Genomic DNA, 72,089 nt, shown 5'->3' with positions numbered 1-72,089 from the left:
GCCGGAATAGAACTACAGGTGCGTCTGAATACGTGAAGACTACATAACTCATGTTGTTAGGTTTACACACCACACGTGAGGTCATTGTGGACTAAAAAGTGTAGTGAGACAATTACGTCGTGCCCCCTGCGGGTTTGGGGGTTAGAATTGGCCCGTGGTATTCCTGCATGTCGTACGAGGCGACTAAAAAGAGTCTCAACTGTTTCGGCCTTTAAAGGGTTTGACCACTCCATTTCAAAATTTTCCGTTAGTGCGTACCATTTGGGGAAGGACACCTTACGTGGTGCATTCTATATCCATCTTGCACTAAGATCTGGCATATTCGTTATTGTCATGGAGTTGGACTTACACTGAGCTTCCGGCCACATTGGCTGCAGTGTGTTCTGGGTAGCCTACATTCCCTCCATTGTGCACATCCATCTTTGCTCCCTTTATTAATGGATATTCGACACCCGACAACCAGCACGGTAGCCAATCCTTTGTGGTGGGGTCGTCATTTACCCTCTTGGTGGTAGTCCCCTGACTACACAGGGATCGCACTGCTGATGCCTGAGCTGCTGCCTCCCCACGTATGCCGAGGAGTAGATGCCTAACCATCTGGGGCATCAGGACTCCCGGCAAAGACCATCCTGCCAGGTGGTCTTCGCTGTGGCTGGGTGGCGCCTGTGGGGAGAGCCCCTGGTCGGAGTGGGTGGCATCAGGGCGGATGACCCGCAATGAAGCGTGGTACATGATCTCTCGCTGGTGGGCTTCCACCAGCATTCTCTAAGCGATCGAGTTCTAACCTCAATGGGTAGAAATTTGATCTGAGATCTTTTCCCTCCCTGGCCACTCCATGGGAGGAACGTATGGCCAAAGAAGGCAGTGCAGATTATTCACCCCGGTACCTGGTCTGTACGCAAGTTGATGGTGAATCATTTATGTCAACCAATCCCCAGTTTTTTGTGGAGCATTTAGAGGACAAGTACGGTGAGGTGGAGGGCTTGTCCAAAATGCGCTCTGGGTCAGTTCTAATCAAGACAGCATCCTCTGCCCAGTCACGGAGGTTTCTCGCTTGCGATAAGTTGGGGGATGTTTCAGTTAGCATCACGCCCCCATAAGAGTTTAAACATGGTCCAGGGTATTATATTCCACAGGGATCTTCTTCTGCAGTCGGACGATGAACTACGCGCCAACCTAGAACGATGAGGTGTTCACTTCGTCCGGCGCGTCCATCGGGGTCCGAGGAATAATCAGGCAGCCACCGATGCCTTCATCTTGACCTTCGAGGGTGATGTCTTACCCGAAAAGGTAAGGTGATGATTTACCACTGTGATGTGAAACGATATATCCCTCCTCCGATGCGGTGTTTTAAATGCTGGAAGTTGGGGCATATGTCTTCCCGATGTACTTCCGGCATCACGTGTCGAGATTGTGGACGTCCTTCGCATCCCAATACTCCATGTGCTCCGCCTCCCATCTGTGTTAACTGCGGAGAACACCATTCCCCCTGCTCTCCAGACTGCAGGATAATCCCAAGAACGGAAGATAATGGAATATAAGACACTGGACCGCCTGACCTACACCGAGGCTAGGCGGAAATATGAGAGGCTCCATCCTGTGCCAATGACGTCGACGTACGCCGTTGCTGCAATGACGATTCTCCCATCTCCCATGTCGTCCCGTACGGTTAGCTCTGTGATCGGTCAGCATCCACCAGCCCCCTTGATTGTGGGGGGCATTTCACTCCCTTTTGCTCCTGCTCCATCTCCTTCAGGAGCAACACCCCCCCACCCCCCAACCATTAGGGACATCAGTTCCCCCTTCCCAGCTGGATCAGAGTAAGACTTCTTCGGCTACTCTCGCCAGGAAGGGGTCCCTTCCTTGGGGACCTCTCTTTCCTCGTTCTGACCAGCAGAAAAGCGGACACCCGTAAGTGGCTGAAACAACCACCAGTCCCTGGTCGTAGGGCCTCATGGTCGTCGTCTGTCCCTGAGACTGACCCAGTGAAGCCCTCCCAGCCTGAACCACCGAAGGCACAGCGAGATAAGCAGAAAAAGAAGAAAGTCCCCAAGAATCCCGACATTGCAGTGGCACCCGTCCCACCGCTTCCTACAACCTCTGCGTCTGAAGACAAGGTGGAGATTCTGGCGTCCCCTGAGGACCTCGATCTCACCGGTCCCTCAGACGCCATGGATAGCCCTAGTACAGGTGCTCGATCGGAGGCAGCAGGTGACCCAGCGGCGTAATCTGCCTTCCCAGCCCTTCAAGCCTTTCTCAGCCATGGACGATACTATACTCCAGTGGAACTGCAGCGGTTTCTTCCACCATCTAGCTGAGCTCCGACAACTTATCAGCCTTCACCCTTTCTTCTGCATTGCTCTTCAGGAAACTTGGTTTCCAGCAGTGCGAACCCCCACCCTCCGTGGCTATCGGGGTTATTATAAGAACCGGGCAGCTTATGAAAGGGTGTCTGGTGGCGTCTGCATCTATGTCCTTCACTCTCTTCACAGCGAGTCTGTCCCTCTACAAACACCTTTAGAGGCTGTCGCTGTTCGGGTGTGGACGCCACAGGCTGTTACCATCTGCAGTCTTTACCTTCCACCGGATGGTGATGTCGCGCAGCATGTCCTGGCTGCACTGATAGCCCAATTGCCGCCACCTTTCTTGTTACTGGGCGACTTCAACGCCCATAACCCTCTTTGGGATGGGTCAGTTGGGATGGGTCAGTGGCAAAAGGTCGTGGCACCACCATTGAGCACAGCTCGATCTCTCCATTTTAAATGTTGGTGCCTTCACACATTTCAGTGTGGCGCATGGCATGTACTCCGCCATCGACCTTTCGATTTGCAGCCCTAGCCTCTTACCTTCTGTCCAATGGAATGTGCATGACGACCTGTGTGGTAGTGACCACTTTCCGATCTTTCTGTCACTGGCACAGCGTCACTCTTCTAGGCGCCCTAGCAGATGGGCTATGAATAAGGCTGACTGGGACTTGTTCTCCTCCATTACCGCTATTGAGCCTCTCTCTAATGACGCCATTGATGGGGTGGTTCACTCGGTCACCACCGGCATCGTTACTGCTGCTGAATCTGCCATTCCCCGTTCTTCTGGGTCCCCTCGTCGGAGGACTGTGCCTTGGTGGTCGCCTGCGATCGCCGAAGCGATTAAAGATCGCCGGCGGGTGCTCCAGCGCCACAAGTGGCATCCACCTTTAGAAAACCTCGTCGCCTTTAAACGGTTCCGTCCTCGGGCCCGCCGCATCATTCGCCAACACAAGCAGGAGTGCTGGGAGTGGTATGTGTCCACCATTGGCCTCCATGTCTCTCCATCGCAGGTCTGGGCCAAGATTCGACGCTTCTATGGCTGTCGGATCCCTGTCAGTGTCCCTGCGCTCTCACTGGGTGGAGCAGTTTGTACTGACTCCGACGTAATTGCCAACCGCTTGGCAGAGCATTTTGCTCTGAGTTCCGCTTCTGCGAATTACCCCCTGGCCTTCCGCTCAATTAAAGAGTGCATGGAACGTCGGAGCCTTTCTTTTCGCACCCACCATCCTGAAACCTACAATGTTCCATTCAGTGAGTGGGAATTTCACAGTGCCATAGCCGCTTGCCATGATACCGCACCTGGGCCAGATAGCATCCACTGTAAGATGCTGAAACACCTTTCAGTGGACTGCCAGCGACACCTCCTCGACCTTTACAACCGTCTCTGGGTCGAGGGTGAGTTTCCGTCGCAATGGCGGGAAAGCATTGTCATCCCCGTTTTGAAACCTGGCAAGAACCCTTTGGAGGTAGACAGCTACCGCCCCATTAGCCTCACCAACCTTCTTTGTAAGTTGATCGAACGGATGGTGAGCCGGCGATTGAGTTGGGTACTCGAGTCTCGGGGCCTCCTGGCTCCGTCTCAGGGTGGGTTCTGTAAAGGCCGCTCTGCCACCGACAATCTGGTGAACCTGGAGTCCGCTGTCCGTACGGTCTTTGCCCGCCGTCAGCGCCTCATCGCTGGCTTTTTTGACATACGGAAGGTGTACGATACGACGTGGCGCCATCACATCCTCTCTACACTTCATGATTGGGGTCTTCGGGATCATCTGCGGATTTTCATCCGCAATTTTCTTTCGCATCGTACCTTCCGCGTGCAAGTCGCGGCCTCCCATAGTTCCTCCCAAGTTCAGGAGAACGGGGTACCACAGGGATCGGTCTTAAGTGTCTGCCTGTTTTTAATTGCAATTAACGGGCTCGCTGCGGCAGTGGGAACGTCTGTCTCCGCTTCGTTGTATGCTGATGACGACTTCTGCCTCTACTATAGCTCCATTGGCATTGCCGCTGCTGAGCGTCAGCTGCAGGGCGCAATCCATAAGGCGCAGTCTTGGGCTGTAGCGCATGAGTTCCAGTTTTCGGCAGCCAAGACCTGCGTTATGCATTTCTGCCGGCGATGGACTGTTCACCCGGAGCCGCGGCTTTATCTTGACGGCGAACTTCTTGCTGTGGTGGAGACACATAGATTTTTGGGTGTGGTTTTTGATGCCCGGTTGACTTGGCTGCCTCATATTTGGCAGCTTAAATAGATGTGTTGGCGGCATCTAAATGCTCTGCGATGCTTGAGCCACACCAGCTGGGGCGCCGACCCTCTTACGGCTCTACTAGGCGTTAATCCAGTCCCGTCTGGATTATGGGAGCCTGGCTTATGGTTCAGCATCCCTTTCGGCGTTGCGGATGGTGGACCCAATCCTTCACAGCGGCATACGCCTTGCCACTGGTGCTTTCCGGACCAGCCCTGTGGACAGCATACTTGTGGAGGCAGGTGTCCCTCCACTGCAGTTACGGCGCCACCGTTTACTGGCCGCTTATGCTGCCCATGTTTTTAGCTAGCCCGGGCATCCAAATTATCGTCTTCTGTTCCCGCAATCGGTCGTCCATCTGCCAGAACGTCGGCTCCGGTCAGGTTGTACGATCGCGGTCTGCGTCAAAGAGTTTCTCTCCGGGCTTGGGGTTTTCCCTGTTACACCTCCTTTCCGGGCCCCTCTGCATACAACCCCGTTGTGTGTGCCTCGCCCTTACCTTCGCCTGGAATTGGCACAGGGCCCGAAGGACTCCGTCCCTCCGGAGGCCTTTCGCCGCCGCTTTTATTTCATCCTAGCCACATATCAGGGCTCTGGCGTGTTTTACACTGACGGTTCGATGGTTGCTGGTCGTGTCGGTTATGCGCTAACTCTAGGGGACCATTCTGAACAACGTTTATTGCCGGCTGGCTGCAGCGTTTACACTGCTGAGTTGGTCGCCATCTTTCTTACCCTAGAGTATATCCGATCCTGCTCAGGTGAGACCTTCGTTATCTGTAGCGATTCCCTGAGCGGTTTACGAGCTATCGACCAGTGTTTCCCTCGTTCTCGTCTGGTGATGGCTATCCAGGAGTCCCTGCATACTCTTGCCCATTGCGGCCGCTCTGTGGTCTTTGTGTGGATCCCCGGTCATGTCGGTATCCCAGGCAATGAACATGTTGACCGCCTGGCCAAACAGGCCACCAGTGAACCAACCCTGGACATCGGCCTCCCGGAGACTGATTTGCGAGCAGTCTTACGCCGCAAAGTTTTCGCGCTATTGGACGCTGAATGGCGCGGTCTGACCACCCCCAACAAACTCCGTGCCGTCAAGGAGACGACGACTGCGTGGCGGTCATCCCTGCGAGCCACTCGGAGGGACTCAGTAGTCCTTTGCCGGCTCCACATTGGCCACACCCTCTTGACCCACAGCCTTATACTGCGGCATGAGGACCCGCCTCTATGTCGATGCGGGTCGGTTTTGATGGTGGTCCACATTTTGTTGGCCTGTCCACTTTAAAGTGTGCTCAGGCAGCCGTTTGCGCTGCCTGACACGCTCCCTGCCCTTTTAACAGATGACTCTGCCATGGTGGACTTAGTTTTGCGTTTTATTCTGGCACGGGTTTTTTATCATTTAATCTGAGTGTTTATGTTTTTTTGTGTTGATTCTGGCCTTTGGCCTACGATTTTAAACTGAGTTTTTAATGTGTTGTGGGTGGTTCGCTTTTCCTTTTTTTCTCTATGGTCGGCCAACCACCGTCACACTCTGTGTGATTTTAATTTGTTTTGTCTGATCTCTGTCTGAGAGTATTTCTTGTCCTGTGTCGTCTGCCGTCTTTTCTGTTGTTCGTTTTTTATTCTCTGTGGGTGGTTTTAGTTTTTTGGAAAAAGGGACCGATGACCGTAGCAGTCTGGTCCCTTTAATCCCACAAACCAACCAACCAACCAAAATTACGTCGTATTATTACTCTCCAAATTTGCTACGCAAGGTGCAAAGAGTAATAAAAATGTGTATCGTGTGTCAGTAGGCCTAACATTCGAATCTCTTCGGCATGAATGAATTACATCCTATCATTACAACGAAACTACTAGAAATGGCGTCACTTAACACTGCTGGACCATTTCCTTGAGGAAGAAGAGGTGTCAAATATGTTGTTGCTGCGTCCAATGTCTTTATGAAATGTGTATGCACAGCGTGACAGTTATTGAACTACATGAAGTAAAATCGTCATAACTTCTGAACGGTTTGCGTTAGGACGTTCAAACTGCAGTGTTGGCCGCGGGGAGTGATGGGAATTAGTATGCACATGCGCACGTACCTTGTTGCTGTCGGACATCTGCACGTGAAAATGCCTGAGCATATAGCGCTTTTGAAGGCCTACTATGGGAGCAATAACTGTCCAACTCTGTCTCAAAGGAAGTTTGCGACCGAGTTCAAGCTGAAGACAACCGGTCCAAGTATGCTAACAATCAGGCATTTGATTCGCATGTTTGAGAGAATGGGTAGTGTTCATGATTACAGTGTTGGCAATGTCGGTCGTCCAAACACGACGAAAACTTGCCGTATGGAATCGATCAGACGAGCTGCCCGACAGATGGGAATCAACTGGGAGAGACTGCGACAAATTGTCGTTGAAGACCTGCATCTCTTCCCATACAAAATTCAAACCCATCAGCCGTTAAGCCCCAGGGCCATGGAACAGCGGTTGTGTTTCGCCGACAGTATTGTTCACAGATTGAACAACAGGACTTTGATGTGAATATGGTTTGGTTTAGCTACGAAATCCACTTTCATTGGGATGGGTTTGTCAAGAAATAAAATTGGCGCATTTGGCGGACTGAGAATCCACATTTCGCGATCGAGAAGTCCCTTCACGCTCAGCGGGTGACTCTGCGGTGTACAATGTCCAGTCACGGAATAATCGATGCGATATTCCTTGAAGGCACGGTGACTACCGAACCGTACATGAAGATACTGGAAGATGATCTCATCCCCATTATCCAACGTGATCTTGATTTCGACAAGATGTGGTTCTTACAAGACGGAGCTCGACCCCATTGTAGCAGGAGAGTGTTTGATGTCCTCGATTGGCCGCCATATTGTCCGGATCTATATACACGTGACTGCTGTTTGTGGGACTGTATTAAAGACAAGGTGTACAGAAATAATTCCCAAACCATTGCTGAGCTGAAAACAGCCATTCAGGAGGTCATCGACAGCATCGATATTCCGGCACTTCAGCATGTCATGTAAAATTTCGCTATTCGTCTGCGCTACATCATCGCCAATGATGGCAGGCATGTCATAACCTAAATCCGAATATCTGTAGCGACGTCTACATGTTGAATAAAGTGTATGCAAGGCGTAGTTTGTAACTAATTTACGTTTTTTTCATATAGTTCAATAACTGTCACCATCTATGTATGCTATGAGAACCATTGTAACTAGCACAATTATGAGGACGATAGTATAGGAATATTTTCCTAGAACATGTATTAACTTACAATGCATCATATTTTACAAATCCCAAATGGGAAACCTTTCTCAAAGAACGAATAAAAGACATTTTAGTAGCCCGATTTCACCAAGAAGCAAGTCCAGTTAAACGTATATTCAAAGAGTGTAATAGCTTTGTTAGGATTTATATACCAAATAAGCAAACGAAATGGGTAGAGTACATTGCTATCTTTCAACACACAGTTGATAATTTACCACACCCATCTATAGGATTTATTCATACTGAATTAATGTTACGGAAAAATTAACTTTACAAGTGGTCAAAACATTTGCCATGTATACCAGTTCAAGAACCTTCATTCAAGGAGAAAATAATATAAGCTGCAATTATTCTGAGTGAACAGGCACAAAAATGGAAGCCTAACATGACAAGAATTTAAGCTAGATCTGTACCTTCCTGATAGAAGACCTTGTGTTACGAATACATCAGAAATCTTGTAGAGTTAAAAGGTAAACAAGAAGTGAAAAATACTATATTCAGAACCTTTCCTGGTAACATTCCACATAAAGGATGCTATTTGTTAGCATATCCCAAATTGGGAAAGATGAAACGACTGTATGCACACAGAGATATGAAGAAGTTTATTCAGTAAACATGCGAACACAGGAAGCCTGGGATAAAAGGTCGAATGCTGTAAATACATAAATAGTGATAAGTTTAAATATAGTTAGTAATAAGTTTAAATTATGAGCATTGTCCTGAAGGAAAGCACATGGATAAAGATCCATTTTACGTCTCTACTAGGGAAGATACCTGAAAATGATGTAAGTAAGAGAGTTTGGAATATTTTATGGAGGACAATCGATGCACATAAATTGTGTGGTATATTTTTAGCATATGATACAGTGGAACCACATACGTTAAGTTAGAAGATATGTGTAAGTATACATGAATATACACTGAGCACCCCCAAAACATTATAACCACCTACTTAATAGCTTGTTTGTCCGTCTTTGGAACGAACTACATCACCGATTCTGCGTATCATATTATTTTGGCATTAGATGACTACGCACAGATCATATAATGGGCCGCTGATTCGCGTACTTGGTGATGGCGCCCGATAGCGACCCAGATGGGATCCATAGGATTTACATCAAGAGAATTTGGTCGCCGATACATTAACGAGAGTTCATATAATGCTCCTCAAACAATTGAAGCTCGGTTCTGGCTCCGAGTTATGGATAATTACACTGCTGAAGGATGACATCAGTTTCGTGGAAGACTTCGGGCACGAAGGGATGCAGGTGGTTCGCAGCTTCCTGCGTCTCTTCGATTACTACCACAGGTCCCATGCAAGCGCAGGAGAATTTCTCCCTTAGCATAATACTGCTCCCACCAGCCTGCGTCCTAGGCCCGCTGCACGCTTCGAGCCGCTGTTCACATCGACGAGGGCGTTTGTGGAGACGCCCATCGACCTAGTGTAACAAAAATGTGATTCATCCAAAGAGCTGATACGTTTCCATTGATCGACGGTCGAATCCTGATGGTCCCGTGCCGACTGCAATCGCATTTGTCGATGTCGTTGAGTCAACATGTGAACACGTAGGAGTAGTCTGCTGCGGAGCTCCATGTTCAACAATGTACGATTAACGGTGTTCTCCGGCTCTTTCTGTAGATCCTCACGGCAGCAGCACGTGAACATTCGACCGTTTTCGAGATACTCCTGCACAGGCTCTGCGTAATAATCTGCCCTTGGTCAGAGTCTTCTTATCCCAATGGATTTCCCCATTTGTAGCTCACACCTTCGCTAGGGTGATCCCCTGTCCGTGTTTGCTCCGCTTACATATGTATTTTCCTTACCGCGTCACTTACCCTCAACGCCACCAGGCGGCTTCCACCGTCGCGGGGCTTACCAGTGTGTACAGCTATAACAACGCAACGACTAACTACGTCTAGGTAAATACAATTTGTACACTAAGTCTAAGCTAACAACTACTCTGAAACTGAATAAATACTACACCTAAAGCTATAGTCTAGTATACCGTATGATACTAAAAACGAGCTACTTCCAAGGAAAAGGGGTACTACATGGAGGAGAAGAACATCAGACAGCAAAGTTACGCTCAGTCGACAACAGGCAAGAAGTATAAACTTAAATGAAATATCTGTAATCCGAAAGAATAAAAATATAAACACGTTAGTTTCTTGGCAGATATTCTTTGTTAGGAACCCTTTGTGTGAATGAGTATAAATTTATGAACAACCTGGTTGATATGTGGGAAACCAGAATCTAACTAATTGATTACTAACTAATATATATATATATATATGATGGTTTGGAACTATATATATATATATATATATATATATATATATATATATATATATATGATGCTTTGCGCAGGAAAAACAAATACGGCTGCTGGGAGAGGAAGGAAGAATATTTTACTTTAGTCTTGAAGGAAGACAAAGCATGCCAGTTACTAATGCACTCAAATTCTACGTAACTCCTCATATGCACGAATGCGATTAGACCCGTATTCATGAATCTTTTACAGTTTTATGAGAAGAAGTTATAAAACGAAGTGAATATAAGCCGTTGTCTTAGACTACCTCATCTACACTTGCTGAAAACACTGAACACATCAACAATGCCATGACTCAGTACTGTTTTGGACATTTGCTAGACGAATCGATACATCAAAGAGTAATAATTAGTTCCATACGGGAACTTGGTCTATATTGACATACAGCTTTGAAAGATGCAAGAAAACGTTTATGCCACACATGATTGTGCAATACACAATAATACATAATAACAAAATGTACTATTGAATCCTCATAAGGATGCAACGAGATAGTGAAAAGCCTGCAGGAGCAACGTGTTGACAATTGTGGTGAAGAAGTTTTATTCACCTTCGCGAATAGTAATTGTTTGTATTCTTTTTGATCTCTTAGTACGTAGTCTCCTGTGCTGAACTTATGTATGCTCCGTAGTTAAATACAATGGATGCAAAATAAGTCTATTAATTTATCTGTGGGATACAGAATGTTCACATGGTGCACAGATATGTGCATCGGGATGGGGAACCTTGTCCTTGCCTGTAAGCCAGAAATGTAGAATTATAGTATAATTTTCATTATACTATATCTATACATAATTGAGTGAAAATATTATTTTGATTGTAATTATTGTTCTACAAGTGAGCACATTGTAATGTACTCGTGAGAAATTAATATTAAAGACTCGAGAAAATTGAGACTGATAAAAAACTATAAGCAAACACTACGTGAAAATTTACACGTGAAAATGCCGTAGTGCTACAGCAAATCCACATCTACATGGATACTCTGCAAATCATATTTTAGTGCCTGGCAGAGGGTTCATCGAACCCCCTTAAGAACAACTCTCTATTATTCTAATCTCGGACCGCGCACAGAACAAACGAGCACATGTATCTTTCCGTGCGAGCTCTGATTACCCTTATTTTATTATGATGATCGTTTCTCCTCATGTAGGTCGGCGTCAGGAAAATATTTTTGTATTAAGAGTAGAAAGTTGGTTATTGGAATTTCGTGAAAAGATTCCGTCGCAACGAAAAACGCCTTTGTTTTGATGATGGACACTCAATTCCTGTATCGTGTCAGTGACGTTCTCTCCCCTATTTCTCGCTAATACAAAATGTGCTGCTCTTTTTTTAACTTTCGCGATGTACTCCGTTAATCCTATCAGGTAAGGAGTCCACATCATGCAGCAGTACTCCAAAAGAGGACGGGCAAGAGTAGTGTGGACAGTCTCTGAAGTAGAGCGGTTGCATCTTCCGCCAATAAAACGCAGTCTTTTGTTCGCCTTCCCCACAACTTTTTTTTTATGTGTTCTTCCCAATTTATGTTGTTCGTAATTGTAATTACTAGAAATTTAGTTGAATTTACGCACATTGAATTTGACTGATTTATCGTGTAACCAAAGTATAAAGGATTCCTTTTAGCACACATGTGGGTGATCACACATTTTTCATTATTTAGGGTCAATTTCCAATTTTCGCACCATACAGACATATTTTCTAAGCGTTTTTCGATTTGTTTTATCTTCTGATGACTTCACTAGGCGATAAATGACACAATCATCTGCAAACAACCTAAGACGGCTGCTGAGATTGTCTCCTAAATTGTTTACATAGATAAAGAAAAGCAAAGGACTTGTAACACTACCTTGGGGAATACTAGAAATCACTTCTGTTTTACTCGATGACTTTCCGTCAGTTACTACAAACAATGACCTCTCTGACGGGAAATCGCGAATCTAGCCACATAACTGAGACGATATACTCCATAAGCAGGCAATTTCACTACAAACCGCTTGTGTGGCACAGCATCAAAAGCGTTCTGGAAATATATACATTCGTCGCGGAACAGGTTGAAGCACAAATCAGGCGAAACAGTGGGGTGCACGAACTCTTCATTACCAGATTTTTTATTGGATGAAAGTCTCTGAGTGCTTCATACACGTGATCCTGTCCTAATTTTAGTCTATGCCGTAATCCCTTCAAATTCCACTTTCTTTTCTAATTTCATTACTCTGAACTTTCATCACGTTTTGCATATGTTTTTTATTTCTGCTTTTCTATGTACCACATTCATCTGCCTCGTTGAATCTATTTTTTACTATTAATCACTGATTCTCTAACGGTTGGTATTACTCATCCATCTCTATTCCTATTTATTTATGTTCTAGACCTTGTTTATTTCTTGGAGCGATAATCTGATCAACAAAATACACTGCTGTTTTTCATATCACGCACTCGATTGTTATGTCACATATTTCGTTTTTTGTCGTTCCTCATCTGTAAACACTCTTTGGTTTGACATTTGTCTGCTTTTGGTTTAAATTATATTTTGATGTTTTTCAGCACCTATAAATTGTATGTTTTGTTTACCCGGGGCTAATTCTAGCTCTTTCCTATCCTCCTTAATTTCCTTCATCCGCCCCACTTATTGCGTTATGTTCCAAAGTTTCCCTATGTTATTTCTCGATAACCTGGTTTTGGAGTCCTCATAACGTGACAAAGAATGAGATCCTTTTTTCCGTATAGTATCGGTAAAGGCGGTGTTAGCATCAAGGACAAAATTTAAGTACCTTTAATAATCTCGGGAGTCGTTAGCGGTTTTACCAGCCAGATAACTGCAATGTAATAAATCTGCGGAGTTCCCTCAGAATGCTCTTGTGATAGCTAACTAGTTATATCCAGGAACGTTCTTTCAGGATGGCGGTAGAAAATTACTTTATGTCGTCCATTTTGAACTTTTGTTAGGAAACTGCTACTGTTTACGACAACAACAGGTAACTTAAAACAATTATATGAGTCATTCACTTTTTATTTTCTACCAAGGCGCGTTTCATCTTCAAGTGGATAAATGGATTACATCACATTTTTGTTTGCTGGACGTAGCCAATTGTCTCTTTTGAGCATCATTTCGCTACTAAAACCTTGAGATTCGTCATGAATATAGATTTTCAACTTTAGATGTCACAAAAACACGAAACAAGAAAATAAACAGTCCAGAGATTGTACAGATGTAGACATACAGTGCCTTGTACCTCAAAGGGCACTCATTGCAAGCATATATTGAGAGTCACAGACACCAGTAACAAATATTGAAGTGTTTTATTGTTTTCTACCTTTTATCTTAAGAAAACCACTATCGCAAAAAATAAGAATATGAAATTTATTTATTAATGTTTCGGTTTGGTAATTTGGGAGTGATTTATGATTTAGGACATTCAAAAATAGATAGTTGCAGAAGTTACTGTGCATCGTCTAGTATGCTTGAGAAGTTTATAAAAACCTTCTCTGCCACTTTCTCAACTTTGTCATTGAGCGTGTTCTGCCTATTTTCACTTGTGAATAAAAATTTCAAATTCTTCATAGACGTTCAATTTCTGTTCATTTTTTAGTTTACGAAGCAGTGTTAGATTATTATCTGTGTTGTCAAAGCATGTCATGCACCGTTAATTAGGGCAGCCTTATTGGGGGCTTTGTTCTTAAAATCATTTAAATCTAGGTTCAAAAATTTGTCTTTGTTGGATTTTAAGCTGTGAGGCAGATTACTGGATTCTAATGTTGTCTTCTAGTAGTAGAAAATAGTGCCAAACGCCGTAAAATCCTGTTTTATTGCTGAGACAGATTCCTTTAATGAGTCCTAGGAAGGTCTCCGTTCTTTCACTCTTTTGACATTCTTCTGAATTTGCCAATACCTAACGTCTACATCGGGTTGTCAGTGTCCACCGCAATGGACCCCTTCGTAAGTGTCTTATTGGCGAGTAAATTGTACTGATAGCAGACGTACGTACGGGAATACTAAGTGCACCTAATACAGATAGTAACATTTACCATTCATGAGGTCTGAAGTATCTTCATGATTTTCACTATTGTAAGGTGGGGCACGGGTTCCCTCGCTTTTTCTCTGACTGAACAGTCTGAGAATCCTGGTACTGCATCTATGATCTTAACGCACTGCTTGTTTGTTTTAAAGGTTAATAATATTTTTTAAAATGAGAAAAAATTGTTTTAACTTCTGATTAATTCAATTTTAAATAGTAACTAATAACGCAGAAATCATAATAAAATCTTTAAAAACAATTAGTATCGTCAAAATGCCGGAAAAAATCGGCACGTTAATAATATTTTTCGCAGATCTCTTACTCACTTCCTGCGGAACACCAGAGTTACGCGGGACACAATTTGGGAAACCCTGAGCTAGAGACTTGGTAACACTATGAATTCACATCAATTATTTGTTTGCTTAATTAACTGCACAAAACATTTTAGTCGTCGAGTAAAATTTGGCTTCTTTCCGCTATTACGATTGTGGTACGGTCGTTGCAGTTCAGTCATATTCCCTTGGTTAACCTTAATTAATCAATACATCATTCACTGCTCGATACACAATCAAACGCGTTGTTTCCGTGGCCACACGGAAGACAGTTTGTTTCCTTTGTTTCACTCGTTAGAGGCGCTGACAGGTAAGTTAGGAGCAACACCACAAGTTTTTCGTTTCTGCAATGGTCTGACACTTCTCCTGCCCTTGTTAATACTACTGGTTAACATTTGCGCTTATATTCTTGCTCGTCATGAAATCCATCCAAATCGTTGTTCCACGGCGACAGCAATTTTTAGCGACGTGAAAGCACATGAAATTTCCCCATGTACTAACCTTTTACATTACTGAGCAGTTTCTTTATATACAAACTACGCGAAACACGTCTCCTGTCGCGATCTCTTGCCGCCCGTACACAGATAGCTCATAAAAGTATGTTCCGTCTATGCAACTAAAGACAGAATATGTTTTCCAGTATTCCTGATGTTGGGGATCCCATTGTAAGCCCATCTTCTTGTAAATAAAATTCCTTTTCAAATTTGAAGTAAATTTGGGACGTGATTCCTTTAAGGGTTTTAGTTATTTCATTAATATTGTTAGCAGGTAGTTTGTTGTACTTCTGTTAGTTTTCTACAATTAGTTTTATTGTGCCTGCAGTGGGTACTGAGGTGTACATGTTCTCTATGTCGGAGGAGATGAGTGATGATGTTTGTGGGATGTGTAAGTCTTATATTTGTGTTATGAGTTCATTTGTCTTTTTCAGTGTTCTGCTGTAATATTATGAAATGAAAAACAGCAGAACAGTGAAAAAGACAAATGAACTCAAGAGAAAAGTCCTGTAATTGCAAATTTTTGTACAACATAATAAAATTCCCCGCCGGTGGGGTGTGAGCGTGAGTGTAGGGGCGGGGTGTCAATGTTTAAGGGCCCGTTTTGTACGTTTTTACTGAATAACTCAAAAACCACGACTTCTAACGAAAATTTTTCCCAGCACAAAATTAAAATACATAAAATATTCTACAAAAATGATCGTATTCATTTTTTTTCGGTAGGTCTACTCGTTTACGCGTGGCAGGGAATGAAAAAAACGCAGATTATTAAAATAGTGTTTTACTGGTATAAAATTAAAGTTTATTGTTCAGTAAGTGGACTAATGCAAAATTAAATGTGTGTATCCCGTCTAAGTGTTACAGACCCGTGTTAAAAGATAAACTGTGCCCTCGGGGTCTGACAGCGTGGAGAGGGCAGGGCAGATGGAGTGTGAATTGCCAGGAAAGGTAGGTCGTCAGGAATTAAAGCTGTGAGCACGGGGTGTGAGTCGTGCTTGGGTAGCTCAGTTGGTAGAACACTTGCCCGCGAAAGGCAAAGGTCCCGAGTTCGAGTCTCGGTCCGGCACACAGTTTTAATCCGCCAGGAAGTTTCATATCAGCGCACACTCCGCTGTAGAGTGAAAATTTCATTCTCGTCAGATTGTGGTCATGCAGTTTCCTGCTTCAAATGTTTGCAAAGTGCAAAGTGAGCAGGTATTCTCCACTCGACCTAGCTTAATATGTCACACGAAGCAACTACAGGGCGTTCCACGAAGTTACACCGACCCTCAGTATTGCGCCTTAGGAATCACTGGCGATGTAGTGGTTAGACATGGCCGGATGTGGTTTATTTCTCACAGAGTGCGTTAACGCTAGGTGGAATACAGATACGTGTTACTAATGATACTGCCGGCCGCGGTGGTCTCGCGGTTCTAGGCGCGCAGTCCTGAACCGTGCGACCGCTACGGTCGCAGGTTCGAATCCTGCCTCGGGCATGGATGTGTGTGATGTCCTTAGGTTAGTTAGGTTTAAGTAGTTCTAAGTTCTAGGGGACTGATGACCACAGCAGTTGAGTCCCATAATGCTCAGAGCCATTTGAACCATTTGAACTAATGATACTAACACAAGAAACGCGTTTGGACAGAATCTACGTAAATCTCTGCCCACTGTTATACATTGCTAGGGGGAGAGAGTGATCCTTAGTCTCCCCGTACGGGAGCTCTAGGGAAGGGCACTTTCTTCAGTACGAGTGCTACTCGTCTTTTATTTCAGACAAGCTATACGTCTCCAGCATTTCATGACCAATTCTCGTATGTGAATAGACGAAATAACTTCACTGAGCTCATGTTTATATAGTGGAGTTACTTTCACTTTATTAAATGAGTACTTATTTCAAGTTATTAAGTGAGATTTTACGTAAAATACGTTCCTATAAACAATGAGAAGAGTACACACTTCATTTAACGGCTAACATTTAATTTTATACCATTAAAACACTATATTTGATAATCTGCAATTTTTCTATCCCCTGTAACGGGGATATTATAAACCCTAGACAAAAATTAATATGACATTTCTTATACGAAATTTAAATGTAGTTCAATTTTGAACTGGGAAACGCTTTTTCTGTAAGCAGCGGTTTTCGAGTTATCCAAGAAAAACTTACAAATGTGACCTTAAACCGCCCTCCCTCCCCACGCTCACATCCCACCGGTGGCGAGTTTTAGTTGTTGTTCATGTCACTCATTCCTACCAGAGTAACAAAATTTGCGACTACAATATTTTTCCCCCTATGCGATCATTTGTAATGGGAGAGCAATAAAAATTAGGGTAATTGCTGGTAATGCTGTTCAGATGGTTTCAATTAAATGTCCATGAAGTATGTTTCGGTTTGGATAGGCAATAAATAATATATAACTTAGGGCATAACCTACAATTACTGTAATTAATAATAATACGACCATAGTTATTTTAGATTGACACTCTAATGTTATACATTTTAACTAACTCCTTAGATTATCTTAGACAATCACTTGATAAATGAATTTACTGAAGTTCTTTCAATTACAATTGGTATAAATCTGTGGTTTGCTCCACAAATTTCTGAGCACTGGCCGAAAAATAGTCCAGGTCGGTTTATTGTAAATGTTTCTTGATTTAGTCGACCTGGTGTGGCATCAATTTTAGCCCCTAAATCAGGTACTGCTCCTGAGTTTTCTAAATCTTCTGACCTTAAACCGCCCTCCATGCCCACGCTCACATCCCACCGGTATCGATTTTTAGTTTTTGTTCGTGTCATTCATTCCTACCAAAGTAATAAAATTTGCGACTACACTATTTTCCCCCCTATGCGATCATTTCTGGACTTTGTTGACTGAGTTCCTGAGAGGTAGCAGCGCATAGGCTATCTGTGGCGCATTGTCTGTTTCCTGTCATTCAGCCATTTGTTCCGTGTGGAATGCGGTAGGCCGCACAAAATTGGAGTTCCTGATTCGCTTCTAAAATGTCTTCCTCCGCTTAGAGGCACTCATTCTTACCGTTTTCTTGTTTAAAATCAACTATCAATTTACTGAAGTATGTAGTATGTTGCACACCTAGTTAGTAAATCCTACTACTTCTGTGAAATGTCGTCGTCCCAGGATCGGCAAATACTACAGGACACCTAGCACCGCTGGGAAATGTCAGCGAATATTTTGTCTCGAACAGAAGTTGTTCCCCACGAGGTGATTTATTACTCCTCGACGTTTGTCGCAAATATTTTGAAACATCATGCATGTGAACATCAAGAAGTCAAATAGCTTATTGAGAAATGCAAACGCAACTATCACAACTATAACGTAGCAAGAGAATATGGATGACATCACAAACGTCTTACTGCTGAATCGAACACATGATCTCAAGTAGTCGTTGACGTGGTACAGATAATATTTTCACATACTGGAGAAAGTACACTACTGGCCATTAAAACTGCTACACCACGAAGATGACGTGCTACAGACGAGAAACTTAACCGACAGGAAGAAGATGCTGTGATGCGCAAATGATTAGCTTTTCAGAGCATTCACACAACGTTGGCGCCGGTGGCACATACAACGTGCTGACATGAGGAAAGTTTGCAACCGATTTCTCATACACAAACAGCAGTTGACCGGCGTTGCCTGGTGAAGCGTTGTTGTGATGCCTCGTGTAAGGAGGAGAAATGCGTACCATCTCGTTTCCGACTTTGATAAAGTTCGGATTGTAGCATATCGCGATTGCGATTTACCGTATCGCGACATTGCTGCTCGCGTTGGTCGAGATCCAATGACTTTTAGCAGAATATGGAATCGGTGGGTTCAGGAGGGTAATACGGAACGCCGTGCTGGATCCCAACGGCCTCGTATCACTAGAAGTCGAGATAACAGGCATCTTATCCGCATCGCTGTAGCGGATCGTGCAGCCATGTCTCGATCCCTGAGCCAACAGATGGGGACGTTGGGACGTTTGCAAGACAACAACCATGTGCACGAACAGTTCGATGACGTTTGCAGCAGCATGGACCATCAGCTCGGAGACCATGGCTGCGGTTACCCTTGACGCTGCGTCACAGACAGGAGCAACTGCGATGGTGTACTCAACGACGAACCTGGGTGCACGAATGGCAAAACGTCATTTGTTTCGGATGAATCCAGGTTCTGTTTACATCATCATGATGGTCCTATCCGTGTTTGGCGACATCGCGGTGAACGCACATTGGAAGCGTGTATTCGACATCGCCATACTGACGTATCGCCCGGCGTGATGGTATGGGGTGCCATTGGTTACACGTCTCGGTCACCTCTTGTTCGCACTGACGGCACTTTGAACAGTGGACGTTACATTTCAGATGTGTTACGAGCCGTAGCTCTACCCTTCATTCGATCCCTGCAAAACCCTACATTTCAGCAGGATAATGCACGACCGCTTGTTGCAGGTCCTGTACGGGCCTTTCTGGATACAGAAAATGTTCGACTGATGCTCTGGCCAGCACATTCTCCAGATCTCTCACCAATTGAAAACATCTGGTCAATGGTGGCCGAGCAACTGGCTCGTCACAATACGCCAGTCACTACTCTTGATGAACTGTGGTATCGTGTTGAAGCTGCATGGGCATCTGTACCTGTATCGCCATCCAAGCTCTGTTTGACTCAATGCCCAGGCGTATCAAAGCCGTTATTACGGCCAGAGGTGGTTGTTCTGGGTACTGATTTTTCAGGATCTATGCACCCAAATTGCGTGAAAATGTAATCACATGTCAGTTCTAGTATAATATATTTGTCCAATGAATACCCGTTTATCATCTGCATTTCTTCTTGGTGTAGCAATTTTAATGGCCAGTAGTGTAGCTCAGTAAAGCTGCAAATCAAGGCGTGAACAATCAGTTCAGAGACAACCAACCTCCTCTAACAAAAAATAGTTTTGCGTGTGGAAATAAATAGCAGAAAGGAACTGGAGCAATTTATTTAATTTTTCGATAAATGTAGCAGATGTTTACACCCTAAAAGCACCAGCAGATAGATGTATCCGTACAGCGCCCATCTTAGAAAGAATATAAATGTTATTCCTTTGGGGGTAAGAGAATTAGATTCCAGATGAAACCAGCGACAGCAGCAGTCATTCAAACAGGTTAACCTACACTGTCCAAACATATTAATGTGACCACTTTTTATAAGCTTCAATATAGTCCCCACAAATAGACGCTTACCTATGTTGATGCAATGTGCCTTTCAGAATGATGAGATGACCCAACGAATGTCACCAATATATTCCCCAGAGCACAACTCTCCCTCCGGTGGCCTAGTGTCTTCCGACAATTGTTGCAGTGTGTTCGCTTTCAGACTTTTAACGACGTACACGTCAACGCCCATCGGTCCGATGAAGCATAAAACGTGATTCATATGAAAAGGCCACCAATTGCTGCTCTGTGGACATACAGTTTCCATACTTGCGTGCAAATTCCGGCCTTCGTCTCCGATGAACAGCAGTCAGCAATGCTGCGAGAACCAGACACCTGCTGTGGAGACCCATACGCAGGAACGTTCACTGAACAGTCGTTGTGGAGACACTGTTGTTACCCCTTGGTTTACCTGGGCGACCGTTTTTTCAGCAGTTGCACGTCTATTCACCAGTACACATCTCCGCAGCCATCGTTCACTCTGATATCTACAGCCCGTGGTGCCCCTCAGCTGCCTCGCCGCCGTATTTGGATAGCGCCATTGGTGTACTTTAACCACGACGGCACTCGAACAGTTTACATACTTAGCCGTTTCAGAAAGCCTTTCACCCTCGGTTCGAGAACCCATGATCATGGGCAACTGAACGTCAGATAAATCACTACCGCTACGGTCGCAGGTTCGAATCCTGCCTCGGGCATGGATGTGGTGATGTCCTTAAGTTAGTTAGGTTTAATTAGTTCTAAGTTCTAGGCGACTGATGACCTCAGACGTTAAGTCGCATAGCGCTCAGAGCCATTTGAACCATTTTTTAACCAAATCGCTCCCTTTATATACCCTCCACTGCTAGCGCTTCCACCTGCCGTCTCTGAGTAGTTATTGCACACTGACGTCGAATGTAGGTGGTGGTCATATTAATGTGACTCAACCGTGTATAATTAAACACAAAAAGATGGATATATGTGACTGCAGTGTCTTGCTATAGAATTGTAGGACGTATATAACGTTCTCACAGCTCTATCAAATAAGTAAATGTATTCAAAGCTAAAGAAATATATACGGAACTAAAGAAATGTGATTAGCGTTGTTGCGACGCGGAGCTGGCGCACGCAGTGGCCGCACGATCAGAGGCGCCACGTCACGGATAACGCGGCCCCGTCCCATCGGAGGTCGAATCCTCCCTCGGGCATTGATGTGTATGTTGTTCTTAGCGTAAGTTAGTTCTAGATAGTTTAAGTAGTGTGTAAGTCTAGCGACCGATGACTTCAGCAGTTTGGTCCCTTGGGAATTCACACACATTTGAACATTAGCGTTATTCACGCGAAGAGCTGCTACAAAACCAGACAAAGTTGTGAGGTTAGTGGCCTCTATGATTGCATGTGAGACACTGTCCTACTACGTTGCTGTCTTGGGCACGAGGTACCTAATAAAGCTATATATTTCTCCATTTATACAATGCAGGAATTATTTATGATTTGGCCTCCACGCGTCTAGATGCAGTTGGCGCTGCGGACTGCAATCAGTGTAAAAAAATGTTTGAATGCAAAACAAAACTACCTTCCAGAATGAGATTTTCACTCTGCAGCGGAGCGTGCGCTGATATGAAACTTCCTGGCAGATTAAAACTGTGTGCCCGACCGAGACTCGAACTCGGGACCTTTGCCTTTCGCGGGCAAGTGCTCTACCATCTTTTTTTTTGCATTTTTTTTGTTCGTTGTTGATCGTTGTGTTTGTTCATTGCGGATCTCACATGATATCCGGTCGTTTTGTTGATCCTTGTACTCAGTTCTTTTATTACAGAGGACAAGCAGCTCTCTGCCTGAACACGCTGAGCTACCGTGCCGTCACCATCTGAGCTACCGAAGCACGACTCACGCCTGGACCTCACAGCTTTACTTCTGCCAGTATCTCGTCTCCTACCTTCCAAACTTTACAGAAGCTCTCCTGCGAACCTTGCAGAACTAGCACTCCTGAAAGATAGGATACTGCGGAGACATGGCTTAGCCACAGCCTGGGGGATGTTTCCAGAATGAGATTTTCACTCTGCAGCGGAGCGTGCGCTGATACGAAACTTCCTAGCAGATTAAAACTGTGTGCCCGACCGAGATTCGAACTTGGGACCTTTGCCTTTCGCGGGCAAGTGCTCTACCATCTGAACAAAAGTCCCGAGTTCGAGTCTCGGTCGGGCACACAGTTTTAATCTGCCAGGAAGTTTCAAAACTACCTTGTTTATTTACTACGGTAGCGGCCTACATCTCGCGTCATGGCACTCACACAGACACAGACAGGAATTAAAACGTGCCGCTTTTTCGATATGACCGTGGAAATATTGAGAATGTACACCGCTAGAAAACCTTGTACACTCTGAAAAACAGAAAGGAAAAGAGAGAGAGAGAAACAAATGACCACAATTTCAGAAAAATTGGCTGATTTATTCAAGAGAAAATGCTTCACAAATTGAGAAAGTCAGTAACGCGTTGGTCCACCTCTGGCCCTTATACAAGCAATTATTCGGCTTGGCTTTCATTGACAGAGTTGTTGGATGTCGTGATGAGGATTGTTGTGCCAATTGGCGATTTAGATCGTCAAAATCACGAGTTGGTTGAGTGCCCTGCCCATGATACTACAGACGTTCTCAATCGGAGAGAGATGCGGCGACCTTGTTGGCCAAGATAGGGTTTAGCAAGCAGGAAGACAAGTAGTTGAAACTTTCACCATGTGCGGGCGGCATTACGTTGCTAAAATACACTGGTGAACAAAATTAAAGCAACAAACCGCAATTTCCCGGTCCCGTGTCCAATTCACGATATAACCATACAAACTGTCAACATATGTCCGTACGATCGTGTTCTACACGGAAGATGGCATTCCAGTCAACAGACAACCACGCCAACGATGACGTCACGGTACATCTCAAACGGGGTAGTCTTTGCCGGGTAGTCCTACATCCACAATCGCTGTAGATGCAGTCAAAGACGGTGCACTATGGTACAAAAAAGACGCCTACCAGGCTCTCTGCAGTGCAGAGCCACAGGAAGAATGGAAGCAGGACAGTCGCAAACTGATACGGCCCGACGGCTTAAGTGAACCACTCTGTTGTTTCTCGGATGTGGTGATAGTTTGTAGAGACAGAAACTGTATCCCAGAGACAAGAGCAGGGCCCAACACGTGTGACAGCTGAAAGGGAGGACCGTTATTTGGCTGTAAGGGCACGACAGTACCGCCTTAGTAGAGCACGGCAACTGGCATCTCACCTGGCGACATGCACTGGATGTGCTGTATCGAGGCAAACGGTGTAAAGAAGGCTTCGGCAGAGTAGCTTTTGCTGTCGGAGACCTATTGTATGTGTATCTCTGACGCGCCTTCACAGAAGGGAACGTGTAGCGTGGAGTCGTCAACATGACACCTGCACGGTCGAACTGTGGGCAATGTTCTTTTCATAGATGAATCCCGATTCGGTAGAGTGATTCTTTACGGATTAGCGTCTCGAGGGAACATGGGCCACTATTTGTGGACTCAAACGCTATGGAAAGAGACCGATATCGAGAAGCATCCATAACGTTTTGGGCAGGGATTATTTTTACCATTCGAACACCTATCTATGAAATTGTACAGGTGAATCGGCAAGGTTTAACTGCTCTCAGATATCTGGACGAGATCTTAGCACCTCATGTGGGGTTGTTACGAGATGCTGTGGGCTGACATTTCGTATTAGCGGACGTAATACTCGATGTAATAGAGCATGGGTGGTTGATGTTTTCTTGGAAACGGAAGTTATTGCACGCAATATTTGGCTTATTCGCTCTCCTGATTTAAATCCCATAGAGCATGTCTGTGATGCATTAGGGAATGGGTTGCGTAAGCCAGCACCCATCAATCACTCTTCAAGACGTGCGAGCAGCTCTGCAGCTCTGCAACATGAGATTGATGACTTTTTCACAGCATTCCCCATCGTTGTCATGGCTGTATTGCTGCCAGAGGCGGTCACACACTATACTGAGCACCTCAACCAGTTGTCGGGATGTGTGTGCAAATCTTTTGCACTACTGGCCTTTAAAATTGCTACACCAAGAAGAAATGCAGATGATAAACGGGCATTCATTGGACAAATACTAGAACTGACATGTGATTACATTTTCACGCAATTTGCGTGCATAGATCCTGAGAAATCAGTACCCTGAACAATCAACTCTGGCCGTAATAACAGCTTTGATAGGCCTGGGCATTGAGTCAAACAGAGCACGTTCAAATGTGTGTGAAATCTTATGGGACTTAACTGCTAAGGTCATCAGTCCCTAAGCTTACACACTACTTAACCTAAATTATGCTAAGGACAAACACACACACGCATGCCCTAGGGAGGACTCGAACCTTCTCCGGGACCAGCCGCACAGTCCACGCAAACAGAGCTTGGATGGCGTATACAGGTACAGCTGCCCATGTAGCTTCAACACGATACCACAGTTCATCAAGAGTAGTGACTGGCGTATTGTGAAGAGCCAGTTGCTCCGCCACCATTGAGCAGACGTTTTCAGTTGGTGAGAGATCTGGAGAATGTGCTGGCCAGGACAGCAGTCGAATGTTTTCTGTATCCAGAAAGGCCCGTACAGGACCTACAACATGCGATCGTGCATTGTTGTTGTTGTTGTGGTCTTCAGTCCTGAGACTGGTTTGATGCAGCTCTCCATGCTACTCTATCCTGTGCAAGTTTCTTCATCTCCCAGTACCTACTGCAACCTACATCCTTCTGAATCTGCTTAGTGTATGCATCTCTTGGTCTCCCCCTACGATTTTTACCCTCCACGCTGCCCTCCAATACTAAATTGGTGATCCCTTGATGCCTCAAAATATGTCCTACCAACCGATCCCTTCTTCTGGTCAAGTTGTGCCACAAACTCCTCTTCTCCCCAATCCGATTCAGTACCTCCTCATTAGTTATGTGATCTACCCACCTAATCTTCAGCATTCTTCTGTAGCACCACATTTCGAAAGCTTCTATTCTCTTCTTGTCCAAACTATTTATCGTCCATGTTTCACTTCCATACATGGCTACACTCCATACAAATACTTTCAGAAAAGACTTCCTGACACTTAAATCTATACTCGATGTTAACAAATTTCTCTTCTTCAGAAACGCTTTCCTTGCCATTGCCAGTCTACATTTTATATCCTCTCTACTTCGACCATCATCGGTTATTTTGCTCCCCAAATAGCAAAACTCCTTTACTACTTTAAGTGTCTCATTTCCTAATCTAATACCCTCAACATCACCCGACTTACTTCGACTACATTCCATTATCCTCGTTTTGCTTTTGTTGATGTTCATCTTATATCCTCCCTTCAAGACACCATCCATTCCGTTCAACTGCTCTTCCAAGTCCTTTGCTGTCTCTGACAGAATTACAATGTCATCGGCGAACCTCAAAGTTTTTATTTCTTCTCCATGGATTTTAATACCTACTCCGAATTTTTCTTTTGTTTCCTTCACTGCTTGCTCAATATACAGATTGAATAACATCGGGGAGAGGCTACAACCCTGTCTTACTCCCTTCCCAACCACTGCTTCCCTTTCGTGTCCCTCGACTCTTATAACTGCCATCTGGTTTCTGTACAAATTGTAAATAGCCTTTCGCTCCCTGTATTTTACCCCTGCCACCTTTAGAATTTGAAAGAGAGTATTCCAGTCAACATTGTCAAAAGCTTTCTCTAAGTCTACAAATGCTAGAAACGTAGGTTTGCCTTTCCTTAATCTTTCTTCTAAGATAAGTCGTAAGGTCAGTATTGCCTCACGTGTTCCAGTATTTCTACGGAATCCAAACTGATCTTCCCCGAGGTCGGCTTCTACCAGTTTTTCCATTCGTCTGTAAAGAATTCGTGTTAGTATTTTGCAGCTGTGGCTTATTAAACTGATTGTTCGGTAATTCTCACATCTGTCAACACCTGCTTTCTTTGGGATTGGAATTATTATATTCTTCTTGAAGTCTGAGGGTATTTCGCCTGTTTCATACATCTTGCTCACCAGATGGTAGAGTTTTGTCAGGACTGGCTCTCCCAAGGCCGTCAGTAGTTCCAATGGAATGTAGTCTACTCCGGGGGCCTTGTTTCGACTCAGGTCTTTCAGTGCTCTGTCAAACTCTTCACGCAGTATAGTATCTCCCATTTGATCTGCATCTACATCCTCTTCTATTTCCAAAATATTGTCCTCAAGTACATCGCCCTTGTATAGACCCTCTATATACTCCTTCCACCTTTCTGCTTTCCCTTCTTTGCTTAGAACTGGGTTTCCATCTGAGCTCTTGATGTTCATAGAAGTGGTTCTCTTATCTCCAAAGGTCTCTTTAATTTTCCTGTAGGCAGTATCTATCTTACCCCTAGTGAGATAAGCCTCTACATCCTTACATTTGTCCTCTAGCCATCCCTGCTTAGCCATTTTGCACTTCCTGTCAATCTCATTTTTGAGACGTTTGTATTCCTTTTTGCCTGCTTCATTTACTGCATTTTTATATTTTCTCCTTTCATCAATTAAACTCAATATTTCTTCTGTTACCCAAGGATTTCTACTAGCCCTCGTCTTTTTACCTACTTTATCCTCTGCTGCCTTCACTACTTCATCCCTCAAAGCTACCCATTCTTCTTCTACTGTATTTCTTTCCCCCATTCCTGTCAATTGTTCCCTTATGCTCTCCCTGAAACTCTGTACAACCTCTGGTTCTTTCAGTTTATCCAGGTCCCATCTCCTTAAATTCCCACCTTTTTGCAGTTTCTTCAGTTTTAATCTACAGGTCATAACCAATAGATTGTGGTCAGAGTCCACATCTGCCCCTGGAAATGTCTTACAATTTAAAACCTGGTTCCTAAATCTCTGTCTTACCATTATATAATCTATCTGATACCTTTTAGTATCTCCAGGGTTCTTCCATGTATACAACCTTCTATCATGATTCTTAAACCAAGTGTTAGCTATGATTAAGTTGTGCTCTGTGCAAAATTCTACCAGGCGGCTTCCTCTTTCATTTCTTAGCCCCAATCCATATTCACCTACTACGTTTCCTTCTCTCCCTTTTCCTACACTCGAATTCCAGTCACCCATGACTATTAAATTTTCGTCTCCCTTCACTATCTGAATAATTTCTTTTATTTCATCATACATTTCTTCAATTTCTTCGTCATCTGCAGAGCTAGTTGGCATATAAACTTGTACTACTGTAGTAGGTGTGGGCTTCGTATCTATCTTGGCCACAATAATGCGTTCACTAAGCTGTTTGTAGTAGCTTACCCGCGTTGCTATTTTCCTATTCATTATTAAACCTACTCCTGCATTACCCCTATTTGACTTTGTGTTTATAACCCTGTAGTCACCTGACCAGAAGTCTTGTTCCTCCTGCCACCGAACTTCACTAATTCCCACTATATCTAACTTTAACCTATCCATTTCCCTTTTCAAATTTTCTAACCTACCTGCCCGATTAAGGGACCTGACATTCCACGCTCCGATCCGTAGAACGCCAGTTTTCTTTCTCCTGATAACGACATCCTCTTGAGTAGTCCCCGCCCGGAGATCCGAATGGGGGACTATTTTACCTCCGGAATATTTTACCCAAGAGGACGCCATCATCATTTAATCATACAGTAAAGCTGCATGCCCTCGGGAAAAATTACGGCCGTAGTTTCCCCTTGCTTTCAGCCGTTCGCAGTACCAGCACAGCAAGGCCGTTTTGGTTATTGTTACAAGGCCAGATCAGTCAATCATCCAAACTGTTGCCCTTGCAACTACTGAAAAGGCTGCTGCCCCTCTTCAGGAACCACACGTTTGTCTGGCCTCTCAACAGATACCCCTCCGTTGTGGTTGTACCTACGGTACGGCTATCTGTATCGCTGAGGCACGCAAGCCTCCCCACCAACGGCAAGGTCCATGGTTCATGGGGGGGCAGCATTATCCTGCTGAAATGTAGGGTTTCGCAGGGATCGAATGAAGGGTAGAGCCACGGGTCGTAACACATCTGAAATGTAACGTCCACTGTTCAAAGTGCTGTCAATGCGAACAAGAGGTGACCGAGACGTGTTACTAATGGCACCCCATACCATCACGCCGGGCGATACGCCAATATGGCGATGACGAATACACGCTCCCAATGTGCGTTCACTGCGATGTCGCCAAACACGGTTGCGTCCATCGTGATGCTGTAAACAGAACCTGGATTCACCCGAAAAAATGACGTTTTGCCATTCGTGCACCCAGGTTCGTCGTTGAGTACACCATCGTAGGCGCTCCTGTCTGTGATGCAGCGTCAAGGGTAACCGCAGCCATGGTCTCCGAGCTGATAGTCCATGCTGCTGCAAACGTCGTCGAACTGTTCGTGTAGATGGTTGTTGTCTTGCAAACGTCCCAACGACCCCATCTGTTGACTCATGGATCGAGACATGGCTGCACGATCCGCTACAGCGATGCGGATAAGATGCCTGTCATCTCGACTTCTAGTGATACGAGGCCGTTGGGATCCAGCACGGCGTTCCGTATTACCCTCCTGAACCCACCGATTCCATATTCTGCTAAAAGTCATTGGATCTCGACCAACGCGAGCAGCAATGTCGCGATACGATAAACCGCAATCGCGATAGGCTACAATCTGACCTTTATCAAAGTCGGAAACGTGATGGTATGCATTTCTCCTCCTTACACGAGGCATCACAACAACGTTTCACCAGGCAATGCCGGTCAACTGCTGTTTGTGTATGAGAAATCGGTTGGAAACATTCCTCATGTCAGCACGTTGTAGGTGTCGCCACCGGCACCAACCTTGTGTGAATGCTCTGAAAAGCTAATCATTTGCATATCACAGCATGTTCTTCCTGTCGGTTAAATGTCGCGTCTGTAGTACGTTATCTACGTGTTGTAGCAATTTTAATGGCTAGTGTAAGTTGGAAAAAACGAAAAACATCTTTGTCTACCGTTATGCATATTTTAGTTATTTAAGTTCTGTATTCTTTAGATCGTTTCCATTTTACTACCCCTGCTTTTACTGTTTTGTGGCAAAATTAACGCAATATTGCAAAATTTACGTTTGTTGCTTTAGTTTTGGACACCAGTATATATGTCCGGGATGGTTTACCACGAAGAGCAAGAAAACGGGGAGTAGATTATCGTTGACGTTGCGCTGTGATGTAAGGGTGTCCCGGATGACTACCAAAGATGTTTTGCTTTTAATATTTTTTGTGGGATCTAAAATTTAAAAAACCTCTCTCACACCGGCCTCATTTGGCTTTACTGATCAGGATACTAAAAATATGCGTATATTAAGGGAATTTTCATTCACAAAGCAGGCTTATCACATTCACACAGTTCAATGCTGTTCTATCCTGATTAAATTGAGCTTAACTTAAATTCCATAAGGCAGTGAAGCAATTTCGAAGTCTCGTTGCGACGAAAATTGTCAGTCGATCTCCTGAAAACATTTGTAATAATTATTAAATATCGGTGATCACATGGGGAAGACCGGAGATCTGCTGGTGAGACCGTGTTAGCCTATTTATTTGAAGCAATAAACTGGATATCTTGAGCATATAAAACGGCAGGTTCGTCCATTGTAAATCAGACGTTCCCCACTGATCCCGTGCAACACAGCGTAGTAAGCAGACACTGTCAATAATAATCAGTTAAATAATACGCGAACACACTTACTTTAGTTTAGTTCATGTATTAAATTCCTTCTCATACAGAATCTCATCAATATGGCGACTAGCTCAACAATACATACATATACATCCTCCTTGTTTCACGGCTAATAGGCAAGATCTCCTTCATTCTTTTCATAAAAGAAAACATAGATAGCAGAGAAGTTATTCCTTGGAGTAAATGGACGCTCCAAGGAATGATAAGGCCTGAAACTACTTTGCATTGATAATCATCGTATATTAAAGTTTAGGAATCGGTAAGATAAGAAGAGATATTTCGAGATATGTACTGAGTTATATAATTTATAAAATTTCTGAAAATATCGCGGAGAGACCGCTGCAAGAGACATTACACGCTGTGAAAATAAATGGCACCCCAGACCACGACCCTTGATTTTCGGGCTGTATGATGGGCGACAATGCGGTACGTATCCTACTGCTGTCTGGGACGTCTTCACACACGTCTTCGCTGGTCATTGGGGCTCAGTTCGAAGCGGGACTTATCACTGAAGACAATTCTACTTACTTTTATAGCACAGTTTTACGTTCACGATAGTCTATGATCTGTTTTGTAGCAATTCTAGGTTTACATTTCAGCAAGATAATTCTCGCCCGCACACGACGAGAGTGTCTATGGCTTGTCTTCGCGCTTGCCAAACCCTATCTTAGCCAGCACGTTTGCTCATTTCTCCTCGACTGAGAAGGTATGGGGCATTATGGGGCAGGGCTCCCGAGCCAGCTGGGGATTTTTCACGATATCCTTCGGGGGGAAAAATGGTTCAAATGGCTCTAAGCACTATGGGACTTAACATTTGAGGTCGTCAGTCCCCTAGATTTAGAAACTACTTGAACTAACCTAAGGACATAACGCACATCCATGCCCCAGGCAGGGTTCGAACTTGCGACCGTAGCAGCAGCGCGGTCCCGGACTGATCCGCCTACAACCGCTCGGCCACAACGACCGGCCTTCAGGGAGCCATCCTACAATTCTGACAGTCAAAATGGTTCAAATGGCTCTGAGCACTATGGGACTTAACATCTGAGGTCATCAGTCTCCTAGAACTTAGAACTACTTAAACCTAACTAACCTAAGGACATCACACACATCCATACCCGAGGCAGGATTCCAACCTGGGACTGTAGCAGTCGCGCGGTTCCGGACTGAAACGCCTAGAACCGCTCGGCCACCGCGGCCGGCTCTGTCAGTCAGTGCCAAGCCGAATAACTGCTTGCCTAAGGGCCAGAGCTAGACACGCGTTTTTGACTTGCTCAATCTGTAATGCTCTTTCTCTTGAACAAATCATCCAATTTTTCTGAAATTTTAATCATTTGTTCGTCTGTACATGCACGTCACTTTTACCGATTTGCATCCCATTCGCTTATTTCGTTCGTGGTACGGCGTTATTTTTCTTAAAGTATATAGACAGACTTTGAATGTAATAGTTAATAATATTACACCGACTTTTGACCTGCCCGGAAACCAATCGAAATCATTCAGTACGCAAGTGCTTCAGAATAATTCCTCGTGTAGTGCAGTGTGCAGTGTGCGAGCTTATGGGACACCAAGGTGACCCACACCGGGATAGAATCCGCGCGGCTGATGACGACCGTGGCTACAGCACCAGCCGGCATGATTGTGGTTTGAAGCGGTTTCGCACGCTCGTTTAGGCAAATGCTGCACTGGTCTCCACTTTCCACCTCAGACAGGACATTGCACTAACAGTTAAGATACGATGACACATAGTCAAAGTTCGCACAATTCGCAGACAGGAGGCGAACACGACTTCGCTCCCCCAGATGACTGACGACAGCGGCAACAAGAAGAGCATCAGACCGCAAAGTTAAATAAAACAAATAATAAAACAGCCTAAACTTAAATGGAGCGGGCACCTAAGACGAGGTAAGCGGTAACGAAACCAAGAAGAAGATATGCTTCAGAGTGGACCTGTTGTAATACTCTTCTACCCTAAGTGGCAAAAATGTGTTAATGACAATAGAAGTTATACTTTTAACAATTAAAAATACTGAGCGAGGCGGCACAGTGATAAGATTCACATTTACTCTTTCTGTGGTTCCCTAAATCGAGTAAGACAGATGCCGGGACTGTTGCTTTGAAAGGGCACGACTGATGTTCTTCCCTAATCGTCCTCAGACAGAGCTTTTGTCTTATCTCATTCATCATAGAAGGGACGTGAAACCCTCATCTCCCTTCCTTTTTCCTAATAAATCCTCAGTCAGCTTCCTAAGAATATATCTGACTTACAGATTATAATGGCATCTACATTTCGAATAGGCCACATTGAAAGTTAATGAAGCCGTACAATATCCTTCGAGCCTCCGATCTCTCTTACACACTTGATGGGAAAAGGAATCCCTTTCTAGCTCTAATTAATATGTTCTGTAATAGATTACGGGACCATATCGTTCAGAAATTCTCAGTTTTATTTACTAGAAAACTTGTGCAAGCTACACTACTGTGTATTCTGAATATTTTTGAGCGTAATGATAAATAACCGACTAATGCGTAAATGCAGAAAAAAAATCTACGTATGATGACAGTTGTTAGCAAAGACATTCATACTACACAGACAAATAAATTCGAACAGGGTGATGGTCAGTACGATACGGCTACTACATGTACTTACGCGCCACAAAACCAAGAGTCATGGCCGGCCGGAGTGGGCGAGCGGCTCTAGGCGCTTCAGTCTGGAACCGCGCGAGCACTACGCTCGCAGGTTCGAATCCTGCCTCGGGCATGGATGTGTGTGATGTCCTTAGGTTGGTTAGGTTTAAGTAGTTCTAAGTTCTAGGGAACTGATGACCTCAGATGTTAAGTCCCATAGTGCTCAGAGCCATAGGAACCAAAAGTCACGTTTATAGACGACTCCTCTAAAAACAAGACAGCATCCGATCCGAACTACGTCACTTGCAGTTCAGCAGTAAAACAGCGAGCAGGTTGAAAGACACGAAATACACAAGGCACTGTCTAATTACACTTCGAGTATAAGCCATTCCAGTACTTTTCACCCACTGCAAAATGAACAAATTTCAGAAGATATTCAACTTCGCAGATGGTAAAAGTACTTTCGAGTGAACGGAACCACTACACGGGAATGTGATCAACTCTGATTATGTGTGTGAGATTCAGTGATTGAGTCGTAAAATACCTTAAACATTAACAATGAAGTTAATTGATTTAACGGAGTCTGCACCAGAACTTCATACTATGAATGCAGTTAGGACACCGATGTTACCTGAGTCATCACTACAAAATTAAAGTGTAAGATTGCTGCATCTGTAGTCGTGTAATTGAAGATGAAACCAATGTACTTCACTTAATACTACACTACACTAAGGCAGCATAAATACTTGAAATTATACCATTTAAATCTTCCATGACTTAACTCAGTTATTGCCGTTTTAAATACGAATGGTATAAGAATCTGTTACAGAAAACTGACTAAGAGCCTCGTACAAAACATTAGTACACTATTAATTTTATTTTGTTTTTTTTAACCACACATAAATATAAATAAATTTAAACAAATGTGAAACATTAACACACACAAAAAATAGAGGTGGCAAAATAAAAAATAAAATAACTGCTATAGAGGTGTCGTTCATTGTATGCCATTACAAATGCACCTCGTAACTGACGGATAAGGGTCATAAGGATATGACCCTTAAAAGAAATGACAACCCTTCGTACGGCGATCCGTTTATCAAAACTTATCAACAAGATTCTGAAAGACGACGCATGCCGTAATTTTAATTACTGAAACAGCTATCTGATGTCAGTTTTACAACATTTATTTGGTTTGACAGAAAAAAGAAAGAGACCTTAGATTTCAACCATTACTGTGTTACGAAAACGTATTCACTTAGCATGCAAACAAAAACAGTAAACGAAGACATAAAATTGATTTTTTAAAATGTTAATCAATGCTTTACGTTATTGATTTTCTACATTGATATTAAGTACAATGATTTCTACCTTTTGGAGATTTCTTGGCCGCGTGTATTTTCAATGTACTGCTGTTGCCCGATCGTCCCTCAGCGGAAGACAAAAATCGACTTCCAACGTACCTTACTGGAAGAGAGCTGGCAGCTGGTGAAGAGTCTGAAGCACTAGTCGCTTAACGCATACGTGAAAAAGAGGCGTCCAAGCATGCGCCATAATTTCTTTGTTCTATACCCCTAGCTCCTAAAGTGACTCTAGCACCCACAATGGACAACGTTACGAACAACACAGAAGGGTATCTGGCTCGACTTTGGAGTTACGGTGCTGCTGCACAGTCGATTCTGTAACGTGTCAGGTGCATGATGTAGATTTGGGTGCCCGGCCATCTGTTCCCGCACTGAGCGGTATAAAAGCCAGTCGGCGAGGGCAGCCCAGCACAGTTCGCATAGCATCCGGGCAGCAGCATGGCTTACAAGGTAGGCGAGCGCGCGCTTTGTCTCTTCACTGCACTCACCTTCTGTGTCTTGAGGAAACAGGCGTATTTTTTTTTTTTCAACGCTGAATTTGGGAAGCTGTTGCTAGGACTTACCTCCACTGTTCGTTATCTGAGAACAGAGGTGTTTCCAGCCTTAAGCAATACTCTGTTTTGATCTAAGCAATAATATGTTTTGAAGAAGATATGGCAGGGGTTTTGTTTCCCATAGTGGAGCATAGTGGGCCTAATAGGACGGTACTCGAAAAATTTTGCAGTGGTACTGTAAGTAGGCTGTTTAGGTTTTTATATTGGTAACGCTACGTAGCGCTCTATATGAAAATCACTGACTGTGCTGCGTGCAGTCTGTGGCTGGTTGGCATTGTTGAAATATTCTCTATTGTAGTGTTGGGCAGTTGGATGTGAACAGCGCGTAGCGTTGCGCAGTTGGAGGTGAGCCGCCAGCAGTGGTGGATGTGGGGGGTGAGATGACGGAGTTTTGAGAGCGGATGATCTGTACGTGTGTCCATCAGAGAGAGTAAATTTTTAAGATTGGATGTCATGAACTGATATATATACTATGACTTTTGAACACTATTAAGGTAAATACATTGTTTGTTCTCTATCAAAATCTTTCATTTGCTAACTATGCCTATCAGTAGTTAGGGCCTTCAGTAGTTAGAATCTTTTATTTAGCTAGCAGTATTGGCGCTGGTTGTATTGCAGTAGTTCGAGTAACGAAGATCTTTGTGAGGTAAGTGATTCATGAAAGTTATAAGTTATTGTTAGTCAGGTCCATTCTTTTGTAGGGATTGTTGAATGTCCGATTGCGTTGCGCAAAAAGTATTGTGTGTCAGTTTGGTGGTGATCAGAATAAGTAAAGAGAGAAATGTCTGAGTACGTTCAGTTTTGCTCAGCTGTTCGATAAGCAATTAACGTAAGGGGTTTATCAGCACAGTAATTCATAAACTTTTCTAAGGGGACGTTTCAATACTAATATCATTGTAAGAGAAACATGATTCATTATCAGCGTTCCTGAAACCGCGAGAGAAATAGAGCGTTACCATCATCGTCTATATCACTTTACGTTTAGCTTTACTACGAAGAAATGGCTTTTTTTTTTTGAGCTTATCAGTGACTACAGAGTGAATGAGAGCCACACAAGACAGAAATAAATTGAAGTTTATGGTGACACGTGTACTGTGTATTGGTTTACGTTCTGCTCGATCGAAATCACTAACTTAATTCCTGGTTATAATTTCAAATATGTGGAATGCAGAAAGTCCTAATTATATCAACCACTGATTTCTTTCTTGCTTGTTAAAATTCTGGAACACAAAGGGGACCTAGAAGCACACAAATTTTCAAAAAATCTGACGAATGAATGCTGTAAAACTTACAGTTCGTTCTGAAAAGATTACTCAGTCAGTCGATGTTTTCGTCTCACTATCTAAACCTATACTCTACGAATCTAAGCTTATTTCATTTACAGAATAAAACAATTCCTACCTTTTGTCGTCACTTTCCATTCTCAAAAACAAAACTATCACTCCTTCCTTAGGTGTCACGTTTGGCTATTTTTATAGCTAAAACTTCACAAATGTTCACAAAAACGGACTTTAGCTTTGAGACAAGAATTTTGATTCTTCACCTGACGCTGATAAATACCTCGTCGACATGCTTTTTTCTGTGTTTCAGTGCGTACCATTTCCATCAGCTTCGTGGGTTGATGGATGGAGGACTCTGCTATCATCCTGCAACTAGTAACACTTTCAAAAGTTGAAAAAAGGACATAGGAGCTTAACGTCCCGTGGGTACGAAGTCATTAGAGGAGTAGTACAAACTAATATTGGGACAAGATGGGGATTTGAACCACTAATCCAGTGTCTTAATCAGTGGACCAGCTCGCGTAGTACATACAGTTAACTTGCATTCCTTAACAGCAATCACATTTTATGCCAGGGGCTTAAAATAGTTCATTTAGTGACGATAAATGTCACGAACGCTCATTGGTCCGTCACAAGAGGTAAGTATCGATGTCATCCTACCACCAGAAGCTATCAAATATTCATCAAATCTCCTGTGGCGTTTCACAAGAACCAAAGAGTCAGTAACTGAGCTCACTTTTAAGCCCGTGACTATAGGGAATTAGATGGAAAATCGACAAAGTGGTCCCCTTCTATCAACATTTCCACGTTCCTCCTCCTAACACATACAGCGGCATTAGCCCCACAGTTAACATATTTCGTCCAAGGAGAGTCCATGTATTGGTTGGACACAGCCACATACTATTTAGTGATGTTTTTCGTATATAAAGCTATGACTGCTAGTAATGCGGCGCTCGCACTCTGATGTCCCCTAGGTAGATCATTTTTTAAATTTCCTAGTACAGATTTAAAAAAAAAATGGTTCAAATGGCTCTGAGCACTATGGGACTTAACATCTATGGTCATCAGTCCCCTAGAACTTAGAACTACTTAAACCTAACTAACCTATGGACATCACACAACACCCAGTCATCACGAGGCAGAGAAAATCCCTGACCCCGCCGGGAATCGAACCCGGGAACCCGGGCGTGGGAAGGGAGAACGCTACCGCACGACCACGAGCTGCGGACAGTACAGATTCAAGCAGTGGTAGAAACTATAATGTGACGTTAACAATCAGAGCATTCTGGTAGCCACAACTTAAAAGAAGTTTCATTCCATATGCCGCATTATTTACCACAAATTTCAGAATGTAAACCAGTCTTTATAGGAGACAACAATGATACATATTCTGGCACATTCTCCATCCAGGTGATCATCTTCGCGGCGGTTGTGGCTGTGGCCCGCGCCATCTACCTGGACGCTCCGTACGCCGCCCGCGCTTATGCTGCCCCCGCCTACGCCACCGCCCCTGCTGTAGTCGCCGCCGCCAGCCCCGCCGTCGTCGCCGCCCCCGCCGTCCGCGCTGCCCCTGTGGCCGCCGCCGCCCCCGCAGCCGTGGCCGCCGCCGAGTACGACCCGCACCCGCAGTACAGCTACGGCTACAGCGTGTCCGACGCGCTCACCGGCGACTCCAAGACCCACCAGGAGAGCCGCGACGGAGACGTCGTCCAGGGCAGCTACAGCCTGGTCGAGCCCGACGGCTCCGTGCGCACCGTCGACTACACCGCAGACCCCGTCAACGGCTTCAACGCCGTCGTGCACAAGGAGGGCGGAGTCCACCCGCCTGTTGCCGCCCCCGCTCCTGTGGCCGTGGCCGCCCCCGCCGTAGCCAGGGCTGCCATCGCCGCCCCCGCTGTGGCCGCCGCCCCTGTGGTGAGGACCGCCGTCGCCGCCCCCGCCATCGCAGCCGCCCCCATCGCCAGGGCAGCCATCGCAGCTCCAGCCTACGCCACCTACGCCGCCGCACCCTTCGCCAGGGCTGCTTACGCTGCCCCTCTCTACCAGTACGGTAGAGCTTACCTCCGCTGAATCTGTTTTAGACTTCCGATGACGTATGACTATTACATAAACTCTTGTCCTGGAATTCGCTGATCATCTGTGTATTTATGTCATGTAAATAAAGGCGCTGACTCATAATATAGTTTCATTACTACGAGATCATCCTTCCTGCTTGATCAGAGAATCAGACCTGGCCGTCTCTAGTGAGAGAGACCTAGACTGAGTGATGGGGAGAGAGACAGAGAGAGAAAGATAGTTAGATAGATAGAGAGAGAGAGAGATAAGTCTAACAGCAGCGTTAATCTTTTAGTAAAGATTGCCACTGTGCCACCGTCATGCAGCACAGCCAACACAACTGTAACAATGAAGCAGTATTCAGTCTCAAGCTTGTACTTATCACCTTAATACTCCATTACACATGCTATTATAGTGATGGTACACATTAAATGTTTTTGGTAATGATAATTTCTTAGTCATCTGTTATTTACAATGAAGATTTAAACTTTATTTTAAAGACTCTTCGTACTAGACCACATACTTCATCTCACAATCCTGGCACCTGTGTTAGTCTTACACTTCATCTTCTGCTTCATTTCGTAGTCCGTCTGGAACTCAATTTTAACACCTTTGTTGTTGAATAATCTTGCCATTTTAAATGAGATAATTACCCAATATGGCATGACTCTATATTTCTGTGGATTGACCTTGCTTTGTTGGTTTGAAGAGCATAATAATAAAGATAATGGTTCATCGATGGTAGCAAAGTACCTCAAGATTGATCACCATTTGTTGGGAACAGTCACAGACAGTATCAATTTATGGCACATGGGAGAAAAGATGGTTCACTGTTAAATTTAGAGAAAACAGAGATTATTTTGCCCCTTAGAAGATACAGGAGTGTCCAAGGGGCATTTTTGAGCTCACTATAGTGACGTCGTCGTGAGAACCAGCCACCAACCTAATCTCCGTAGCAGCCGTTAAGTTGTAGTGCTCCTGTTGGCTATTCTCGGTGGATGCTAACAATACGAAATAGGTGAAAAATTGTTTTTCAGAATTTGCTATGTCTTCACACAGAGTTTACTGTAGACAGCAGCATAGTTGTGGGGGGGTGCGATATATACGTTACATGATTGTGTAATCTATGACATGAGAACGTGTTTTTGTTGGAGTGTTATGAGCCAATATGAAATGTGCAAGAAAGAGTTTTATATGCTTGACGTTGCACATTTACTGCTTGCTCTCTACTCTTCACGGTGACGAATGGCATATTAATTTTATGGTATGTGATGCTGTTGGCCAATGCAGATAAATCTGCATGAGAATAATGCGAAGCAATGATTTGTATTTCCATGTATCATACAACTTGCTACGGGAATAATGTAGTCCCGAAACATGTGTAGTAAATAAATCACACACTTTCGGCGACTGTTGCGTAATATTCTCATCGCTAATTTACAAATTAACGGTAATACTCATAACAATCATAGAGTTTGGAATGCGTTGGTACCCAACTTCAAATGGTGTAAGTGCATTTATTATAATCACTTATTGATCAACCTCAAGCACTGCTGTGCGGATAAAAAATTGTAACACTGCATTCTAAGATTATTGTAAGAAAACATTCTATAACCCCAAAATACACGTACATATACTATCTGGCTTAAGAATTTAGCAGTAGCAAATAACTAAAAATGTTTCCGACACGATCACAGATGTCTGCACTCACTCGATTTCTTATATCTTATTTATTTCAGGGATTTGTTGTACATGGTTCAATAACATAAATATGATCATCGCCTATGTTCGATGTCAGCGTGCAATAACCAATCACAGAGGGCAGGCGGCAGCACTAGCAGTGGAGGGTATACAAAACGTGTCCGCGTTACGGGGAAACACTGCAGTCGTTGTCGTGACGCCTAAATGGAGCAATTTCCGTAGCCTTCAAAAGGGCGACATCATTGGATTTCGGACCAAGAGTGGAAGTACTTCCGAAACCCCGAAGTCTGTAAACTGTTCGCGTGCCGCCCCGTCGTTAAAATTACATGGCAAAATGGCTCTATGCAAAGACAGCGCCTGGGCAACTTTGATGCTAAGATCACTGGTGTCCTCTATAACTGATCTCTGTTGATATTTGGTTTAATCTTACAAAAAGAAGATAATGAAATCTTTATTTTATTTGCTTACCCCTATATTTCGTGAGGATCAGTTATTAATTTGTCGCTACTGAGAAAATGCTCATCTGAATTCAATGACATCTCTGACTTAAGCACTGCATTATCAGCGGACTGAATGTAAAAAAACTGTTTCACTCGCGTCTAGATTGAATACCTCTCCTTCTTGAAACGCACTGATTTTCTGCTCCAGCCAAAGTGACTGAACAGTTTCGGGTTGTGTGAATGCGTCTGAAAAATATAAATTGCTATTAAACATTAAAATAATTTAACAGTAACACGCAAATCCACACTAGCTTCCACTAGTACAGTTACAGTGGCCACATTCAACTTCAATTCTTCCGGAAAAAAATTGTGGGAAATTACGTAAGGTCCGCGGCTCGTGGTCGTGCGGTAGCGTTCTCGCTTCCCGCACCCGGGTTCCCGGGTTCGATTCCCGGCGGGGTCGGGGATTTTCTCTGCCTCGTGATGACTGGGTGTTGTGTGATATCCTTAGGTTAGTTAGGTTTAAGTAGTTCTAAGTTCTAGGGGACTTATGACCATAGATGTTAAGTCCCATAGCGCTCAGAGCCATTTGAACCAATACGTAAGGAAAATTAAACAAGTCGCCTTTGATTATTGTTGTTCCAACAGGAAATTAACTATTCATTGTCTTAATTAGTCACACAACATGAGAAATGAAACAGACAAGGAGCGCTGGCTCCTTACTCTGTTGTTACTCTTAGGTGAACATGGAACTTGGCTCAAATGGATCTGAGCATTATAGGACTTAACTTCTGAGGTCAGGAGTCCCCTAGAACTTAGAACTACTTAAACCTAACTAACCTAAGGACATCACACACATCCATGCCCGAGGCAGGATTCCAACCTGTGACCGTACCGGTCACGCGGCTCCAGAATGTAGCGCCTAGAACCGCTCGGCAACATGGAATTGAGTGTAAATCATATCACTGTAGGTTACACTCACTACTGTTTCTTACAATAGCAAGTGGTTCATAAAGAGGCACCCCACCTTATTGCATATACATGGTATATCATAATTAATGCCATGAACGCTTACAGTTGAGGTATACACGTAGAAGCGCTGATGACCTCGTTGTTGAGCGCCCATAAACCCCAACACACACACATATACACGTAGAATTACTGTTTCTTAAAATGTTAAGTGGTTCATAAAGGGGCGCCAAACCTTATTGCATATACATGGTATATCGTAATTAATGGCATGAACGGTTACAGTTGAAAGTTCGCGGTACTGGAAGCAAAAATGTCTAGTAAACATCGCTCTAAAACATATACCTGAAGAGCTTTGGGCACTTCATCTTCGATACGGTGAAACAAAACTCTTCTACTGCAAGCTCTTTGCTTTCCATATTTTGAAAAGCAGTAGTATGTACCAATACAAGAAAAAATGTCTATTAAACGTTAGCTCTAAAGTGCATACCTTAAGAGCTATGAGCACTTGTTCATATTGTGAACACATCTCTTTTACTGAACGAGCGCGCACTCCTCTTAAGGCATGCACTTTAGAATCCATCTTTGCTGGATTTTTCTTCCTGTTTTAGTCCGTACTGTCACCTATCAATGGAAAGCAAAGAGCTTCAATAAAAGAGATTTGTTTGGCTCAGATGGCTCTGAGCAATATGGGACTTAACTTCTGAGGTCATCAGTCCCCTAGAACTTAGAACTACTTAAACCTAACTAACCAAAGGACATCACTCACATCCATGCCCGAGGCAGGATTCGATCCTGCGACCGGAGCGGTCGCGCGGTTTCAGACTGTAGCGCCTAGAACCGCTCGGCCACTAAGGGCCGGCGAGATTTGTTTCACAGCATCGAAGATGAGGATGTGGTTATAGCGTTTAAGAAATGCATTTTACTTTTAAATGTACCTGATTACGTCATTAATTGTGATACACCCTGTAAATGACTTGTTATCTTACACTAGTAATGGCGAAAAAATTCTCTTTGCCGATTACACAACTATTATTTAGGAGCCGGCCGCGGTGGCCTTGCGGTTCTAGGCGCTGCAGTCCGGAACCGCGCGACTGCTACGGTCGCAGGTTCGAATCCTGCCTCGGGCATGGATGTGTGTGTGATGTCCTTAGGTTAGTTAGGTTTAAGTAGTTTTAAGTTCTAGGGGACTGATGACCTAAGATGTTAAGTCCCATAGTGCTCAGAGCCATTTGAACCATTTATTATTTAGGAGTCCACCAGAAGGAATGTTAAATGACGGTTTCATTAAAATTATTTGTCAGTTTTCGGTAGGTGAACTGTCAGTTCATAGTTAGATACGCTTCAAGACAAAAGGAAATGACGCACCACGAAGAAATTATCCGAAAGTCGGTAGATCTAACGTTCATATACAGGCAAACAAATGATTACAGTTTCAGGAACGATGTGCAATTTGTTCAAGACAAAGAGCCTCACAGATTGAGCAAGTCAATAACACATTTGTCCACATGTGGCACTTAAAGGGAGCTAATGGTGAAATTTCATCCCTGTTGCACAAAAATCTCAGGAGACTGAAAATTTAATTCACAACTTACACTGACGTTCTGAATTCATTTAGCAAATCCAATTCCCTAAATAAAAATTTTTTCATTACTTTTTAGTTTTTGAATTTTGAAAAAATCATTTTTACAGAGCCATACCTGGAGTTTTTGGTTATCACAGAATGTATCCACAATACTTTGAGCTAAAATTTTTTTAAATTACCAGAGGAGTAGCATTTTTCCGCTGCGACTATTTCTATTTTTTTCAAAGAAATTGAAGTACAGTTGTCTTTTGGACAGTAGATTCATACGAAAAGTCAAATCAATTACAAAAATTTTGCTTTTATGTTGTGTGTCAAGTATTTAGCATAAAACAGGATTACTACGACGTTATACAATTTTTGGACCAGTGTGAAGATAAAATAAATAAACGACGATTTGATACGTTTGAAAATTGTATTCTTCACTTTCAGTTTACGTATTACATCACACATTTCCGCTTCCGCTACGTCCGCATGGGCGCGACGTCACCCGCGGTATAGCTGACCACGCGGAATGCAGTGGGTCGTTTCTGACCGCCAGGAGTCGTGCTGTCGTCAACCGCCGGGCTTCCACGTCGCGTTAGAGTAGGTAGGCTGCAGGGTCGTTACCGCCAGAGTGTATGTATGTGTCGTGATATGAATGGAATTATGTAAAGTAACTGCACTGTGTTAGAACTTCAGTCACCTACAAACCTCACAGCCCGCCGCCCCCATTCTGGACCAGAAACCTTTATAAATATTTACTTTCCAGTTCACAACCGGGTCCGTCGCGAACGTAAATCCGCGAGTCTGGAAATTACAAAAAGAAAAAAGTAAACTATAGCTACACTTATTTATTTAAGTTGATTTCGGATGCAAATATAGATTCGGCACATATGCGCAAACAATTACGGATGTACGTACAGTTCATGCATATACAGGGTGTTACAAAAAGGTACGGCCAAACTTTCAGGAAACATTCCTCAAACACAAATAAAGAAAAGATGTTATGTGGACATGTGGCGGAAACACTTGATTTCCATGTTAGAGCTCCTTTTAGTTTCGTCAGTATGTACTGTACTTCCTCGATTCACCGCCAGTTGGCCCAATTGAAGGAAGGTAATGTTGACTTCGGTGCTTCTGTTGGCATGCGACTCATTGCTCTGCATCAAGCACATCAGTACGTAGCATCAACAGGTTAGTGTTATTCACGAACGTGGTTTCGCAGTCAGTGCAATGTTTACAAATGCGGAGTTGGCAGATGCCCATTTGATGTATGGATTAGCATGGGGCAATAGCCGTGGCGCGGTACGTTTGTATCGAGACAGATTTCCAGAACGAAGCAATTGATCGGCGTCTTAGGGAGCACGGAACAGTCCAGCCTATGACTCGCGACAGCGGAAGACCTAGAACGACGAGGACACCTGCAATGGACGAGGAAATTCTTCATGCAGTTGACGATAACCCTAATGTCAGCGTCAGAGAAGTTGCTGCTGTACAAGGTAACGTTGACCACGTCACTGTATGGAGAGTGCTACGGGAGAACCAGTTATTTCCGTACCATGTACAGCATGTGCAGGCACTATCAGCAGGTGATTGGTCTCCACGGGTACACTTCTGCGAATGGTTCATCCAACAATGTGTCAATCCTCATTTCAGTGCAAATGTTCTCTTTACGGATGAGGCTTCATTCCAACGTGATCAAATTGTAAATTTTCACAATCGACATGTGTGGGCTGACGAGAATCCGCACGCAATTGTGCAATCACGTCATCAACACAGATTTTCTGTGAACGTTTGGGCAGGCATTGTTGGTGATGTCTTGATTGGGCCCCATGTTCTTCCACCTACGCTTAATGGAGCACGTTATCATGATTTCATACGGGATACTCTACCTGTGCTGCTAGAACATGTGCCTTTACAAGTACGACACAACATGAGGTTCATGCACGATGGAGCTCCTGCATATTTCAGTCGAAGTGTTCGTACACTTCTCAGCAACAGGTTCGGTGATCGATGGATTGGTAGAGGCGGACCAATACCATGGCCTCCATGCTCTCCTGAACTCAACCCTCTTGACTTTCATTTATTGGGGGCATTTGAAAGCTCTTGTCTACGCAACCCCGGTACCAAATGTAGAGAGTCTTCGTGCTCGTATTGTGGACGGCTGTGATACAATACGCCATTCTCCAGGCCTACATCAGCGCATCAGGGATTCCATGCGACGGAGGGTGGATGCATGTATCCTCGCTAACGGAGGACATTTTGAACATTTACTGTAACAAAGTATTTGAAGTCACGCTGGTACGTTCTGTTGTTGCGGGTTTCCATTCCATGATTAATGTGATTTGAAGAGAAGTAATAAAATGAGCTCTAACATGGAAAGTAAGCGTTTCCGGACACATGTCCACATAACATATTTTCTTTCTTTGTGTGTGAGGAATGTTTACTGAAAGTTTGGCCGTACCTTTTTGTAACACCCTGTATACAGACATACTCACGTAACGTTAATGTTTCAATTAAATCTCTGCACTGTACATATCTACCTAGTGATAGAAAACTAACTATACTTAAGATTTTTGAGACAAAATGTTCACAATAAAAAAATTCTCGATAGCCAACAATTCCACGTAAGTGATGAAAACAATTTCGTTCAGAAAACTGGATTTACGTATTTAATTCAGCATGCCAAGACAAATTATGAAATAAGTTTTCAGCCTCCTGCGATTTTCTTACAACCGGGTTGAAATATCACCGGTACCTCCACTTGCCCGCATCTCGTGGTCGTGCGGTAGCGTTCTCGCTTCCCACGCCCGGGTTCCCGGGTTCGATTCCCGGCGGGGTCAGGGATTTTCTCTGCCTCGTGATGGCTGGGTGTTGTGTGCTGTCCTTAGGTTAGTTAGGTTTAAGTAGTTCTAAGTTCTAGGGGACTGATGACCATAGCTGTTAAGTCCCATAGTGCTCAGAGCCATTTGAACCATTTTACCTCCACTTAAAGCAGGCAGCTATTCGGCTTGTCATTGAATGACAGAGTTGTTGAATGTCCTTCTGAGGGTCATCGTGCCATATTCTGTCCAACTGGCGCTTCAGATCTTCAAAATCCCGAGCTTCTTGGAGGGCCCTGCCCATAATGCTACAAACGCTCTGAACTGGGGAGAGATCCGGCGATCTTGTTGGCCAAGGAAGGGTTTGGCAAGCGGTAGAAACTCTCGCCGTGTGCAGGGGGGCATTATATTGGTGAAATGAAGCATAGCATTGCTTGCCATGGATAAAATGGAATGAGCGTTTGGCGTCATTGGCCGGGAGGCCCCTTACGGAGCAGGTCCGGCCGCCTTGGTGCAGGTCTTATTGCATTCGACGCCACATAGGGCGCCGGATGGGGATGAAATGATGATGAAGACAACACAACACCCAGTCCCTGAGCGGAGGAAATCCCCGACCCAGCAGGGAACTGAACCCGGGCCCATAGGACAGCAAAATGGTTCAAATGGTTCAAATGGCTCTGAGCACTATGGGACTTAACATCTATGGTCATCAGTCCCCTAGAACTTAGAACTACTTAAACCCAACTAACCTAAGGACAGCACACAACACCCAGCCATCACAAGGCAGAGAAAATCCCTGACCCCGCCGGGAATCGAACCCGGGAACCCGGGCGTGGGAAGCGAGAACGCTACCGCACGACCACGAGATGCGGGCCCATTGGACAGCAATCCGTCACGCTGACCACTCCTGTTTTTGCAATAATCTTTATTGAACAACTAACACACACACACACACACACACACATATATATATATATATATATATATATATATATATATATATATATATATATATATATATATATGTGTGTGTGTGTGTGTTTCAAAAATGACCGGTATATTTGAAACGGCAATAGAAACTAAACGAGCAGCGATAGAAATACACCGTTTGTTGCAATATGCTTGGGACAACAGTACATTTTCAGGCGGACAAACTTTCGAAATTACAGTAGTTACAATTTTCAACAACAGATGGCGCTGCAGGTGATGTGAAAGATATAGAAGACAACGCAGTCTGTGGGTGCGCCATTCTGTACGTCGTCTTTCTGCTGTAAGCGTGTGCTGTTCACAACGTGCAAGTGTGCTGTGGACAACATGGTTTATTCCTTAGAACAGAGGATTTTTCTGGTGTTGGAATTCCACCGCCTAGAACACAGTGTTGTTGCAACAAGACGAAGTTTTCAACGGAGGTTTAATGTAACCAAAGGACCGAAAAGCGATACAATAAAGGATCTGTTCGAAAAATTTCAACGGACTGGGAATGTGACGGATGAACGTGCTGGAAAGGTAGGGCGACCGAGTACGGCAACCACAGAGGGCAACGCGCAGCTAGTGCAGCAGGTGATCCAACAGCGGCCTCGGGTTTCCGTTCGCCGTGTTGCAGCTGCGGTCCAAATGACGCCAACGTCCACGTATCGTCTCATGCGCCAGAGTTTACACCTCTATCCATACAAATTTCAAACGCGGCAACCCCTCAGCGCCGCTACCATTGCTACACGAGAGACATTCGCTAACGATATAGTGCACAGGATTGATGACGGCGATATGCATGTGGGCAGCATTTGGTTTACTGACGAAGCTTATTTTTACCTGGACGGCTTCGTCAATAAACAGAACTGGCACATATGGGGAACCGAAAAGCCCCATGTTGCAGTCCCATCGTCCCTGAATCCTCAAAAATTACTGGTCTGCGCCGCCATTTCTTCCAAAGGAATCATTGGCCCATTTTTCAGATCCGAAACGATTACTGCATCACGCTATCTGGACATTCTTCGTGAATTTGTGGCGGTACAAACTGCCTTAGACGACACTGCGAACACCTCGTGGTTTATGCAAGATGGTGCCCGGCCATATCGCACGGCCGACGTCTTTAATTTCCTGAATGAATATTTCGATGATCGTGTGATTGCTTTGGGCTATCCGAAACATACAGGAGGCGGCGTGGATTGGCCTCCCTATTCGCCAGACATGAACCCCTGTGATTTCTTTCTGTGGGGACACTTGAAAGACCAGGTGTACCGCCAGAATCCAGAAACAATTGAACAGCTGAAGCAGTACATCTCATCTGCATGTGAAGCCATTCCGCCAGACACGTTGTCAAAGGTTTCGGGTAATTTCATTCAGAGACTACGCCATATTATTGCTACGCATGGTGGATATGTGGAAAATATCGTACTATAGAGTTTCCCAGACCGCAGCGCCATCTGTTGTTGACAATTGTAACTACTGTAATTTCGAAAGTTTGTCTGCCTGAAAATGTACTGTTGTCCCAAGCATATTGCAACAAACGGTGTATTTCTATCGCTGCTCGTTTAGTTTTTATTACCGTTTCAAATATACCGGTCATTTTTGAAACACCCTATATATATATATATATATATATATATATATATATATATATATATAATGCAACAGTTCTTCAAGGTAGCATATGAACATATACAAATGAATGTTAGGATTCTTAGCTGAACAAAAGTATTAGAAAAACATTAAATACAACAAAATATAAGATATTCTGTCTTCTTCCTTTTTACTTTTATTTTATTTTATTTTTATTTTTAAATGCGGTAATCTTTATTGAACAAACTAATAGTACATATATATACACAATGCAACAGTTCTTCAAGGTACCATTTAAACATATACAAATGATTGTTAGTTAAACAAAAATATTAGAAAGACATTAAATACAACAAAATATATTCTATCTTCTTCCTGTCTCTCTCTCTGTATCTTTTTTTCTTTTTCTTTTTTTTTCGATGCATGAGAACGTGGATAAGGGTGTCGCATCATGTGACGGGTAGGCATGGCACACACCAACTTTGATGGGGGTCAACAAAGACGCTGCGGAGATAACCGGCAAAAGTTTGTCGGCAAGATGGTTTTCGGGTGAGGGTGCTATGCGCGGTCACAACTTTGTACCAGAAGTCAAGGACTGTTTGCGGACCATTCTGAAAGAGGTATTTTAAAGCCTCTCCTCGAAACCAGATGAGTGTATGGTGCTTAGCAAGATGGTAGTGAAATGTCTGGGGCTACACAGGAAATCTGGGGTTACCGTCGTTGGCGGGGCACGGAGGTAAAAGCCCACGATTCGTTGGATGAGGAGCCAAACGTTTCGTTTGAGGGGGCACGTAAGACGGTGCTCGTCGGTGTCTTCGAGCTGACAGTCAGGGCAGAGTGAGTGGGGAGGTGGCCAGTCCTATGCGATAAAGTCGACTGTTAGTCGGGAAATTGCCATAGACTAAAATATACCAGAGTGCAGACACAGACGACGGTAAAAAGGGTGCATGCACACACCCCCAAACCGTTCGACAGTTAATGTCAGGGTGCTGTAGCACCATGGGGTCGCAAGGGTTGGATAGCATAAACAAACGATAGTAGTCTTTTGTACGGGGAGGACGGGTTACTGGAAGATGGGCCCGAACGCAGCTGAGTTCTATGAAACAATTGGCGACATGGTACAATAATGGAGAAATAGGTGCGACATTGATCGGTGGATCGAGAGAAGCTAGTCGGAGGATATCTAAGAGACTGCGTGTTAAGGACGGGACCGGCCCCTGCCAGTGCCGCAACAGAGTGTGGACAAAGAGTGCAGAAGATCGTGCCCGCACGTTGACGAGTCCGAGGCCACCTTTTGCAGGAGGTAGTGTTTGAGTGTTGTAGCGGACTTTGAAAAGTGCCCCTGCTGACATGAAATATCCAAAGGCTGATTGGAATGGGGCGGCCAAGGAGTAACGGCATTGAGAGGATCTGGGCGACGTGTACCAGTTTAGGGGTGACATACATGTTGACATAGCACACACGTTGGAGTTGGTTTAAGTTACGGTGCACTTGACCGCGGACATGGTGCCGAATCGACTGCAAAAGCCGCCGGTAAGCGAGGGCCACTGTGCGGTGTGTGGAGCTCGTAAATTCGATACCCAAGTGATGAAGGGTGGTACTTACAGAGAGCGGGATCGACACCATAACCGGGAGGCCGCACCCACTGTGCATCACAGTCGAATTACGGACATTAAGAATGCTTCCAGAAAGACGTCCATACTGATGGATCCATTGGATGGCGTCACTGAGTTCCGTGGAGGAGCAGTTGAGAAAGAGGAGGTCGTCCGCATAAGCCCTGCAGTGAAAGGTGCAGTCACGTAAAGTGAGACCCTGCAGTCTAGCGGTAAGAGCAATGATGAGGGACTGAGGTGCAATGGCATATAGTAAAGTAGACATAGGGCATCCTTGACGCACAGAGCGGCGTGTAGGAGTCGATCCGCGGGAAGTAGTAACCGGCGAATGGCATCAACAAAGAGTAATGGGAACCCCATACGTATCGCCACCATGAGGAGGATTGGGTGTCGAACGCGATCAAAGGCACTCGTGAAATCGATGGATACCAGTGCTGCACGAAGGCGACGACAAACTGCCGCCATCGCGATGAGGTCACGGCATTCTCCTAGGGCTGTTTCTAAGGAGGCCCCACAACCACGTACAGTCTGCTCTGGTGAAAGGACCGTAGGTAAGACGGTGCGTATGCGTGCTGCTAAGAGCGTGCATAGATTTTATAGTCTGTATTCATTAATGTAAGGGGGCGATATGCAGACATGACACCCTCCCTTCGGCTTAGGCACAGGTAGAAGAATGCCAGTGACCAATTCAGGGGGAATTGGGAAGGACGGAGTAAAGAGTTCCTGGATCATTTCCGTCCAGCGGTGAACGCCCGGTAAAACTACACGGGGAGACCATCCGGTCCTGATGATTTGTTCTTGGCCCCCTTGTTGATCGCATCTACCACCTCTTCTGCGGTGGTTGCAGACATCATGGACGTTGACTCCGCAACGGTGAGGGTCCGGTCAGGGGAAGGACGAAGATCATCAGGAATTGACGTTGCCATCGGTTCGTCGTCATAAATTTGGCGATAATGTTCAGCAAAGGCAGACACCACTGTCACCTGTGTTGTGTTGTGAACACCGTCGGAGGCCGTGATGTTGGGGACGAAAAGTCGACGTCGACGACGACGGTCGGATGCGGCATGGATTGTGGATGGCGTTTCGTCGTGGAGGAGGACCTGTCGTCGGGAACGCACCACGACGCCATACGGTCGTGCACGTTGGAGAGAGAGGAGACGAGCTTTAGTACGCTGTCGTTCACTATGGGTTTCAGGTGATAGAGGGCGCGCATCGAGCTCACGGAGGACGGCGTAGTGAAAATTTGTGGTGTCTCGATGCCATGCTGCTGCTTCCTTGCCACATTGCATGAAGACCTTTCTGATCGCAGGTTTGGCACAGTTGAGCCACCAGTGGAACGTGGATGCGTACTGTGGGAATCGTCTTAAGGTATTAAGCTTCCAGTAACCTCTGCTGCGCCATACTGACTGAGAAGGCAAAGCCAGGGAGCAAATGACGGCGCAATGGTCCGAAAATGCAAGGGGCCATCGTTCTGCTTGGGAGACTTCGTTGCCAAGGTGGGCAGAGACATAAAACCGGTCCAGTCTTCTCGCAGAATGTGCTGTATAATGGGTAAACCCCGGGGGTATTGCCATGAATTTTCTCACAAACGTTCACTAGATGAAAATCTTCGATTAAGGTGAGCAGCGCCGGGCATGGCGAATAACCTGGCATTTGGTCCTGCGGATGGAGGACGCAGTTGAAATCGCCTCCCATGATAAGGCGATCATAGCGCCCAGAAAACAGTGGGGTCACGTCATGTCGAAAAAAAGTAGACCGCTGCAGACGGTTCGTGGAGCCAGACGGAGCGTAGGTATTGATGACGCGCATGTCGAAGATGGCAACAGTCATGCAACTACCAGAGGGAAGGGTTTTCGTGTCCGTGAGTGGGATTCATTCTCGTATGTAGAAAGCCACTCCACACCCTGATTGATCACATATGGAAGTGTATGAGTCGTAGCGTAGACCGGTGGTAGCGTGACAACGCGTACTTCCTGAAGAATCGCGACGTCGACGCCAGAGGCCCTAAGCATGTGACATAGGAGCTGCAGTTTGGGTGCAGTGCCAATCATGTTCACGTTCAGTGTGGCGAACCGGTAAGTTTGTTTCAGTGGTGGTGGACGCGCATCTACCATCACGAAGGGAAGTATGAGAAGGGCACCGACAGGAAGTCCCGTCCCGTCTGCTGCAGTGTCTCGCTTTTGATGTTAAGTTGCAGCATCGTCCGTGGGAGGCAACTCATGCGGAGGAGGGGGCGTACCTTCCTCAACGTCGTCGGGCCATGCTCCTGTGCTGTGGGTCTGTCCAGTGTCCATGGGAATCGCATCGTGGTGAGAGAGATCTGGAGCTATCGGTTGGGAGACAGGCGTCTCAACCTACGCACCCATCTTTTCATTGTGCGTAGCGACCTGCATTGTGGTCCCGTCCTACGAAACGTCTTGTTCATCGTGAAAACTGTCCGCCGAAATCTGGGTGAAAACGTCGGCTGGGTGGGTGTCGTCTTCGTCGTCGCGGGTGGCGACGCTTTGAGAGCCCGTGGGTGAACGGCGACGGCGTTTGCGCCTACGTGGCGAGCGTTGATTGCGCACGTGTTCCCCAGTGTTGGACGACGGCAAGGAGGAGCGTCGACCTGGTTCGAAGGCGTCGGTGGGGACAATGAAATTGTCAAACAGGTGATGTGAAGAAGTACTGGTTTCCTCAGCGTCCGGTGCGGGAGCCTGTTCGGCGGCAAGGTTGTCATGTGGGACGTCTGCACCGTCCGTAGGTGACTGGGACGGTGGAACGTGCCGATCGGAGGGACTGGGCGACGGACTGGACAAAACTGTAGAATTGTCAAGAGCCGCTGCGTAAGTGACCGGTAGGGCGGTCATCATGTGTGTGACGGACGCTTCCGACAACGTGAGCTGCACGACACGTCGTCGAATGCAATCAGACCGTAGATGACCTTCTTTCCCGCAACCTGAACAGGTCCGAAATTGGCCGTCGTACATTATAATGGCACAGCAGCCTCCGATACGTAGATAGGAAGGCACGTGATTCTGCAACTCGATGCGGACCTGTCTGACACCGTTTAAAACGGGATGGGTTTGAAATTGTACCCATCGTTCGGCGACATGCTCCAGAACGTTGCCATAGGGACGGAGCGCCGTGATGACGACGATGTCTGTAGGTAGTGCGAACGGCAGGTCGAAGATGCTTATCGTTCGTGAGCCGAAACCTGCGTGATCGATAGTAACGGGTCCAACGTTGTCGTCGGAATGACAGATGCGTAGTCCAAGTTTTGCCTCTTGAAGCACCTTGTCGCACGCCGCATCGTTGATCATTAGATCCGTTGGTGGTACTTTAATTTCATCGCGAATAAATCATTCTACCTCCAGGGCCTTGGGTCGGGCGAAGTCGGAACAAAAGTTGAAACGTAATGGCTTCTTCCGATAGTTGTGCTCCATGATGGTCTAGAACGGAAACGGCACTTAACAGCGGCCGAAGTAAACACAAACAGACGGTGCGCGCCTCGGCTGAGGGGCTCTGGCGCGCGACCGCCTCGCTTCACTGGCGGCGCCACACTGTCCACTCAGCTATCGGTGCCATGAAGAGCAACAAAATGGGGTGTAGAATGTCGTCGACATACCGCTGTGCCAAAAGGGGCCGTTTATTAGTCTGTACATGTACATCACATCTAACGATTTCCGTCCCTTTCGGATAATTCCTTCGTGGTGGGTCGTTTTTTATGTCTTAGGATATGATTTCGAAGGTTTTGTTCCCTGTTTAGTAGATAGATGTTTGTATCTAACTGTCGAAAACTCATTAAATGTGGTTACTTTCTTTAGTGCAAAATGACTAATAAAATAACGCACTTTTCCATTTAAATATAAGAGATGCATTACGCACAGATTATTATATCTTGCCGCATGCTACGTGTATCGCTCTTGTTATAACGATTATAGTCTCTGGCAGGCAACGTCTGGCTCACCTTTTCGATTCCCGCTTCCTAGAATTATTTAAAGATTATCATGTATGATTATTTCAAGTTTCTGGAATTTTCTTTTTTATGAAATACTGTAGTAATATGTGCTGTGGTTTTCAGTCCTGAGACTGGTTTGATGCAGCTCTCCATGTTACTCTATGATGTGCAAGCTTATTCATCTCCCAGTACCTACTGCAACCTACATTCTTCTGAATATGCTTGGTGTATTCATTTCTTCGTCTCCCTCTACGATTTTTACCCACCACGCTGCCCTCCAATACTAAACTGGTGATCCCTTGATGCCTCAGAACATGTCCTACCAACCGATCCCTTCTTCTAGTCAAGTTGTGCCACAAATTTCTCTTCTCCCCGATTCCATTCAATACCTCCTCATTTGTTATGTGATCTACCCATCTAATCTTCAGCATTCTTCTGTAGCACCACATTTTGAAAGTTTCTATTCTCTTCTTGTCTAAATTATTTATCGTCCATGTTTCACATCCATACATGGCTACACTCCACACAAATACTTTCAAGAAAGACTTCCTGACACTTAAATCTATACTCGATGTTAACAAATTTCTCTTCTTCAGAAACGCTTTCCTTGCCATTGCCAGTCTATATTTTATATCCTCTCTACTTCGACCATCATCAGTTATTTAGCTCCCGAAATAGCAAAACCCATTTACTACTTTAAGTGTCTCATTTCCTAATTTAATTCCCTCAGCATCACCCGACTTAATTCGACTACATTCCATTATCCTCGTTTTGCTTTTGTTGATGTTCAGTTTACAGGGTGTTACAAAAAGGTACGGCCAAACTTTCAGGAAACATTCCTCACACACAAATAAAGAAAAGATGTTATGTGGACATGTGTCCGGAAACGCTTAATTTCCATGTTAGAGCTCATTTTAGTTTGTTCTTCCATCTACGCTCAATGGAGCACGTTATCATGATTTCATACGGGATACTCTACCTGTGCTACTAGAACATGTGCCTTTACAAGTACGACACAACATGTGGTTCATGCACGATGGAGCTCCTGCACATTCCAGTCGAAGTGTTCGTACGCTTCTCAACAACAGATTCGGTGACCGATGGATTGGTAGAGGCGGACCAATTCCATGGCCTCCATGCTCTCCTGAACTCAACCCTCTTGACTTTCATTTATTGGGGGCATTTGAAAGCTCTTGTCTACGCAACCCCGGTACCAAATGTAAAGAGTCTTCGTGCTCGTATTGTGGACGGCTGTGATAGAATACGCCATTCTCCAGGGCTGCATCAGCGCATCAGGGATTCTATGCGACGGAGGGTGGATGCATTTTGAACATTTCCTGTAACAAAGTGTTTGAAGTCACGCTGGTACATCCATGATTAATGTGATTGGAAGAGAAGTAATAAAATGAGCTCTAACATGGAAAGTAAGCGTTTCCGGACACATGTCCACATAACATATTTTCTTTCTTTGTGTGTGAGGAATGTTTCCTGAAAGTTTAGCCGTATCTTTTTGTAACACCCTGTATATCCTCCTTTCAAGACTCTGTCCATTCTGTTCAAAATCTCTTCCAAGTCCTTTGCTGTCTCTGACAGAATTACAATGTCATCTGCGAACCTAAAAGTTTTTATTTCTTCTCCATGGATTTTAATACCTACCCCGAATATTTCTTTTGTTTCCTTTACTACTTGCTCAATATACAGATTGAATAACATCGGGGATAGGCTACAATCCTGTCTCACTCCCTTCCCAACCACTGCTTCCCTTTCATGCCGCTCGACTCTTATAACTGCCATCTGTTTTCTGTACAAATTGTAAATAGCCTTTCACCCCCTGTTGTTACCCCTGCCACCTTCAGAATTTGAAAGAGAGTATTCCAGTGATCATTGTCAAAAGCTTTCTTTAAGTCTGCAATTGCTAGAAACGTAGGTTTGCCTTTCCATAATCTATCTTCTAAGATAAGTCGTAGGGTCAGTATTGCCTCGGTCGGCTTCTACCAGTTTTTCCATTCGTCTGTAAAGAATTCGCGTTAGTATTTTGAAGCCGTGACTTATTAAACCGATAGTTCGGTAATTTTCGCAACTGTCAACCCTTGCTTTCTTTGGGATTAGAATTATTCCTGGCAGATTAAAACTGTGTGCCGGACCGAGACTCGAACTCGGGACCTTTGCCTTTCGCGGGCAAGTGCTCTACCAACTGAGCTACCCCAGCACGACTCACGCCCGCTCCTCACAGCTTTACTTCCGCCAGTACCTCGCCTCCTGCCTTCTATTATATTCTTCTTGAAGTCTCAGGGTATTTCGCCTGTCTTATCTTGCTCATCAGATGGTAGAGTTTTATCAGGGATGGCTCTCCCAAGGCTGTCAGTAGTTCTAAAGGAATGTTGTCTATTCCCGGGGCCTTGTTTCGACTTACGATCCTCTTCCATTTCCATAATATTGTCCTCAAGTACATCGCCCTTGTATAGACCCTCTATATACTCCTTCCACCTTTCTGCTTTCCCTTCTTTGCTTAGAACTAGGTTTTCATTTGAGCTCTTGATATTCATACAAGGTATCTTTAATTTTCCTGTAGGCAGGATCTAACTTACCCGTAGTGAGATGTGCCTCTGCATCCTTACATTTGTCCTCTAGCCATCCCTGCTTAGCCATTTTGCACTTCCTGTCGATATCATTTTTGAGACGTTTGTATTCCTTTTTGCCTGCTTCATTTACTGCATTTTTACATTGTCTCCTTTCATCAGCTAAATTCAATATTTCTTCTGTTACCCAAGGATTTTTACTAGCCCTCGTCTTTTTCCCTACTTGATCCTTTGCTGCCTTCAGTATTTCATCTTTCGTCTTCTTCTACTGTATTTCTTTCCCCAATTCCTGTCAATCGTTCTCTTATGCTCTCCCTGAAACTCTCTACAATCTTTGGTTCTGTCAGTTTATCCAGGTCCCATCTCCTTAAATTCCCACCTTTTCGCCGCTTCTTCAGTTTTAATCTACAGTTCATAACCAACAGATTGTGGTCAGAGTCCACATTTGCCCCTGGAAATGTCTTACAATTTAAAACCTGGTTCTTGAATCTCTGTCTTAGTATTATATAATCTATCTGAAACCTTACAGTATCTCCAAGCCTCTTCCACGTATACAACCTTCTTTCGTAATTATTAAACCAAGTCCTAGATAAGATTAAGTCATGCTCTGTGCAAAATTCTACCAGGCGGCTTCATTTCTTACCCCCATTCCATATTCACCTACTACGTTTCCTTCTCTTCCTTTTCCCACTATCGAATTCCAGTCACCCAAGACTATTAAATTTTCGTCACCCTTCACTATCTAAATAATATCTTAATAATTTCTTTTATCTCATCATACATTTCATCAATCTCTTCGTCATCGGCAGAGCTAGTTGGCATATAAACTTGTACTACTGTGGTAGGCGTGGGCTCCATATCTATCTTGGCCACAATAATGCGTTCACTATGCTGTTTGTAGTAGCTTACCCGCACTCCTATTTTTTTTATTCATTATTAAACCTACTCCTACATTACCCCTATTTGATTTTGTATTTATAACCCTGTATTCACCTTACCAGAAGTCTTGTTCCACCTGCCACCGGACTTCACTAATTCCCACTACAGCTAACTTTGACCTATCCATTTCTCTTTTTAAATTTTCTATCCTACCTGCCCGATTAAGGGATCTGACATTCCACGCTCCGATCCGTAGAACGCCAGTTTTCTTTCTTCTGATAATGACGTCCTCTTGAGTAGTCGCCGTCTGAAGATTCGAATGGGGGACTATTTTACCTCCGGAATATTTTACCCAAGATGACGATATCATCATTTAAACATACAGTAAAGCTGCATGCCCTCGGGAAAAATTACGGCTGTAGTTCCCCCTTGCTTTCAGCCGTTCGCAGTACCAGCACAGCAAGGCCGCTTTGGTTAGTGTTAGAAGGCCAGATCAGTCAATCATGCAGACTGTTGCCCCTGCAACTACTGAAAAGGCTGCTGCCCCTCTTAAGGAACTACACGTTTGTCTGGCCTCTCAACAACCACCCCTCCGTTGTGGTTGCACCTACGGTACAGCTATCTTTATCGTTGAGACACGCAATCCTCCCCACCAACGGCAAGGTCCATGGTTCATGTCGTGGGGGGTGTAGTAATATATATTATCATATATTAAATTATATGATTATATTATAATTATACACTAATATATCCTATACTGAGTTAGAACGGTTTATGCATTGATAATGCAGAGGCAGACAGTTCAGCTAGGTCAGCTATTTCGTGAGCGCTCACCAAACGCGCATTCATTACGAAAAGTTACTTTGCGTTGACAGATTTAAAGGTAATTTGGAGAGCTAAATAACGCTACAGGGTGTCCCATTTATCTTGACCACCATAAATAACTGTTTGTCCAGATGCAAGTTACAAAATGTTTCAAGCAAATGTTCTTTAGCCGTGAGGGAGACATGAATCAGATTCGTTGTAGCTTTGTTTTTTACAAAGATACGAACAGCGCTATGACTTTTTTAAATGGCACCTTGTATTTTTTATTCGGTAATTCATTTCCTATCCTAAAGAGGCACGCAAGCCTGGAACTGAAAAAGTTGTATCCATACTTCTCCAACAAGAATCATTGTACTACTCAACGCCAACGACTGAAGCATCTCTCACTTACCGCCGGACGTCTGGTACCGATTCGTCGTGCGGTTGCTCCATTTCATCGGAATGGAAACATCTTGGAGACGTTCCACAAGCCGACAGATGGTAGTAAATGGCTACTAGTATGCGCTAATCATCTCACTTTCTGCACCGTCAACAAAACTGTACCGACTGCAAAGTTCTGGAAGTCAGCACGTATCTTGTAGGAGCCATAGTCTTGAAATATATAGCACCAAAGTTTAATGATCTCTGGTCGTTTGTTTCCATCGCGGCCGATGCCTGGAGTAATTTCACGATGCAACAGTGTCCACAGAGTGACGCCTGCCAACCGCTATAGACAAATGCCTTCAAAGAACGCTTTAATAACGTTTTATGGAAGATATTCAATGGGTAGCGGTACTCTGACGTCGAACATAAACACAGGGATACGAAGAGCTGTCTGTTGTAACTGTTACATACCGCACAGCAAAGTAAGGTACCATATTCTCGTTGTTTTTCCTGGTTCACGATTAACAGGATGAAACAGTAAAGGATAACTTTTTTTCATTTCATCCTAACCAACTTCATCACCGCAACAGAAAGACAGCTGGCATGCGTAGAGACATTGTACGCTCAGTTTAATGGCCACGAACTTTTAACTCCAAACGCCGTCCTGTAGGCTGCAACTCAGGATAGCTGGTACGGATTTTTATACTTGTGCGAAGATCGGACACTAAGAAAAAAAATATCAAAAAGCTTCTTTGGCCCGTAATTAATCTTATGTTGCCTGACAGATATCAGCTACTAAGTCGAGGAGGAAGATCCTATATCGAGGAGACCAAAGTACTGAGTCGTCGTCCACGCCCTTTGCATGAAGCCTTTCCGTTGTCCTGAGTGACTGGCGATACAAGGTACATAAAGACCTTCCTAACAATCGCAGTGTGTCGACGAAAATAAGTCCATATGAACATCATATTAACCACGAGGATTTGACAACAGCGTATGAAGTTTCTCATTAACAACTGGTCACATTCTGAAAACAACGCTGGCTTTCTAGATAAATATAATGCAAATAGCAATCATTCCAATAGTCTGTGCTATAGTTGATTCTCTCGTAGAATTTGGTAATTTTTTGCAATTAATGACATACAGAATTCATGGGATATGTGACTCAGATAATACGTTACGTTTGTAAAATGCTTTTTCATGTGGTGCACTTCGACTTCGGACACTTTTCTGCTAGCGAAAACAAATTAGGTTTCCTGAAAGCCATAACACAACTTCTCCCCCCACCCCCACCCCCCCAAAAAAAAGTTGCAAATTGCGCTGCCTAGATAAATGCAGCATTGATGCTGGCAAAGTGTTTAATAAAGTCTAACATGCTGCTCTGTCTGTGAACCAAATAATGATTGGCAGACGCAGATCAGCTCTCAATTTGTGAAACGGTTTTTAGAAGTCTCGCCCGACACGCTTTGATTCGCAAGGTTGGGGCTACAGACCAAAACTCGTTGTCTACTGGAAAATATCCTGTAGCACACCAATTGCTCTCCATAAAACCCTCAGATCTGACAATCGGACGTTAAAAGTCTTCTTACCAGCTGCATCGAACCACCTAATCGTGTCCCGTAAAATTATCTTCAAACTTCTTGAGGTGACGTTTTAGAAATACTTAAAACATATCTGAACAAGTCCGTCATGTCGAAACAAAAATTTTGGTTCCATAGAAACAGCATATTTAATTCACTTCAGTTCAATCTTGCCAAGTCCACTGTTTTCGACTGTAGCTTCTTCCAGCTGGTTAGCAACGTACTATTAGTGTCTGTCAATAAAGCGTCCCACACCTTTACGCTAGGCGAACGACGACTGCGACTCTCAAATACCACATTAATGTCAATACACTCACTGCATGTCTCCCGTTACACGTACAGAAACAGTTTATTTCTTTGGAAAATCGCGCTCGAATATAAACCAAATTTAGACAAGATCCACGCCACGAAAACGTTTAACATTTTTGCCTTTCAACCAATCAGTGTAGTAAACGAAGCTTTATTGGAATTTACGCGAGTCAGAGACATCCCAATTGAGTAAAGCCCCCTCATCCATTAACTGGAGTTCTCTGCAGGGTGTTATCTCCAGGATTTGTTATTACCCTATCATTTATGATGCTAATATTCAGAATATCCTCTTGAAGTACTGCAATATCCTTGGACAAACAAGCCAATCCAATAATTCCTGCAAGACCACTCACAAAGTACTTGGAACCTACCTGAATCCCACAATGAAAAACATTAGAAATCCGAAGCTCATCTCCTAAGTATTGAAGAACAATGTACAATCCCAGCTACGAATGATCCTGCTTAGTCGTTCGGCCGCAGTAGGCGGTAACTTTTCTCGACTGACTGGCACAAAAATTCCATGCAGAGTGCGGCCTTTAATGTTTGTTCTCACAGAGTTTGGAATATGTTACAGTGGATTCAAAAAGGATTGTCGAAATGGAAATATTTCAGGAAAGTCACAGGGCTCTTACATGTTGGGATTTCGTGAAGGGTATTATCCTGTTTCCTTTGTCCTCCTCTAATTATCTTCTTTGCCGACGATCATCAGCGTTGTTCAAGCACCAAACACACATAGAACACCTCTCCTGCTACACGCATAACTGATAGACTATGTATAGTACCCAGGTGAGTGCAGAATCTGGGCTTTAAACTGAACCCAAGGAAATATTAAGCAATATTTCATTCACACACAAATCAGTCTTCATTCTCCTGAGTTCCAATCTCTTATCCCTTTTTTGCCATTCCTACCTGTATTGAACCAAATAAAATTGAAAATAACGCAATATAACTCGCGATACTCTTGATTTGATACAACTCTGATGTTAAATCCATGGAAACGTCATCTGATCCAAACAGCTCTTCTGTTGTAAAGTAGAAACAATATAAAGAATAGAGAACGGAGACAACTGCAATATGTCTAAAAATGACAAAAATTTTTTCGTTTTTTCCAACTTAACGGATTTGCACACACATTTCTACAACTGGTTAACGTGCGCAGTACAGGGTGTGACCACATCTGGCTGCAACCTAGGTCTGACAACGACGGGGCATGCAGTGAATGATATCGTCAATCTCATGTCGAGGTAATAACGCCCATTCTTCCTCCGGAGTTTCTCGCAAATCTTGGAGAGTGGTTGGTGGATGCTGACATGATGCAACCTGTCTCCGTAGTGCACCCTAGACATACTCTATGGGATTCAAATCGGGAGAGCGAGCAGGACACACCGTGTGCGCAATATCTTCCGTTTCAAAGAAAACACCAACCGCTCTTGCTCTATGAGGTCTGTCATTATCGTCCATCAGTACGAAGTATGGGCCTTCACCACCTCACAAAAAGCGCACGTGGGGTCCCAAGATCTCGTCACGATACCTGACAGCAGTTAATTCTTGACGATTCACCTACACAATTTTATGTGGAGATGTTCATGTGGTCAACGTAATCGCTGGCAACAACATTAGGAATCCTTCTCGACATCGTTCTCTTTCCATAATGTTTGGGTCCCAAAATTGTGTTCCACGTTCCCTCCAGATACGAATGCGTCGAGAATCACTCACCATACCAAATTGGGACTCATCTGTCAAAAGAACATTGGCCCACTGTTCGGCCGCTCAGGTGGCATGTTGATGACTCCAATCTAGACGTTCCCATCTGTGAATACTAAGAGGTACACATACAGCAGGTCTCCAACAATAAAGGCCACTCTGCCGATGCCTTCTGTACACCGTCTGTCTGGATACAACACGTCCAGTGGATGCTGCGAGGTTAGATGCCAACTGCCGTGCAGTACATAAAAATGACGGTCCTCTCTTCCTGATATCACATGTGGTGGGCCCTGTCCTGGTCTTTGGCGTACTGTTTGGGTCTCTATAAATTGTTGACACATCCGAGAAACAACAGAACGATTCAGTTAAGCCATTGGGCCTCAACAGTTTTCAATTATCCTGCTTCCATTCTTCTTATCGGTCTCCACGACAGAGAGTCTGGTGGGCGTCTTCTTTGTGCCATACTGCATCGTTGGTGACTGTATACATATACACTGCGATTGTGGATGTTGGACTACCTGGCAAACACTACCCCGTTTGATAAGTGCCCTGACGTCATCGTTCATGTGGTTGTCAGTTGACTGGAATGCCATTTTCCGTGCAGAACACGATTGTATGGACATATGTTGACAGTTTGTATGATTATACAATGAATTAGACACAAGACGGAGAAATTGCAGTTCGCTGCTTTAATTTTGGACAGCAACGCATTTCCGCAACTTGCAACTATTGGACTATGTTGAAGCCTCGTAAGTTTCTTTACGTCCAAGACTAAGAGACATGCGATGTGACTACGACAAGCGCTTTATTACTACTGTAAGGTTTACTGACCAACATGCCACTGTGTATATTGCTATGTGTTTACGTGCCATGGCTGTAACAATGAAGGATAATATAAGTTTGATATTATAACTGTTAGTAGAATCAAGGAATACATGGAATTTTTATGCACTGCATAGTCATATGAAATCAACTATCCGAAGTTTCCATTAGACTGAACTACACTCCTTAAGAACGTGGCAGTTTTAAAAGCGACTCATTTATCTCATTATTGCTTTCTTATTATAATATATATGTTTCAGATTTTCCATTTTTGCTTAAGCTGTTAATTTTTCTACGCTTCAATGCCACTTTTGTTTAACATTATTGATATTTTTATTGTAGTTGTCATTCATGATATTTCATGTGTAAGTAGGCTATTTAGGTTTTTATGTTGGTAACGCCACGCAGCGCTCTGTATGAAAATCACTGGCTGTGCTGTGTGCAGTCTGTGGGTGGTTAGCATTGTTGGAATATTCGCTACTGTAGTGTTGGGCAGTTGGATGTGAACAGCGCGTAGCGTTGCGCAGTTGGAGGTGAGCCGCCAGCAGTGGTGGATGTGGGGAGAGAGATGGCAGAGTTTTAAGAGCGGACGATCTGGATTTGTGTCCGCCAGAAAAGGTATATTTGTAATACTGGGTATTATGAACTAATAGAAAGACTTTTGAACATTATTAAGGTAAATACATTGTTTGTCCTCTATCAAAATCTTTCATTTGCTAACTATGCCTGTCATTAGTTATTGCCTTCAATAGCTAGAATCTTTTATTTAGCTGGCAGTATTGGCACACGCTGTATTGCAGTAGTTTGAGTAACGAATATTTTTGTGAGGTAAGTGATTCATGAAAGGTATAGGTTATTGTTAGTCATGGCCATTCTTTTGTAGGGATTTTTGAAAGTCAGATTGCGTTGCGCTAAAAATATTGTGTGTCAGTTTAGTGTTGATCAGAATAAGTAAAGAGAGTAATGTCTGAGTACGTTCAGTTTTGCTCAGCTGTTTGAAAATCAAGTAACATAAGAGGTTTACCAGCTCAGTAATTCATGAATTTTTCAAAGGGAATGTTTCACATGTAGTTTCTTCTTTATGCTTCTGTAGAAAAGCACACAGGATTTGCTTTGTTGTTGCTCCAAGGAGATTTCCGTCTCGTTATAAAGTTGTAAGTAAGGTAAATCAATTTTTTGCACTACTTGAAAGAGACTTGCGCTGTCAACGATAGTTAAAGCGCAAAAAATTCCGTTTGGCGCGCCAGGTTACCGTCAGTTGACGAGGAAATTAAGTAAGTATGCTAGCATATATAACAGGAACAATTACTCTCAGTTTCATTTTATACGGAAAACTTGTTAGATTTTTGGTTCACAGTTAAACGTAGAGAAACGTTTTTATAAACAGTTTTGCTACGCATTGGAACAATTGAAGAAAGGAGAGACTTTTCGAAAAGGGGTGAGACAGTTGGTAGAATCCTAAAGATTTTAATCTTGCAGAGAACTAACTGACTCACCTCTGACGTTATCTTATTTCTGTTGTATGTCTATGACACTTCAAGCGAAAATAGTTAATTCTTCTGAAAGATGACGTGAATAATTTTGTCAGTCCTAGTACAGAGTGTACCAAGCGGAAAGGCCAGTATTTAGGGACATGAGAGACGGGGCCATTCGAAGAGAAAATTCTAGTAAGCGTGGGCTTTAAAATGCATACCTTAAGATACAAGAGCACTTGTTCATCTTCGCTGCTGCGAAGCATGTACTTTTTACTCAACAAGCGTTCATAGTTCTTAGGGTACGGATTATAGAAACCATGTTCGGTACATTTTTTTTCCTGTTTTGATCCATGCTATGGAAATCAAAGACCTTGCAGTAGAAGAGATTTCTTTCACGGTATCGATGATAAAGAAGTTCTAGTAGCCCTTAAGGTATGCATTTTAGAGCCCATGGTTACCAGACTTTTTCTTCGAATAATCGTCCCTGTCATATCCCTGTATGTGGAGCATTCCTTCTGGGACACCCGGTGTGTATACAGTAACAGAAGAAAAAATAAATAACCCATTTAAGCAATTCTTTACTGCTTTTTGCAAATGAACTCCATATCGATTTCTTTTTTAAAAAAAGCACATAGCACAAAATTTCGAAAAATTTAACACATGTATTGGCGTTATGAACTATCGGAGAATCCGATTCCACCAAATTTTAAGTTACAGGTATGGCTAACAGATTTAACTGAATGAACAACACCTATTACTGGACTGTCTGAGGCACAATCATGTAAGAGTGTTATCAAAAAGTAACTGGAAGTGTTTCACTATACAATAGAGGGAATCAGTATAAAGGCATGGGCCGGCCGCGGTGGTCTAGCGGTTCTCGGCGCTCAGTCCGGAACCGCGCGACTGCTACGGTCGCAGGTTCGAATCCTGCCTCGTGCATGGATGTGTGTGATGTCCTTAGGTTAGTTCGGTTTAAGTAGTTCTAAGTTCTAGGGGACTGATGACCACAGATGTTAAGTCCCATAGTGCTCAGAGCCATTTGAACCATTTTATAAAGGCATGGGTATTTGTATAAAAATTAACGTTGTTCAAATGGCTCTAAGCACTACGGGACTTAACATCTGAGGTCATCAGTCCCCTAGACTTAGAACTACATAAATCTAACTAACCTAAGAACATCACACACATCCACGCCCGAGGCAGGATTCGAACCGGCGACCGTAGCAGCAGTGCGGTTTCGGACTGAAGCGCCTAGAACCGCTAAGCCACAGCGGCCGGCAATTAACGTTGTTGGCTGGAATACTTGGCACAGTGTGCGAAGTATATGCAGCAGTATGAGAACCAGTACACTGACAAATGCAGTCAAAGTGTATCGCATTTGATGTCAGTAGTACAGTTTATAACAAGACATCAGCGATTCAGGTGGTAGAGGGAGGAAGGCGGTATAAGGGCAGTCGTCTGTGTGCGGTGTTAGTGTGTGCGTACATGCCTTCACTGCAGATAGAAAACGCATAATTAGTGACAGTGGGTGTCCTGTACATAAACCACGACTGTGGCAACGCCAAGCGGAAAACGCTCGTCATCTGAAGAAAAATTAAAAATCGGTGCTTACGACGAAATGGAACACTCGGATAGTCAGATCGCACAGAAGTTGAACCATTCAGGTACAGTGATTGATAATTTCGTTAGATTGGGCTGAACGGAAAATACGGGCAAAGTAGAAAATCATCTGACGCATCTGGAAATGGTTACTTTTGAGCAAAACAAGTGCCACAAAACATTATTCTTCTCAACTTGTTCTTCTCGATTTATTGATGATTTACAGTTGCCAGTAATTGCCAGGCATGTACGACAAATTTTGTCACATGACAAATATCTGCCGTAACACTCAAACACAAACAGACTAGACTGGATTTTGCTGAAAAACATATGTCATCGACTTCAGAATGGGATAAAATGATCGTCAGTGATGAGAAGAAGTTTAATTTAGATGGGCCGGGTAGATTTCAGTAGCACTGGCAAGAATCCAAGCACAGAGCAGCAGGTAAGAATGAGTAGAAATTTTGGTGGTGGAATAGTTATGATTTTGGCAGTCTTCTTCACTAATGATAAATCACCCATTGTTTGACTGTACACCAGAATGAACTCTTAACATGTACATTGAAGTGCTAGATACAGAACTAGGATCTAGGGAACGAAAGCTAAATGTTTCCAAGAAAATGCATCTGTATATGTCTCTGTTCGAGCAAAAAGTGGTTTGAAGATAAAGATATACATGTATTTCTCTTGACTGCACGTAGCCCGGATTTGATACACTGGGAAACCTTTGGGGAATACTTCCAAGCCATGCTTACTACCATGGAAGGCGATCTGAGGCTGTATGTGAGCTGGAAAGAGCGATACGAGAAGAGTGGGCGACAGTTTCTCCGCAAGAATTACAAACCGTAACAAAATCACTGTATGATGACATTGTAATTCTGTCAGAGACAGCAAAGGACTTGGAAGAGCAGTTGAACGGAATGGACAGTGTCTTGAAAGGAGGATATAAGATGAACATCAAGGAAAACGAGGATGATGGAATGTAGTCGAATTAAGTCGGGTGACGCTGAGGAAATTAGTTTAGGAAATGAGACACTTAAAGTAGTGAAGGAGTTCTGCTATTTGGGGAGCAAAATAACTGATGATGGTCGAAGTAGAGAGAATATAAAATGTGGACTGGCAATGGCAAGGAAAGCGTTTCTGAAGAAGAGAAATTTGTTAACATCGAGTATAGGTTTAAGTGTCAGGAAGTCGTTTCTGAAAGTATTTGTATGGAGTGTAGCCATGTATGGATGTGAAACATGGACGATAAATAGTTTGGACAAGAAGAGAATAGAAGCTTTGGAAATGTGGTGCTACAGAAGAATGCTGAAGATTAGATGGGTGGATCACATAACTAATGAGGAAGTATTGAATAGGATTGGGGAGAAGTTTGTGGCACAACTTGACTAGAAGAAGGGATCGGTTGGTAGGACATGTTCTGAGGCATCAAGGGATCACCAATTTAGTATTGGAGGGCAACATGGAAGGTAAAAATCGTAGAGGAGATCAAGAGATGAATACACTAAGCAGACTCAGAAGGATGTAGGCTGCAGTAGGTACTGGGAGATGAAGCAGCTTGCACAGGATAGAGTAGCATGAAGACCGCAACAACAACAACAAAATCAATGCCGAAAAGAACGTTTGATATAATTAGGAAACACGGAGATTGGAAAAAGTACTTACTAATGATGAAGTAACACAGCAGGACAGTCATTGTGTTTATGGATGGAAATGCATCCAGGAAATGCGAACTCCTTATTTTGTTACTCGTGATATGAAAGAATCTATGTAAATACATCATGACTGTATATGTATTATATCTATCTACTACTTTCATAATAAATTAGATACGTCTTTTTCAGACGTTGTTAACTACTTTTGTTGGAATCCTCCCTTTAAACTGGCTTCCACTGCTGTAGCTGCATCGAAGCCTGCAGATGCTGAAGTGATTATTGCAACCACAATGGGCGTGTTACGACCATAAGGCGCGCTAGCTGGTCGTCCTCTGGAGTTATGGCACAGGCGGCTGTGTACCGTGGCAGGTGCCTGATGGATATTTTAAGGGAGCAGGCTACCCGGCCATCTGTTGGAGCGGTGCGCGCTATAAAAGCCAGCCGGCGAGGACACGGCAGCAGAGTTCGTCGAGCGTCCGGACAACGACATGGCTTGCAAGGTAGGCCAGCGCATCAGTGGTTCTGCAAATCCATCTTCTGTGGTGCGAAAACTTAAGTGTTGTGTGATACACCAAACTGAGGAAGCAGCGGCGGTACTTCTTACTGTTTACAGTGACTGTTAATTTTTAATCATGCGGTTGGCATCCATTAGCATCTATACGTGTCCGTAACCGTCTAACGTGCTTGGGCCGACTATATTAGTGCCCATGCGCCAACACTTAGGTGATTATTCATGCAAACTCAAATGACATATTAGTGCTTCATTCTCCATCACTAGTGCCGCTAGAGTCAAATCAAATATTTTTGAATTTTTAGTCCTCGCATGTTTGGAAGTGAAAACGAGAGGAAAACAACTTAGATAGTTCTCTGGTGCTCGTACGCTGTTGTATCGAAAAGGAGCCGTATTCGGTGTCACTTTACATTCCACAATTATGTCTATGTCTGTGTGAGTCAGTATTCGAAATGTACGGTCATTTGTATTTGAAGTTCAAGGATATTGCAGTCTTTATTATATCTTTACCTGTAAATCGCAATCTGTCCCACTGCCTCTCTTGGACAGGTCAGAAATAGTCTGTGAATTGTATCAGCTCTTGTATCTTCCACGTTACTGAGCAATGATTTCTTAGAATCTAGACTTCTCTTGCACACAGTAAGTCTACCTTTACATACTAGATGGTTTAAATGGCTCTGCGCCCTATGGGACATAACTTCTGGCGTCATCAGTCCCACAGAACTTAGAACTAATTAAACCTAACTAACCTAAGGACATCACACACATCCTGCACGAGGCAGGATTCGAACCTGCGACCGTAGAGGTCGCGCGGTTGCAGACTGTGGCGCCTAGAGCCGCTCGGCCACCCCGGCTGGCTTACATACTAGATTCCTTACCTATCTCCATATAATTGCTTCTCTACCGCTCTATTCGTTCATGCTCTCGCCTTAGTATGGTATAAGCTATTTTAAACAACCACATCTTTCAACATTTGGGTCTCTGAATGATTTCTTGATATTGCCAGTGATTTGTAACCCACTGTTTTTCTTTTACAATCAAGAAGACAGCGACTAAAACTGCATAGTGGAGGACGTAAAATTTCAAAGAATTTTCAAACTTATGTACAATATTGTCATACTAACGACCGTTTCAGACCGCACTACAGGTTCAATTAAAAAACTACCTCTGATGCGCACAAGGATGGGGCGTCGCTTAGTGTGCCCGTTAATATTGAACCGTCCAACCTGCGTAGGGGTAGAAATATTGATCCTATACTTGAAGGATCGAATCTACCCTTACGTTACTTCGCTATACCGCAGCAGTGTCGCTGCCCATGGTTCTAGGAGGTCAAATAGACTCTTGGAGATCGTTTGTCGCGAAGGAGTGAGTCAGTCGAGCTGGAACATAATTGCTGGGTTTATCCTAAGTGCCCGCGCTTCCAGTGATCGCGTAGAAAACTTAAGTATCTTAAGGAAAGATTATAGTCAATCGTATCAGAGCCATCAAGCGAGTGGGACACGTATGTGTGTTATCAATTTGAGAATTTTGAAGCTCAGAATTAGTTTCATGTCGGGCGATCGTACAGTAATGAAGCAGCGATGGTAAACTCATATAAGCTCGTGATAGATGTGGGTGTAATTGTAGTATGAGTGCGACCAGAACAAGTAGTGATTTGATACTCGAATTTAAATTGGAATAGATTAACTGTGTCATACAAAAGTGTTAGCATATTACAGCCTCTTCATTATTATTACAACAATTTGGAAGCGAATGAATCATAGAACAATGTGGCAGAATATATAGGGCATCTCCTGTACTCTCTCTATCAGAACTTCAGTTACCGGCGCATGTTAGGAATAAGTTTGCCTTCAAAAACTGGCTACTTATGACTCTCCGATGCCCAACTTTCTAACCAGCCTCACTATAGTAAGGAATAACCAAACGTAAATCGGTAAATAGTACGTGGGCGGATTACAGTTGTTATAATAAACCCCAACCTTAACAGTACATGTAGACCCATTACTTCGACTGAGGGAGAACTATGCGACATGAAGCAGTATTTGTAATGGGTGGCTACTGGTTGCATCGTACTGTTGGTGGATGTGGGGAAACCCTCTGGAGCTGGCTCACATGTTCGATAATGGTATATCTCCATGTCTCAACCATAAACATAGATATTGTATCATAACAGCCATAGCCAACTACTTTCTTCATAGGTTGGCCTATGTGAAGTATAACAGGGCCTCTTGCTGATAAGATGTTTTTTCACAATTTCTGAACATATGGGAGGGCCTGCTGCTTCAGGGATTTTTACACTTGTCGCTCTTGAGATAGGCTTCACTTTTCCCCCTTTCACACAAACGATCGTCACACTTGCTAAAAACAATAGTTTTAGACTTTAATCACGACTTGTAAGAAAATGTGAAGATCTTGCTTCTGTAAAATGCAATGGATGTATTATATCAGTTAGAATAAACAGCAATGTCCTCTATACACGGATCAAGTAGCATACTCCAACTTACAAATTACTGTGCAGGTGATCATCTTCGCGGCGGTGGTGGCTGTGGCCCGCGCCATCTACCTGGACGCTCCTGCGGTGTACGCTCCGTACGCCGCCCGCGCCTACGCCGCCCCCGCTTACGCCGCCGCCGCCCCCGCCGTCGTCGCCGCCCCCGCCGTCCGCGCTGCCCCTGTGGCCGTCGCCGCCCCCGCCGTGAGGGCCGCCGCAGTGCCGGTAGCCGCCGCCGCCCCCGCAGCCGTGGCCGCCGCCGAGTACGACCCGCACCCGCAGTACAGCTACGGCTACAGCGTGTCCGACGCGCTCACCGGCGACTCCAAGAGCCACCAGGAGAGCCGCGACGGAGACGTCGTCCAGGGCAGCTACAGCCTGGTCGAGCCCGACGGCTCCGTGCGCACCGTCGACTACACCGCAGACCCCGTCAACGGCTTCAACGCCGTCGTGCACAAGGAGGGCGGAGTCCACCCGCCGGTCGCCGCCCCCGCTCCTGTGGCCGTGGCCGCCCCCGCCGTAGCCAGGGCTGCCATCGCCGCCCCCGCTGTGGCCGCCGCCCCTGTGGTGAGGACCGCCGTCGCCGCCCCCGCCATCGCAGCAGCCCCCATCGCCAGGGCAGCCATCGCAGCCCCCGCCTACGCCGCCTATGCCGCCACCCCCTTCGCCAGGGCTGCTTATGCTGCTCCTATCTACCCCTATGCTAGAACGTACCTCCGCTAAATCATTTTATGGTTATCAGTCATATATTGTTGCTGCTTCTGTGGAAACCCGATGGTCATCTCTGTATTTATGTCGTATAAATAAAGGCGTTGACTCATATGTTACTTGTGTACCGCATTGGTAATTGTGCTCAGTCCTATGAGAAACTCCTTTACCAGTGACCAGCCTACTTCTGTTTTATATTCATTATAATAACCAGAGTATGTATTATATCACACAATGCGAAGTGGTATCAGGTTTAAAACGTCAATACCCTTTGTCAAATGTGAAACCACTCTCCTTTTGGAAGGTCAGCGATCTGTTTATGTAAACGATGTGGCAACGGTGGAGACTGGAAACAGTGGTTCAGTTTTCTCTCACCACTTCTTCAGTACCATGCTATGGCAGCCGAATGCAATGATGGTGTTACCTACCACAGAACGTTTAAAATTTGAAACTCGTCTGTTACAGTAGGTATATTGGTCAATATTTTATAATCCAACTTTGCTTGGTGACTAATCAGGAATGACTCTATCCTTTACTATCGCTATGTACTCCTAAGGAGTAAAGATATTGCAGCCGGCCGTGGTGGCCAAGCGGTTAAAGGCGCTACAGTCTGGAACCGCGCGGCCGCTACGGTCGCAGGTTCGAATCCTGCCTCGGGCATGGATGTGTGTGATGTCCTTAGGTTAGTTAGGTTTAATTAGTTCTAAGTTCTAGGCGACTCATGACCGCAGAAGTTAAGTCGCATAGTGCTCAGAGCCATTTGAACCATTTTTAAAGATATTGCACAATAAAAAGTCCGATGCAATTACAGCCACCAGCCGTTATGGCCGAGCGGTTCGGGGCGCTTCAGTCTGGAACTGCGTGACAGCTACGGTCGCTGGTTCGAATCCTGCCTCGGGCATGGATGTTTGTGATGTCCTTTGGTTAGTTAGATTTAAGTAGTTCTAAGTTCTCGGGGACTGGTGACCTCAGATGTTAAATCCCATAGTGCTCAGAGCCATTTGAACCATTCTGAATTACAGCCACAGCAGCAGCATATATTTCACATTTTACAAATGGAATTAACCGTCATTTCCGGTGGCGAGAACACACGATGCAGAACGTTAAATAATATGAGTCTCAATACGGAAAGTGTCTCGAAAAAGTAATGAGGCTGTGAAACGTTCTATTAATTTTTCCTCTGAGTTCCATAGCACTCCGTCTTCAGGCCACAAGTGGCCCATCGGGACCATCCGACGACCGCCTCATCTTCAGTTGAGGATGCGGATAGGAGGGGCGTGTGGTCAGCACACC

General features: G+C 44.3%; 1 protein-coding gene across 1 annotated transcript; it reads left to right on the top strand.

Annotated features, from left to right (window-relative positions):
• Positions 1-34,212: 34,212 nt before the first annotated feature.
• LOC126235035 (calphotin-like) lies at positions 34,213-70,910 on the top strand. Its single transcript, XM_049943770.1, has 5 exons — positions 34,213-34,252; positions 37,047-37,701; positions 62,700-62,722; positions 67,524-67,586; positions 70,116-70,910. Exons 1-5 carry the CDS (start codon positions 34,241-34,243, stop codon positions 70,809-70,811), a joined length of 1,449 nt encoding a protein of 482 aa, XP_049799727.1. The 5' UTR covers positions 34,213-34,240; the 3' UTR covers positions 70,812-70,910.
• The last annotated feature ends 1,179 nt before the right edge of the window (positions 70,911-72,089 follow it).

The sequence above is a fragment of the Schistocerca nitens genome, chromosome 2 (genome assembly GCF_023898315.1).
Source record: "Schistocerca nitens isolate TAMUIC-IGC-003100 chromosome 2, iqSchNite1.1, whole genome shotgun sequence".
In the NCBI taxonomy this organism is placed as follows: Eukaryota; Metazoa; Arthropoda; class Insecta; order Orthoptera; family Acrididae; genus Schistocerca; species Schistocerca nitens.
The sequence above is the reverse complement of the archived record's forward strand: the minus strand, read 5'-3'. Positions and strand labels throughout refer to the sequence as shown.

What these genes read in the sequence shown, in the direction of transcription:
- LOC126235035 (XM_049943770.1), top strand. An exon ending in GTACGGTAGAGCTTACCTCC is followed by an intron (nt 37,702 to 62,699) that starts GCTGAATCTGTT and finishes TTTTTATTGTAG; the next exon opens with TTGTCATTCATGATATTTCA. An exon ending in TCATTCATGATATTTCATGT is followed by an intron (nt 62,723 to 67,523) that starts GTAAGTAGGCTA and finishes GCGCTATAAAAG; the next exon opens with CCAGCCGGCGAGGACACGGC.